Source organism: Falco biarmicus, chromosome 1 (assembly GCF_023638135.1).
Source record: "Falco biarmicus isolate bFalBia1 chromosome 1, bFalBia1.pri, whole genome shotgun sequence".
Lineage (NCBI taxonomy): Eukaryota > Metazoa > Chordata > Aves > Falconiformes > Falconidae > Falco > Falco biarmicus.
The window spans coordinates 27,041,325-27,113,413 of NC_079288.1; the positions used below are offsets into that span (position 1 = coordinate 27,041,325).

Consider the following 72,089-nt stretch of genomic DNA (forward strand, 5'->3'; position numbering starts at 1 on the left):
AAAGTCTCACGGGTAAAAAAAGTATCACAGGTAAAGAAAAGTCTCATTGTTATAGAAAGTCTCATGGGTAAAAAAAGTCTCACAGGTAAAAAGACTCATTGGTAAAAAAGTCTCAAGGAAAAAAAAGGTCTCGTATAAAAAGCCCCAAAGGTAAAAAAAGTCTCATGGGTAAAACAAGTCTTATGGGCAAAAAAGGTCTCACAGGTCAGAAAAGTCTTACGGGAAAAAAAGGTCTCACGTGTAAAAAGTCTTACGGGTAAAAAAGTCTCATGGGTAAAAAAATCTTCACGGGTAAAAAAGGTGTCAGGTGTTGTAAGTCTAACAGGTATAAAAAGTCTCACGGATAAAATTCTGCCTGCTAAAAAGTCTCTCGGGTAAAAAGGTCTGACAAGCAAGAAAGGTCTGATGGGTAAAAAAAGTCTCATGGGTGAAAAAGTCTCATGGGTAAAAAGTTTCAAGGGTAAACGAGTTTTAGGGGTAAAAAAGGTCTACCGTTTAAAAAATGTCACGGGTAAAAAAGTCTCATGGCTAAAAAAAGTATCACAGGTAAAAAAAGTCTCATGGGCAAAAAAGGTCTCACAGATAAAAGAGGTCTCAACTGTAAAAAGTCTTACGGATAAAAAAGTCTCACGGGTAAAAAAAGTCTCATTGGTAAAAAAAGTCTCACGGGAAAAAAAGGTGTCAGGTGTTGTAAGTCTAACAGGTATAAAAAGTCTCACGGATAAAAATTCTGCCCAGTAAAAAGTCCGACGGGTAAAAAAAGTCTCATGGGTAAAAAGTTTCAAGGGTAAAAGAGTCTCAGGGGTAAAAAAGGTCTACCTTTTAAAAAAAGTCTGACGGGTAAAAAAAGTCTCATGACTAAAAAAAGTATCACAGGTAAAAAAAAGTCTCATAGTTATAGAAAGTCTCATGGGTAAAAAAGGTCTCACAGGTAAAAAAAGTCTTATGGGCAAAAAAGGTCTCACGTGTAAAAAGTCTTACGGGTAAAAAAGTCTCATGGGTAAAAAAATCTTCACGGGTAAAAAAGGTGTCAGGTGTTGTAAGTCTAACAGGTATAAAAAGCCTCACGGATAAAATTCTGCCTGCTAAAAAGTCTCTCGGGTAAAAAGGTCTGACAAGCAAGAAAGGTCTGATGGGTAAAAAAAGTCTCATGGGTGAAAAAGTCTCATGGGTAAAAAGTTTCAAGGGTAAACGAGTTTTAGGGGTAAAAAAGGTCTACCGTTTAAAAAATGTCACGGGTAAAAAAGTCTCATGGCTAAAAAAGGTCTCACAGGTAAAAGAGGTCTCACGTGTAAAAAGTCTTACGGATAAAAAAGTCTCATGGGTAAAAAAAGTCTCATGGGTAAAAAAAGTCTCACAGGTAAAAATTCTCACGGGTAAAAATGGTGTCAGGTGTTGTAAGTCTAACAGGTCTAAAAAGTCTCACGGATAAAAATTCTGCCCAGTAAAAAGTCTCTCGGATAAAAAGGTCTGACGGGTAAAAAAAGTCTCATGGGTGAAAAAGTCTCATGGGTAAAAAGTTTCAAGGGTAAAAGAGTTTTAGGGGTAAAAAAGGTCTACCGTTTAAAAAATGTCACGGGTAAAAAAAGTCTCATGGCTAAAAAAAGTATCACAGGTAAAAAAAGTCTCATGGGCAAAAAAGGTCTCACAGGTAAAAGAGGTCTCAAGTGTAAAAAGTCTTACGGGTCAAAAAGTCTCATGGGTAAAAAAAGTCTCATGGGTAAAAAGTTCTCACGGGTAAAAAAGGTGTCAGGTGTTGTAAGTCTAACAGGTATAAAAAGTCTCACGGATAAAAATTCTGCCCGGTAAAAAGTCTCATGGCTAAAAAGTCTGACGGGTAAAAATGGGCTCAGGGGTAAAAAAATTCTCATGTTTGAAAAGGTCCTCATGGTTAAAAAGTCTGATGGGTAAAAACGTCTCATGGTTAAAAAAATTCTTATGGGTAAAATCTTCTCACGTGTTAAAAAGTCTCACGGGTAAAAAAAAAATCATGGGTAAAAAAATCTCATGGGCAAAATAGGTCTCATGGGTAAAAAAAGTCTTATGGGCAAAAAAGGTCTCATGTGTAAAAAGTTTTACGGGTAAAAAGGTCTCATGGGTGAAAAAATCGTCACGGGTAAAAAAAGTGTCACATGATGAAACTCTGACGGGTAAAAAACGTTTCACGGATAAAAATTCTGACCAGTAAAAAGTCTATCGAGTAAAAAGTCCCATGGGTAAAAAGTCTGACGAGTAAAAAAGGTCTGATGGGTAAAAAAATTCTCATGGGTGAAAAAGTCTCAGGGGTAAAAAGGTCTCACATGTAAAAATTGTCACGGGTAAAAAAAGTCTCATGGCTAAAAAAAGTATCACAGGTAAAAAAAGTCTCATAGTTATAAAAAGTCTCATGGGTAAAAAAAGTATCACAGGTAAAAAGTCCCATGGGTAAAAAAGGTCTCACAGGTAAAGAAAATCTCATGGGCAAAAAAGGTCTCACGGGTAAAAATTCTTACGGGTAAAAAAAGTCTCATGGTTAAAAAAGGATCACAGGTAAGAAATGTCTCTTAGTTATAAAAAGTCTCATGGGTAAAAAAAGTATCACAGGTAAAAAGTCCCATGGGTAAAAAAGGTCTCACAGGTAAGAAAATTCTTATGGGTAAAAAAAGTCTCATGGGTAAAAAAATTCTCACGGGTAAAAAAAGTGTCACGTGATGAAAGTCTGACGGGTAAAAAAAGTTTCACAGATAAAAATTCTGACCGGTAAAAAGTCTCATGGTTAAAAAGTCTGACGGGTAAAAAAGGTCTGACGGGTAAAAAAAGTCTCATGGGTGAAAATGTCTCAGGGGTAAAAATTCTCACAGGTCAAAAAAGTCTCAGGGTTAAGAAGTCTCAGAGGTAAAAAAGGTCTCACGTGTAAAGAGTGTCAAGGGTAAAGAAAGTCTCATGGGTTAAAAAAACTATTAAAGGTAAAAAAAGTCTCATAGTTATAAAAAGTCTCATGGGTAAAAGTGTCTCACGGGTATAAATTTTCACAGGTAAAAAAAGTCTCGGTGTAAAAAAAGTCTCACAGATACAAATATCACAGGTAAAAAAATTCTCACAAGTAAAAAAAGTCTGATGGGTAAAAAACATCTTGGTAAAAAATCTCACGGGTAAAAAAGTCTGATGGGCAAAAAAGGTCTCACAGGTAAAAAAGTGTCATGAGTAAACTTCTCACAGGTAAAAAGTCTCACGGGTAAAAAAGTAGCAGGTGTAAAAAAGGTCTCATGTGTAATAAGTGTCACGGGTAAAAAGTGTCATGGTTAAAAAAAGTCTCATGGGCAAAATAGGTCTCACGGGTAAAAAATATTTCAGGGATACAAAAAAGACTCACGGCTGAAAAATTATCACGGGTAAAAAAAGTGTCATGTGTTGTAAGTCTAACGGGTAAAAAAAGTCTCATGTATAAAAATTCTGACCAGTTAAATGTCTCACGGTTAAAAAGTCTCAAGGGTAAAAAAGGTCTTCACGTGTAAAAAGTGTCACAGGTTAAAAAAGTCTCATAGTTATAAATAGTCTCATGGGTAAAAAAAAGTATCACTGGTAAAAAAATGTCTCATAGTTATAAAAAGTCTCATGGGTAAAAGTGACTCACGGGTATAAATTTTCACAGGTAAAAAAAGTCTCATGGGTAACAAAAGTCTCTCAGATAAAAATCTCACGGGTAAAAAAATTCTCACACGTAAAAAAAGTCTGATGGATAAAAAACGTCTTGGTTAAAAGTCTCACGGGTAAAAAAGACTTATGGGCAAAAAAGGTCTCACGGGTAAAAAAAGTCTCATGGGTAAAAAAGTCTCACGGGTAAAAAAGGTCTCATGTGTAAAAAATATCACAGGTAAAAAAGTCTCATGGGTGAAAAAGTCTCATGGGTAAAAAAATCTGACGGGTAAAAAAATTCTCACGGGTAAAAAGTCTAATGGGTAAAAAACATCTCGGTAAAAAGTCATGGTTAAAAAAGGTGTCATGGGCAAAATAGGTCTCACGGGTAAAAGAAATTTCAGGGGTACAATAAAGACTCATGGGTAAAAAATTCTCACGGGCAAAAAAAGTCTCAGGTGTTGTAAGTCTGACAGGTAAGAAAAGTCTCACAGATAAAAATTCTGACTGGTAAAAAGTCCCACGTGTAAAAAAGGTCTTAAGGGCAAAAAAAGTCTCACAGGTAAAAAACTCTCATGGGCAAAATGGTCTCACAGGTAAAAAAATCTCACGAGTAAAAAACGTCTCATGTGTAAAAAGTGTCACGGGTAAAAAAGTCTCATGGGTGAAAACGTCTTATGGGTAAAAAAATCTCATGGGTAAAAAAAGTCTCACGGGTAAAAAGTCTCATGGTAAAAAACATCTCGGTAAAAAGTCTTACGGGTAAAAAAGTCTCATGGGCAAAAAAGGTCTCACAGGTAAAAAAATTCTCACAGGTAAAAAGTCTCACGTGTAAAAATCTTACGGGTAAAAAAAGGCTCATGGGTAAAAAAAGACGGGTAAAAAAAGGCTCACAGGTAAAAAGTCTCACGGGTAAAAATAGTCTCACGTGTAAAAAATTCTCACGGGTAAGAAAATGTCACTTGTTATAAGTGTGACAGGTAAAAAAAGTCCCACGGATAAAAGGTCTGACCGGTAAAAAGACTCTCGGATAAAAAGTCTCATGGGTAAAAAGTCTGACGGGTAAAAAAACTCTCAGGGGTAAAAAAAGTCTCATGGGCAAAAAAGGTATCACGGGTAAAAAAACTCTCACGTGTTAAAAAGTGTCACGGGTAAAAAAAGTCTCATGGGTGAAAAAGTCTCACGGGTAAAGAGTCTCACAGGTAAAAAAGTCTTGGGTAAAAATGGTCTCATGGGTAAAAAAAGTCTCATAGCTGAAAAAAGTCTCATAGCTAAAAAAAGTCTCATGGGCAAAAAAGGTCTCACGGGTAAAAAAAGTCTCATGGGTAAAAAAGGTCTCACAGGTAAAAAAATTCTCATCGGTAAAAAAAAGTCTCACAGGTAAAAAAGGTCTCAGGTGTAAAAAGTGTCACGGGTAAAAAGTGTCATGGTTAAAAAAAGGTATCACAGGTAAAAAAAGTATCAGGGATAAAAAACGTCTCACGTGTAAAAAGTCTTACGGGTTAAAATGTCTCGGGTAAAAAAGGTCTCACATGTAAAAAGTATTACAAGTAAAAAAAGTCTCATAGTTAAAAAAGTCTCATGGGTTAAAAAAGTCTAACGGGTAAAAAGTCTAACGGGTAAAAAGTCTCACGGGTAAAAAAGTCTCAGAGGTAAAAAGTCTGACGGGTAAAAAAAATCTCACGGGTAAAAAAGTCTCATGGGTAAAAAGTCTCATGGGCAAAAAAGGTCTCACAGGTAAAAAAATTCTCATCGGTAAAAAAAAGTCTCACAGGTAAAAAAGGTCTCAGGTGTAAAAAGTGTCACGGGTAAAAAGTGTCATGGTTAAAAAAAGGTATCACAGGTAAAAAAAGTATCAGGGATAAAAAACGTCTCACGTGTAAAAAGTCTTACGGGTTAAAATGTCTCGGGTAAAAAAGGTCTCACATGTAAAAAGTATTACAAGTAAAAAAAGTCTCATAGTTAAAAAAGTCTCATGGGTTAAAAAAGTCTAACGGGTAAAAAGTCTAACGGGTAAAAAGTCTCACGGGTAAAAAAGTCTCAGAGGTAAAAAGTCTGACGGGTAAAAAAAATCTCACGGGTAAAAAAGTCTCATGGGTAAAAAGTCTCATGGGCAAAAAAGGTCTCACAGGTAAAAAAATTCTCATCGGTAAAAAAAAGTCTCACAGGTAAAAAAGGTCTCAGGTGTAAAAAGTGTCACGGGTAAAAAGTGTCATGGTTAAAAAAAGGTATCACAGGTAAAAAAAGTATCAGGGATAAAAAACGTCTCACGTGTAAAAAGTCTTACGGGTTAAAATGTCTCGGGTAAAAAAGGTCTCACATGTAAAAAGTATTACGAGTAAAAAAAGTCTCGTAGTTAAAAAAGTCTCATGGGTTAAAAAAGTCTCACAGGTAAAAAGTCTCACGGGTAAAAAAGTCTCAGAGGTAAAAAGTCTGACGGGTAAAAAAAATCTCACGGGTAAAAAAGTCTCATGGGTAAAAAGTCTCATGGGCAAAAAAGGTCTCACGGGTAAAAAAAACGGGGCACCCGTTCCCGATGTGCACGATCGACGGGAGGTCCTTTGTTGCGGCTGCCGTCCCTTCTGTCCTCGATGGCGATCGCCTCGTGGAACTGGAATTGGGCGGCATGCCCTCTCCTCTCCTCTGCCCTGCCCGACACGGCCCGGCTCGACTCGGCTCTGCTCGACTCCGCTTGTCTCTGCTCGGCTCGGCCCGGCTCAACTCCACTCGGCTTGGCTCGGCTCGGCCCTGCTCAGCTCGGCTCAGATGCCTGCTCGTCACTCTCGTGTGGTTCAGAGGCTATACGCTCCCTCCCCGGGACACTGTGCCACCGCAGCAGGCGGTTACATAGGTCAGACCAGGCTGTTTCTGACCGACCCACCTCTCCATTCGCACCCCCCCCTCCCCTGCGGCGGTAAGATCCCAGCGGGCTCTTTCCTTTGCCGGGGAGCCTCCCGGGATGCCGCATGGAGCGGCCGAGACCAGTACCCTCGCGTCCGGGACGCTTTTGGGGGGGGAGGAGCGCTTGGCCAGAGGCGGAAGCCAGTTCTACCTCGGCACAGGGCGCGCATCCTCCAAGAGGCGGTGGCGGTCTCCAGCTCTCCGCGCGCCCTGTAGTTGGCCGGTGACAATCGCCTGGAACTGATAGACAGACCTGGCGGACAGGGAGAACCTCAGTCAGCCTCGCTGGCCGTCAAGAAACGGGCTCGAGAAATCCCTGCCTTTGGGCGGTCGAACCGGCGCGAACGGGGCACCCGTACCTGATGCGCACGACTTAACCTAAACCCAAACATAACCGTAACCGTAACCATAACCGTAACCCTAAGCTAACCCTAACCCTAACCCGAACCGTAACCCTAAACACAATCATAACCCTAACTGTAACCGTAACCGTAACCGCAACCGTAAAACTAACCCAAAGCGCCTAACCATTACCCTAATGCTAACCCTAACACTAACCGTAACCCTAAGCGTCTAACCGTAACCGTAACACAAAACGTAACCCTAACACTAACCCTAACTCTATATGTCTAACCGTAACCCTAACCCAAACCCTTCCTGCCCTGTGATGAGGTAGACCTGGCCTTCGATTCTGCCACCTTTCGCTGCCGGGTAGACCTGGCCTCGGGCTGCCGCTTAGCACTAAGGAATAGAGCTGGCCTATTCCTCTGGCATCTTCTCCGGTGGAGGTGTGCATGGGGTGTGCCGTGGAGCATTTTGGCTCCGGCCGAGCACAAAAGTCAGCGGTTCCCCATGTCAGCCCAGAAAGCAGGTAGCACAACTTTTGTGGTGTGCTTCACATGACTGCCATGGCAAAATGAGAACTACCAACAGAAAATCTTGCTGGAACCTTCTCTGGTCGAGCTGTGCATGGCATGTACCTAACCTTAACATCAATCCTAACGCAAACCCTAAGCGTCTAACCCTATCCTTTTACCCTAAGTGTCTAATCCTAAACCTAATGCTAACCCTAACCCAAACGCTAACCCTAACGCTAACACAAATGCTAACCCTAACCCTAACTCTAACCCTAAGCCTAACCCTAACCCTAAGCCTAAGCCTAACCCTAACCCTAACCCTTACCCTAACCCTAACTATTTGCCCTAAGTGTCTAACCCTAACCCTAACCCTAACTCTAAACTTAAAGCTAACCCTAACGCTAACCCTAACCCTTACCCTAACCCTAACCCTAAGTGTAACCATAACCTAAATGCGAAGTACCTAACCCTAACCCTAACGCTAACACAAATGCTAACCCTAACTCTAACCCTAAAGGTAACCCTAACCCTAAGCCTAAGCCTAACCATTTACCCTAAGTGTCTAACCCTAACTCTAAACTTAAAGCTAAACCTAATCCTTACCCTAACCCTAATCCTAAGTGTAACCGTAACCTAAACGCGAAGTATCTAACGGTAACCCTAACGCTAACCCTAACCCTAAACCTAACACAAACCCTAACCCTAACCTTCATCCTAATCATCTAACCATAATCCTAACCCTAAGCGTCTTAACCATAACCATAACGCTAACCTGAACACTAACCCTAAGCCTAATCTTCTAAACTTAACCCAACCATAACCCTAATGCTAATCCTAACCCTAACCCTAATCCTAACCCTAATCCTAACCCCAACCCTAACCCTAACCCTAACCCATAACCGTAACCCTAAGACTAACCCTAACCCTAACCCTAAACCTTACCCTAACCCTAACCGTAACCATTTACCCTAAGTGTCTAACCCTAACCCTAACCCTAAGTGTAACTGTAACCTAAACGCGAAGTATCTAACCCTAACCCTAACGCTAACCCTAACGCTAACACAAATGCTAACCCTAACCCTAACTCTAACCCTTAACGTAACCCTAACCCTAAGCCTAACCCTAAGCCTAAGCCTAAACCTAACCCTAACCCTTACCCTAACCCTAACCCTAACCATTTACCCTAAGTGTCTAACCCTAACCCTAACCCTAACTCTAAACTTAAAGCTAACCCTAAACCTTACCCTAACCCTAACCCTAAGTGTAACCGTAACCTAAACGCGAAGTATCTAACCGTAACCCTAACACTAAGCCTAACCCTAAACCTAACGCAAACCCTAACCCTAACCTTCATCCTAAGCATCTAACCATAATCCTAACCCTAAGCATTTTAACCATAACCGTAACGCTAACCTGAACACTAACCCTAAGTCTAACCTTCTCACCATAAACCCTAACCCTAAACTTAACCCAATCATAACCCTAACGCTAACCCTAACCCTAATCCTAACCCTAACCCTAACCCTAACCCTAAGCATCTAACCGTAACCCTAACCATAAACAATAACCGTAACCCTTTACCCTAAGCGTCTAACCCTAACCCTAACGCTAAACCTAACCCTAACTCTAACCCTAACGCTAACATTAATGCTAACATAACCCTAACCGTAAGCATCTAACCATAACCATAATAATAACCATAACCCTAAAAACAACCATAACCATAACACTAACCGTAGCAGTAAACATATCCGTAACCGTAACCCTAACACTACCCCTAACTGTAAGCGTCTAACCGTAAACATAATGCTAAACCTAACACTAACCCTAACCCTAACGTAATTCTAACCCTAACCCTAACCCTAACTCTAAGCGTTTAACCGTAACCATAACCCTAAACCTGACCCTAACACTAAACGCTAACCCTAACCCTAACCCTAACCCTAACCCTAGGCATCTATCCATAACCCTAACCCTAACACTACCCCTAACCGTAAGCATCTAACCGTAACCATAATGCTAAACCTAACACTAACCCTAACGCTAACGTAATTCTAACCCTAACCCTAAGCGTTTAACCATAACCATAACCCTAAACCTGACCCTAACCCTAAACGCTAACCCTAACCCTAACCCTAAGCATCTATCCATAACCCTAACCCTAACCCTAACCCTAACCCTATGCCTCTAAACGTAACCCTAATGCTAACCCTTCCTGCCCTGTTCTGAGGTAGACCTGCCCTAAGCCTCTGCCGCCTATCGCTGCGGGGTAGACCTGGCATCCACCGGCCGCTTAGCACTAAGGGGTAGATCTGGCCTCTGCCTCAGGCATCTTCTCCTGTGGAGGTGTGCATGGGGTGTGCCGTGGAGCATTTTGGCTCCGGCCGAGCACAAAAGTCAGCGGTTCCCCATGTCAGCCCAGAAAGCAGGTAGCACAAATTTTGTGGTGTGCTTCACATGACTGCCATGGCAGAATGAGAAATAAAAACAGAAATTCTTGCTGGAAACTTCACTGATCGAGCTGTGCATGGCATGTACCTAACCTTAACCCAAACCCAAACCCTATCCCTAAACCTAATCCTAACCCTAACCCTAACAGTAACCCTAACCCTAAAAGTCTAACCGTAACCCTAACGCCAACCCTAAAACTAACCCTAACCCTAACCATAACTCGAACCCTAACCCTAACCCTAACCCATCCTGCCCTGTGCAGCGGTAGACCTGGCTTCCGCCTCTGCCGCCTTTCGCTGCTGGGTAGACCTGGCCTCGGCCGGCCGCTTAGCGCTAAGGGGTAGAGTTGGCCTCTGCCTTCAGGCATCTTCTCTGGTGGAAGTGTGCATTGGGTGTGCCGTGGAGCATTTTGGCTCCGGCCGAGTTCAAAAGCCAGCGGTTCCCCATGTCAGCCCAGAAAGCAGGTAGCACAACTTTTGTGGTGTGCTTCACATGACTGCCATGGCAAAATGAGAACTACCAACAGAAATCCCTGCTGGAACCTTCTCTGGTCGAGCTGTGCATGGCATGTACCTAACATTAACCCAAACCCTAACGCAAACCCTAAGCGTCTAACCCTATCCCTTTACCTTAATCGTCTAACACTAACCCTAATGTTAAACCTAACCGTAAACCTAACGCAAACCCTAATTCTAACCCTAACCCTAAATGTCTAACCCTAAGCCTAACACTAACCCTAACCCTTTACCCTAATCGTCTAACCCTAACCCTAACGTTAAACCTAACCCTAACCCTAACGCAAACCCTAATCCTAACCCTAACCCTAACCCTAACCCTAACCCTAACCCTAACCCTAACCCTAACCCTAACCCTTTACCCTAATCCTCTAACCCTAACCCTAACGTTAAACCTAACCCTAACCCTAACACAAACCCTAATCCTAACTCTAACCCTAAGCATCTAACCCTAACCATAACCCTAACCTAAATGCGAAGCGTCTAACCGTAACCCTAACGCTCACACTAACCCTTAACCCTAAGCATCTAACCGTAACCCTAACCCTAAACATAACCGTAACCCTAACCCTAAACCTAACCCTAACCCTAACCCAAACATTTTACCCTAAGCGACTGACCCTTACCCTAAACGTAATCCTATCCCTAACGCTAACCCTAACCCTTTACCCTAAGCGTCTAACAGTAAACCTAACCCTAACAGTAACCCTAAACACAACCCTAACCATAACCATAATCGTTACCATAAACCTAACCCTAACCCTAAACCTAACGCTAACCCTAGCGCTAACCCTAACCCTTACCCTAACACTAACCGTAAACCTAACCCTAACCCGAAGCGTCTAACCCTAACCCTAACGCTAACCCTAACCCTAACCCTAAGTGTCTAACCATAACCCTAACCCTAACCGTAACCCTAAACCCAAACGTAACACTAACTGTAACTGTAACTGTAACCGTAACCCTAACCCTAACCCTAACCATAAGCTTCTAACCGTAACCCTAACTCTAACCCTAACACTTACCCCAACGCTAAGCGTCTAAACGTAACCATAAGCCTAACCCTAACCCTTTACCCTAAGCGTCTAACGCTAACCCTATCCCTAACCCTAATGCTAACCCTAACCCTAAGCATCTAACCATAACCCTAAACCTAACCCTAACCATAAAACGAAACCTAACCCTAAACCTAACACTAAGCGTCTAACCATAACCCTAACACTAACTGTAGCCCTAAACCCAACCGTAACTGTTAACCATAACAGTAACCCTAAACCTAACCCTAACCCTAAACCTAAGCCTAACCCTAAGCGTCTAACCATAACCCTAATGCTAACCATAACCCTAACCCTAACCTCTAACCCTAAACACTAACACTAACCCTAACCATAAGCGTCTAACCATAACCCTAACCCTAACCGTAACTCTAAACCCAACTGTAACCCTAACTGTAACCATAACCGTAATTCTAACCCTAACCCTAAGCATCTAATCGTAAACCTAAGGCTAACCCTAACCCTGACCCTACCCCCAACCCTAACCCGAACCCGAACCCGAACCCTAACCCTAACCCTAAACCTAAACCTAAACGTAATCCTAACCATAGGCATCTAACCATAACCCTAACCCTAACTGTAACCCTAAACCCAACCGTAACCATAACTGTAACCGTAACCGTAATTGTAACCCGAACCCTAACCCTAACCCTAACCCTAAACGTAATCCTAACCATAGGCAACTAACCATAACCCTAACCCTAACTGTAACCCTAAACCCAACCGTAACCATAACTGTAACCGTAACCGTAACCGTAACCCTAACCCTAACCTTAACCCTAACACTAAGCATAACCGTCTAACCATAACCTTTTACCCTAAGCGTCTAACCCTAACACGATTGCTAACCCTAACCCTAACTCTAACCCCAACGCTACCCCTAATGCTAACCCTAACCCTGACCCTAAGCCTAAGCGTCTAACCTTAACCCTAACCCTAAGCGTCTAACCATAACCCTAACACAAACCCTAACACTAACCCTAACCCTAAGCATCTAACCATAACCCTAACCTTAACTCTTCCTGCCCAGTGCTGAGGTAGACCTGTCCTCCGCCTCTGCCGCCTATCGCTGCCAAGTAGACCTGGAATCAGCTGGCTGACGCTTAGCGCTAAGGGGTAGACTTGGCCTCTGCCTCAGGCATCTTCTGCAGTGAAGGTGTGCATGGGATGTGCCGTGGAGCATTTTGGCTCCGGCCGAGTGCAAAAGTCAGTGGCTCCCCATGTCAGCCCAGAAAGCAGGTAGCACAACTTTTGTGGTGTGCTTCACATAACTGCCATGGCAAAATGAGAACAACCAACAGAAATCCTTGCTGGAACCTTCTCTGGTCGAGCTGTGCATGCCATGTACCTAACCCTAACCTTAACCCTAACTCTAACCCTAAACCTAACCCTAAACCTAACCCTAACCCTAAACATAACCCTAACCTTAACACTAAACCTAACGCTAACGCTAACCATTTACCCTAAGAGTCTAACCCTAACCCTAATCCTAACCCTAATGCTAACCCTAACCCTAACACTACCCTAACGCTAACCCTAACCCTAACCCTAACCCTAATCCTAACCCTAATGCTAACCCTAACCCTAACCCTAACACTACCCTAACGCTAACCCTAACCCTAACCCTAACCCTAACCCTAACCCTAACCCTAACCCTAACCCTAACCCTTTGCCCTAAGCATCTAACCCAAACCCTAACCCTAACCCTAATGCTAATCCTAACCCTAACACTATCCCTAAACCTAACCGTAACCCTAATCCTAAACCATAACCATAAACCTAACCCTAACCTTAAGCGTCTAACCGTAACCCTAACACGAACCGTAAACGTAAACACAACCGTAACCGTAACCCTAACTGTTTCTAGCGCTAACCCTAACCCTAAGACGAACCCTAACACTAACCCTAAGCGCCTAACCATAACTCTAACCCTAACCGTAACCCTAAACTCAACCGTAACCCTAACCCTTAACCTTAACTGTAACTGTAACCATAACTGGAACCCTAACCCTAACCCTAAGCGTCTAACCGTAACCCTAACGCAAACCCTAACCCTAACCCTAAGCGTCTAACCATAACCCTAACCCTAACCCTAACCCTAAACCCAACCATAACCCTACCCCTTAACCTTAACTGTAACTGTAACCATAACTGGAACCCTAACCCTAACCCTAACCATAAGCGTCTAACCATAACCCTAACGCAAACCCTAACACTAACCCTAACCCTAAGCGTCTAACCATAACCCTAACACAAACCCTAACACTAACCCTAACCCTAAGCATCTAACCATAACCCTAACCTTAACTCTTCCTGCCCAGTGCTGAGGTAGACCTGTCCTCCGCCTCTGCCGCCTATCGCTGCCAAGTAGACCTGGAATCCGCTGGCTGACGCTTAGCGCTAAGGGGTAGAGTTGGCCTCTGCCTCAGGCATCTTCTGCAGTGAAGGTGTGCATGGGATGTGCCGTGGAGCATTTTGGCTCCAGCCGAGTGCAAAAGTCAGCAGTTCCCCATGTCAGCCCAGAAAGCAGGTAGCACAACTTTTGTGGTGTGCTTCACATAACTGCCATGGAAAAATGAGAACAACCAACAGAAATCCTTGCTGGAACCTTCTCGGGTTGAGCTGTACATGGAATGTACCTAACCCTAACCGTAACCCTAACCCACACCCTAACCCTCACCCTAAGCGTCTAATCCTATCCCTTTACCCTAATGGTCTAACCCTAACCCTAACCCTAACGCTAACTCTAACTCTAACCCTAACGCTAACCCTAACCCTAACCCTAACCCTAACCCTAACCCTAACCCAAACACTAACCCTAACCCTAACTAACCATAAACCTAAGAAACCCTAACCCTAACCCTAACCCTAACCCTAGTACGCATGCACAGTAGCGTTATTGGCAAACTAAGGGCAGCGCATGTGTAGAATCGGCTTGATGCCATGGGGCGTGGTTTCCATCGGCGCATGCATATTACGAAATCGGCTTTCACGCATGTGCAGTTGGTTTTCTGGCAAAAGTAAGAGCAGCACATGCGAAGACTCAGTTTGACGCCGTGAGGCATGGTTTCTGGTAGCGCATGCGCATTATGAAATAGGCTTTTACACATGCGCAGTCAGATTTCTGGCAAAACTAAGGGCACCGCATGTGCATAATGGGCTTGACGCCTAGAGGCATGGCTTCCCGCGACGCATGCGTATTATGAAATCAGCTTTTACGCATGCGCAGTTGAGTTTCTGGCAAAGCTATGGGCAGCGCATGCGCAGACGCAGCGGGGCGTGGTTTGCTGCAGCGCATGCACATTACAAAAGAACCTTTTAAGCACGCACAGTGGTGTTTTTGGCAACAGTAGGACACCGCATGCGCAGTATGGGTTTGAAGCCACGGGGCGTGGTTTCCGGCAGCGCATGTGCATTACAAAATCACTTTTTACGCATGCGGAGTGGGGTTTCAGGCAAAACTAAGGGCAGCGCATGCACAGAATCGGCTTGACGCCACGGGGCAGGGTTTGTGGCTACATATGCATATTACGAAACCCACTTTCACGCATGCATAGCAGCATTTCTGGCAAATCTAAGGGCAGCTCATGCGCAGACTCGGCTTGATGCCTAGGGGCGTGCCCTTCTGACAAAACTAAGGGCAGCGCATGCGTAGAATCGGCTTGACGCCGCGGGGCGGGGTTTGTGGCTACATACGCGTATTACGAAATCCGCTTTTACGCATGCGTAGTAGCGTTTCTAGCAAACTCAGGGCAGCGCATGCGTAGAAGTGGCTCGACTGCAACGACCCGGGTTCGCGTCACGCCGTCGGTAGAATCTTTCCCGCACAAAGGACACGCGTTCGAGCCCCGTGGTCTGGTACCAATTTTTGGTCGCCAGAGGGCACCAGCGCTCCCTCAACCGTGCGGCTGCAGTACCCAAATATTTTCGCTAGATGGCAGCAGCGTTCCACCAACCGGGTGGCTGCAGTACCCAAATTTTTTCGCCAGATAACAGCAGCGCTCTACCAACCGGGCGGCTGCAGTACCCAATGTTTTCGCCGGATGGCAGCAGCGCTCCACCAATCCTATCTGAGCACTGGTACGGTGAGCACGGTCCGAGATCCCAGCCCAGTTTACACCACCGGACCACGGGAGCTGCTCGCTGCGGCTTCAGGGTTCACATAGCTCTGCCCTTTTCCCACTCGCAGCCCAGGCATTAATACTTATTGCCTCCATATACAAAAGCACCCACGTGGCTCAAGCTGTTAAATCCTTTCTGTATGACACATTCCATTTTGCTGTGGGAAATAGGGGTGCATTTGCTCTGTTTGCATTACGAAGCATGTTAGTAACAGCGATTTTAAATATATTTTTTTTAAATAGAAGAGATTTTGCAGGAGTGCACTTTTTGAGTTGGAAAAAACGAGTGGTGTGAATGTGTTGCTTAGGAAAAGCTCATACAAGTCTTCCCCTGCACAAGTAAGCCATTATGAGCTGTTGCACGGTTTAACCTCTTGAGCTCATAGCCGTTCCCTGTGACGGGAAAGTGAGGTGTTACCAGAATGAAGGGGTGCAGAGTACGCGGCAGGGCTGGAAGGTGGGACAAGGGAGCGGGGTCTTTCCTCCGCCTGCCTCTCCCCGCCCCCCCCCCCCCCCCCCCCCAGGTAGCCGTTCTCGGCACAGCCCGCACCCCGCCGGTGGCCCCCGCAGAGCCCCGGGGGCCGGCAGGCTCAGAGAAGCCCGCGGCAGCACCGAACCCCTGCCCGCCCCGGCGCAGAACGGGAGCCCCAGCCCCTCCTCGGCTGGCTCCGGGCCGGGCCGCGCTGCCCGGCGGGGCGGGGCCGGAGCCGGAGCCGGCGGGCGTGGGCGGGGCCGGCGGCGGGCCCGGCCCGGCCCCTGAAGGTGGGCTTATTTCCGGCCCGCGCGGCACCCTGGGCCGGGGTCTTCGCTGGGAGCCTGGAAGACTTTCGGGCCGGGATGTGCAGCGGCGTGCTGCGTGAGCGGTCGGGCTGAGGGCGGGCGGAGGCCGGTGGGCGACCCGGGCGTGGCCGCCGGGCAGCGGTCGGCTGGGGGGGACGTGGCGGGCAAGCGCTCGGACGCGGCAGGGAGCGCCTGCTGGCGGCGGCGGGCGGCCCGAGGCGGGCGGCCCGGCCCGGGACCGGCGGGGCTGCCGGCGGTTCGCGTCTCCCCGGCAGTGACGGTGGTCAGCGGGCTCCTCACGGTGCTGCGTTTTTTTTTTTCTTGGAGCTGCGCTGCTACCTCAGCGAGTAGGTGAGGAGCGGCGGCGGGGCGGCCCCGGCGCTCCCTTGTGGCGGCGGGGCCCGGGAGGGGGGTCGGCCCGCGGCGCCCTGCCGCCCCCCCGCCGCCTCCGGGCTGCCCGAGCAGCCGTTGCAGCCGCCGCAGCTGTGCGCGGGGCGTTGTCTTTCCCCTGGCCGGGGCCGTGGCAGTGGGCTGGGGCTGCCGGCCCCCGCGGGCCGCAGAGGCTGCCTTGGGGCCTGCTGTAACGCTGTCGCAGGGAGCAAGAGAAGGAAAAGAAAGGCGGCGGTGGAATCCCCACCCGTCGCCCCCGACTGCTGATTTCTCTAAGTATTACAAAGGGCAAGCGTTGAACTACCGGGGAGGGTTGGGAGGCTCTGGTGTCTCGCTGATCCTGTGTCTTTACAGTCAGCTCCTGGGCCAGAGCAGCCGAGGGGAAGAGGCCTTTTGATTTACTTCCCAGTGAAACGGGGCTCTTTTGTTTTTTCTTTGTACCTAGGTTCATCTGGAATTGTACATTGACAAATCAAGGGGAGCTAAACTGCAGGTCAGTCTAGATGTTACTTTTCCACATATGCCTTGTGCTTGTGAGTCGGACTGCTGACAACGGAGGGATAACGTCTGTAGCTGCCGAGGGCCCACGAGGCTCCGTGTGCCCGCTGCTTCTGAGTGCTGCGCTGCTGCTTGGGCAACAGCCAGGGAGGAATTGGTGATACCTCGTGGTTACGCAGCCAGGCCTGCTGGGCGCTTAAACCAGTGCGTCCAGTCAGGCAGTATTATTTTTCTAGGTCTTAAATGAGCCTGAGGTATAAACCCACTTACATTTCTGTATGGCAGTGTACTTTGTCAGAGAGCTCAGTCGCACTGATGGAGCTGGCACAGCTCTCTTGTGATTCCAGATTTGACTATCTTGTTGAAAGGCTCGAGAGCCTGCTTTGGAAGTCACTTGACAAGGCATAGCTTTGCTGTGATTTTTGTACTTGAATTCTGACTGTAATGCCAATGCCACTTGTTAGCTTTTCTCCAGCAGTTATAAAAGCAGAATGAGCGTTAAGAATCTGATTACCTTTTAACTAAATTCAAAACCAAGTTGAGGGATGAAGTGACTGGAAGTCCTGCAAGTCTGGCTGGGTATTACTGCCATGCATGTTATCTGCCTGTCTACTGATCGTTCCTGCCTCTTGTTCTGTTGTGGTAATTCCTTTGGGTAATGCATTGGGCTCTAGATGTAGTGGATCTTGACTTCCTCCTGAACCCCCGAGATGTTATCGGTCTTTGCCTTCCTCACCTTTCACAGGGTGTGGGAAGGCCAGAGAGACGAAGCCTCGGCTGTTCTGTGTGGAGAAGCTGTCAGCCTTCTAAGAGAGCATGTAGCCAGCAAGCGCATCATGGTGCTTTGGTACCAAGCTGATACCACAGGCCTTAATCTTTTTTTGTAAAAAGGGATCACAAGGAGATGTGCTGATGTTGAAGGGGGAAAGGTGGTGGGGGAAGAAGTAGGAGGCAGCTTTCAACCAATTTTAGGCTTAACTCCTGTGTTCCTAAAAATGGTTCTGGTCTTTGAGGGGTTTGCTTTTGGCTTTTTGCCTTAAGCGCGTCTACCTTTCAGGGTAATGTTTTCTTGGAAGTTGGAAATGGTCCTTCTGGGACACCAAACCAAACCCCATACCTGGGAAGGCCATTTAGCCATTTATTCCCTGTTGGTCACTTGGCCCTAGCCGTACACGCTCTCCCGGTATGGCACATTCTTACCCTGCTGGCTGAAAAATTCTGTCTTTTCATTTCCTCAGCTTGCCACAGGCCATAACACTTGTGTGTTCATAGACCGCTTTCCTTGCTCGCTGCTTTCAGATTTGAGCATCGATGCCATGGATATAACAGGAGAGCAGCAGCAGGACGTAGAGCACAAGCCATTTAAACAATGCTTGGATAAAGCTGCCCATCGTGTGACTCCAGAAGTCGACAGACACGGTAAGATGCTATTCTGCCATTCTTGGATGGATGCTCTCATAGCCTTTCCATCACCGTATGCCTGCTGTGAGATTTGTGGGAACAAGGGACGGTTGAATTCACAGCATTTTAAACACCACAAACTCTTGAAGAGTTTATAGGACACAAATCTATTACACTGGCAGATCAGACAAGCTCCTCTGTGTGTGTGTATATATATTATACTCGGTACTTTTGCGAGGCAAGTCCCTCTGAAATTGGGACAAGGACTCATTGATGCATTTCAGGAGCAAAGCTGCTGAGTGAACAGGCTTTTCCTACTAGAAATCAAGCAGCTGCTCTGGCAAAACTTGACTTTGGTTGCATCTTTAAATCCTAGGAGGCTGACAAATGGGACAAGCTGGTTAAAGAGCCTCTCTCCAGGGAAAGCTCCGCTGACTTGACCCTTAAGCCTAAACTTGCATCTTACTATGTTTGCTTTGTGTGTGTTAATGCATACCTGATAAATCAACTGAAATCTATTAATCAGTTACAATTTGGAGTAAGTGGTCTTTGGCTACATAAACCTCTCCTCTGCGTTTTTTTACATCTTATGACTTACTGTTGTACTTCAGTACAAACCAGGAACGATTCTGGTAGTGTTGCAATCTAACAGTAATGCTGTCCCAACTTTGTCTTTCTAACATGTGAGGTCCTTATTATCTGTTCTGGGAGATAGTGTAGTTCTGTGTATTGGCATGAACTAAACTTGCTGATTTGTTGTAACTCAGATTTAACTTTTCTGTTCTTAAAAGCTGAAAGGCTAAACTAAGCCAAGAGCTGAACAGTGGGTAGGTACGAGAGCTTCTCCTGTTGTCACAGAAGTGAGGTGATACCGTTCTTACTGTTGTGTCATTTAGCAGTCTTTCTGTATTCAGAGGCTGTGGCATGACGAATGTACTGTCTGGGGTCAAACCCTGCTTTTCTGTATCTAATTCTTTGTTATCACATGTAGGCCTCCTGCCTTACTTGTGTTGCCAGCCTCCACTGGGATTACTCAGTCTGAACCGGTTGTTCTCGCTTCTTACATTATCAACGGAGAGGAAGAGAAACTTGCAAGGAGTAAACAGTCTCATCCAGGAGAGGCATTTTGAAAGCGATCAAATTACATTGCATGCAACGAGCAATTTCTTCTGCTGTTTGGAAAAAGTATATAGCTAGTTTGATTTCCACCACACGTGTGGTAAGTTAGATTGGAAGTGTCCACCCACCTTTGTGAAACTCTATGATTATCAGTTTCTGTTAGTAACACTTGATGTTCAGTCAGTTATTTAAATGGCAACTATAGCCATAGTGTGATAAAGGAAAAATCCACACAGACATGGTTACCGCTGGGCTTGCTTTAGTCACAACTCAGAGCTGGGCCACCACCCCAGCGAGTGGCAGAGAACCAAGGAATACAGCACAGCTTATATACACTTATCAGATCATTAGTCAATGTCTGAAGTTTTTAGGAGTTTCCTTTGGTCCTGTTGGTTCTGTGAATCCATCACCTGACTTTGTCCCAGTTGATTCACCTGCTCAGGTCCAGTCTATGCCTTGGTTCCAAGCTCCTCCTTGGATCGTGATCTTCTTTCTGCCTGCTTTAAGTCACACACTCCTTCAAGCGTGCTTAGTCTTTGAACAGGCAGCTCCTATTCACATATACCAATTTTTCTAAAAACACCTGTGTTTCTGAGAGCACCCCTGTCCACAAATTGAACATCTGTTGCTTCTCTGTTCTCCCACCGATTAACTGGAGTTGGTTTTAAACCAGCCTTGGATTAGGGCTGTGCTAGGGATGAGGCCTGGTTCTGCCACTTAGCTGCTTCAGCACTTTAAATTTCTTATTTAAAAATACATTTTCTTTAACATTAACCTTAAATTTAGCAAAGCATACCTAAATATTATGGAGTAGTATGTGGAGGCTTTTTCTGATCATAGTTACATTAAAATAGTTAATAGCTTAATGATTTCTATGGTAGGTTGCATTCTGTGCTGGGATGTCATCTCATTAATTTCCATTGGACGGCAATAGAGGATTGAATTTTTAATTTTTTTAGTATTATTATTTATTTCCTGTTTCCTTCCTTTTAACATGGGTTGAGTTTTCCAGTGTCATGTGTCATATCTGTATGCAAATGGAGGACCATGTTAACAGCACTAAACTTTGCATGTGGAGTTTTATGTACTGCAGTTTCTTTATTGTATCTAAGCTGTGTGCAGTACCTCTGGGCGCTCTCTGAGACAACTTGACAGGCAGCTACTGATTACATTCAGAAAGCTGTTACTAGTTGCTGTATCTTGAAAGACTCCATGTGTTGTACAGGTGTTCTTCAAATGGCAGGAATCATGGCTTTGACAAAGCATAGGAATTAAGCTGCATTCTTCCTGACGCTATCTTTTAGTGTAGTTACAGGATCAAAACTCATACTAGTTGAATTCTTAAGTGTACTCTCAACTTGTTTGAATGTTGTAAGCTGTAGAAAGTAAGTCTCATACAGTGGTTTAAGAATGGGTATATTTTCCTAAAAGTTTTTATTTGCTTGATCGTAACTAAACTACCATAAAGAAGCGAGGTTAATGATTGATTTTCATGCATATTTCATACTTTCTAATTAAAATCTCTTTTTTCTGTGGCTAATACAGATGTCTTTAATACTTACTTCTGTCCACCTGTTATACCTCCCAGTCTCAACAAAGAGGGTCCCCGATAACATTTTGTCCCCTCAGCAGTGTCTGACTTATCACCTGCCCTGGCCTTTTTGAGGCTTTTAAGAGGGTAGTGCAGCAGTGCCTAGACAGTGAGCCTTAGAGGGCTTTTGTAATCCAGCAGACTTGGTCCTGTCCTTCAGGATTTGTGAGTGAAACAGCCTGGTTTTAAGGGGCCTCTTCTAATAAGAACCCATGTTTTTGAAAATTTTAGACATGCAGTTCCTTGGCTCATTTATTCCAAACTCGAAAGTTTGCAGACCTTTGGTATTTATTTTTGTTTTTTGGGAAAACCAAGGTCCTGTTTGAGTTTTCTGGAGGCATGTCTTGCCCTTTGGCAGGTTTCAGCTGTCACCAGCTCTCGTCTCCTCTGTTACAAGTTCCTCTGCAGCCTTCTGCACTTAAGAACATAAAACTCCATGAGTTTGTGCCCCAGCTGTACTGCAGCTGCACATTCAACACACAGAGTGAGAGCTCTCTGACTAATTGGCGGCTGTGGTCTGGGAGCCAGTAATGCTACTGCGCATGCACCAATACAGGCTGGGAGGTGAAGGGAGCCACAGCAGGCCTGCAGAGAGGGACTTAGGGGGTACCGGTGGGTCAAAAAATGGACATGAGCCAGCAACCTGTGCTCGCAGGGCAGAAAGCTGACCATATCCTGGGCTGCGTCCAATGAAGCGTGACCAGCAGGTCGAGGGAAGTGATTCTGCCTCTTTGCTCTCGTGAGACCCACCTGGAATATTGCATCTGGCTCCAGAGTCCTTGGCAAAGCAGGTCCAGAGGAGAGCCACAAAAATGATCAGAGGGCTGGAGCACCTCTGCTAAGACAGGCTGAGAGAATTGGGGTTGCTCAGCCTGGAGGAGAGGCTCTGTGGAGACCTTATTGTGGCCTTTCAGTACTTAAAGGGGGCTTGTAAGAAAGATGGGGACAAACGTTTTAGTGCGTCCTGTAACAATAGGACAAGGCTTAGTGGTTTTAAACTAAAAGAGGGTAGATTCAGACTAGATATAAAGAAAAAAATTTTATTAAGAAACTTTCATTGTAATGGGCTTCTGCTCAGCATTGCCTTTGATAACACAATCCTCGAGGGCAAAACTGGCCTGACCTGAAATGGAGAATTGCTGTGCTCCCTTTTAAGCACAATTTTTCCTAATTATTTCCAGCGTGTCCTTTGACATGCTGGGATGTAAGTACATCTACGCTCATTCTCAGTTTAAATGCCACCAGCCAACATCTACCACTGAACAGTTTCTAAATCTGCAACTGAACCGCCCTGTTGGGTTTTCCCTGCTGCCTTTGGAGGAGCCATGCCTCTTTGGATGCCTCCCTATCGTGGGATTGCAGTCTCTCTTTTGGCCACAGCAAACTATATACTGAAGGAGGAACCCCTACAACATGGATGTGCAGCATAACGTATATGGTGTGGGACCTTTATAGGCATTAAAGAAAAAAAAGACCATTTGTAGCTAACTGAGCCCGCTTCAGGGAGTTTTGTTCCTCCTAAATCTTCTCATATCTCCTCTGCCACTGTATCTCTGATAACTTGTCTTTGATTCTTAGCCATTCCCCAACTCCCTTCCTATAGTATTGGTTGTTTTCTGAGAAATACAGATTATTAAAAACAAATAGACAAGTACATAATGTGGGATAGAGGTCTGACTATTGAGCTAATGGTAAATCATTAGTAACAGTAATAATCAGAAGGCTTTTTCTAAAGCATGATACATTCATTACCAAGCTTCAAGGAACTAAATACATTGATCTGGAATTTGCTCTATTTCCAGCAAAACAAAACATGTTCAAGTGAGAAATTCAGCTACACCCTCAGAATGTAATTAACATATGATTTTTCAGATTGTATTTAATTTATAAATATGAAATTTGCATCTGGGAAACAGCATGCTCATTTGCATGTGATAACCATACCAGAAGCCCAAACAACACTTCTGCAATATATGCGTCAAGAGGGAAAAAAAACCCCCAAACAACCAAAACGGTGAGATCAGCCCTCAGGACTACTCCACAGTCATCAAACAAGCCAGCATTCATCAATCAAGGGCATTCAGTTTTGCTACAATTTCTTACACAGGCTTGTGTTCTGCAACATAAATCCTGTCTATTAAAGCTAAAAGGTTGGGGCAACAACTGCTGGGGAATACCATCATAATGAATTGCTGTTGAATTTATGTTTTAAATTTCATCCAGTCTTATGTTCCAGGCCCATAAATATTCAACGAGTCTTGTAAGTCCCTGGAAAGAAAATATTAGACCCATACAAGCAATTTTAGGTATAATTATCTTTCAAGCGACTTCACTCAAATTGTTTTGCATTTAAGACTAATCCTTCTGTTGTCCTGCAGCCCTAATTATAGTATTTATCTTCCCCCTTCAAAGCCCTATTTCTTATCCTAGCAGCTTTTTAAGCAAGGCACACCTCAATGAAATACAGATAAAGCTCCAAAAATAGCACTTGTTCTGTTTGCAGGAAAAACCTGCACTGTGCATTTACCCTGCGGCTAATTCTGTATTTCAGGATCTTGAAATGTACTGTTAATTAATGCAGTTACATGCATTTTATTTTGCAATTAATTCTGCCATTGAATCCCCAGGAACTGAATGAAAGAAGTGGACCTGTACAATGGGTATACTATGCTCTTTCTTTTCTTGGCACAATTGCTTCAGAAGTGGAGGCAGTTTGGTAGTGTGTGGCAAAACCCAGCTAGAGCCTGTGGTGCGTAGAATGAGAGCTTCCTGAATTAGGATTTAATTTTAATTAGCCCTAAAGCACACATATTACAATTTTTAGAGTTAGTTTCTACATTCCCATTACAGACTTAACAGTGTATTCTCTATGAACACTGATTCTGAGTTAAGTCTTCCCATTTTTGTGTGGTCCCACGCAAAAAGACCAGCAAGGATTCACCAGTCTTGGCTCTGCTGTTCTCCCCGGCAAGGAGAGCCAGCACTGCACTTCCTGCCTCTGCTTCTGCCCTGCTGTGGAGAGCATTAACAGGTAACTGCTCTTACCCCTTACAGAGGGTCTCAGTAGGAAGCAGGGGGGGTCTTTGCTCCCTAGAGTGAACAGAAAATTTGTCAGACTCTTGTCCTTTGCCGAACGCACAATCAACAGCTGGCTCTGAACACCAGCCTTTGGAAAACAGGTTGTACTGAAGTTGCTTACCTTAGCAACAACCAGAGTACCTTAGAGGTGGACTATACAGTGTTTGGAGGGACATAACGTAGCTTGATAGAACTGGGGAAAGGATTTAGTTATATCTCTCTAAGGATTTAAGGAGAGCAATAGTCAAGCTTTCCTCTTTGGACCCATTACAGCTAATTTTAGAAATGGAGAGGGTTTCAGACTTATGAAGTCGCAAATGAAAGAAACAGCAGCGGAGGGAGGAACCGGAGGATGACTGTGGCAGTAAGGGTATTGGCACATTCTTTCAATATTTTAGAGTGATATATCAGAAGATTTAAAAAGTGTTTGTGCTCCTAATGCAATTCATTTACTGTCAACTTAGCCTGAGTATTAAGCAACCCAATCATCTGCAAATGCTACCTTCATGTTTAATGAATACACAAGCACTTCAGTCTTCTTTTTCAACATATTTTCTCTTGTCTGTTGGGCTCATAACCTAACCTGTCCTGTCCCTTTGTCCCCTCAGTCTTTTTAATCTTTTGGTCAAGAGCCATTCCACATGAAAATAAAGAAACAGTTTTGTCAAAGGCTTGTCAGCAGAGATGGGTGCTTCCATGTGGAAATCAGTCATTTAACGGCTTAGTGGGATCTGAGCATTTTTTTTTTTTTTCGTTAAGTTGCCCAAAGTAATTTCATCACTCCAGGATTTATTTCACTTCCACCCTTTTCTGCCTGGTTGGTCCAAGCCCAGTTGCTTTAATGTCTGAAACTTAACCCCCATCTAAGAGCAGGGCTCTACAGCCTTGCACATGTTCCAGTATTCTTAGATGCCACAGGTACCTTTAATTCTGTCTGACGTAGCCAAAGGAAAGTCTTGATCTTCCAAAATCTTGATTGTGTTTAGAATTTTAGAGAGTAAAGGATACTATAAAAAAAAAAAAAAAAGGACACATGGTCCCCAATATAAGAGCAAACTGTAAGATAAAACCAGGATTTCAAATTTTTTAAAGACAGTCTACATTTTCTAGAGAGCTAGATAATTTTAATGTACAATTTAATCCTCTTCAAATGAACCATATTTTCATCTAATAACTATTCCATGTCATTCCTATGACATCTGATTTTAGGTATTGAGGCCACTTGAAATCTCTCATCCTTTCCAAAAATGTAGGCCAGCATTTCTTTTGTCCAGTGCCTGAAAAATGGTTCTAGAAATTCATTTTGCCTAGAGCATTGACTTTAAGTTAATTTAAAACATTTGTTTAAAATTAAACAATACATTTTAATAAGAACAGCAGAGAGCATCTGGTTACTGAGGAATTTTAGTTGTGGACACATGACCTGAAACAGCGTATAGAAAGAAATCCCTACAGCACCTTTTAACCCTTCCTCCTCCAGAAGCAAGTCATATAACCTCTATGATATTTATGCTTCTTGCATTGCAATTTCCATTCTTGTGTATTTCAGCACAAATCTTCTTAAGGCATAAGTCCTGCTATAACTATAACCTTGCTAGATAGAGGTCTCGTACTTCATTTATTTGATGCAATCATGTTACCTCAGGCACTGAAACTAAAAGCCCCTCTACTGCCTCAGAAATTAATCCCTGCCATTGAAAAGCTGTGCTGTTATTTTAGAGGCTTTAATGAAGTGAAATGATCTACAGAATCTTTAATTTAATTTTGAGTAATATATCACAAGGTTATATGCTTGGAGCATAGCCTTTGCCATCCCTTACAACCTCCTAGCTTCTTCCCTATTTTTTTTTCTTTTAAAAATAAATTTAACAGTAGGAGTTACCTGAAATCAAATTAAAACAAATATAAACTCCTTCTTAACTTGTACAAGTGTTCACAGCTTACCTCACCCACTGCAATGCATGGCCAAATCACTTTGCTGTTTGTGAACCGCCAGGGGCAGTGCCTACCCATCCCCTTCACTAGCCCTTGCTCTCGTGGGTCCATCTGGTGAACACAGCTACAGATGAGGAGCAGCAGAAGTGTTCCCCAGGCTTTAGCCACAGTCCAGCTTGCATTTTCCCCCCTCAACAGCACTTTGTTTCTTTGTTACCAATTTTTCTTTATTTAAATACATTTAAAAGTATTAAGAAATGCATCATTTTTGCTCTACTGTCTTGAGAAGGAAATGTAACTTGGTTATTATATAAAAATTAACAATAGGTAACCTTCCTTTAATTGAATAAAAGTTTGTTTCCTGAATCACAGCAAACCAGGTTTCTACTTTAAGCAAAGACAACATGATGGCTTGATCTCAAATCCCCCAGAAAACTGTATCCATCCTTAACTTTGCACAGTGTAGGTGTGTAAGAATCAGTATGTTTATTGGGACCTTCCTAAGATGTCACACTGGATCACCTGATGTAAAATGTGTTCCTGATCCAGTACAGTTTTCACACAAACAGATAACATGCATGCAAGGACTTCCATTAATGTGTCTTAATATTAGAAGTTTTCTGGGAAGACAGAAATTCAATGATGGGAAGCAGGGAAAAACCAATGAAAGACAGATGAAATGGGCACTTCCACAATGCTCTTGCAGCAGGTGTCACATAATATAGATGCTATTCTCCCAAACGTCCTCTTAGTTTTGCCTGGAAATGCATGTGTTCCTGTTCCCATCTATTTTTGGGAAGGCCAGAAGTGCCCCAGAGCACTATAATTATCTCCGTCAGAAATGTCAGAAGAGTTTACAGCTGAAGTAGGTGTCTGCCCAAACAGGAAAATCAGGTACAGCCTCGGGTGTTGGAGAGATACGACAATCAAGTTGCTGCACACAGTTATCAGGGGAAGATCTGGGAATCTGGCTGTACTAGCAGAAGAGATTTGTGTAGCATCTCTGCTTTAGAAAATGAGTCATATTATCCCTCTGGGCTTTAGCTTCAAGCTATTAAAGGCCAAGAAGATAAACTTATTTTAACCAAAACCTTCTTGCTTCATCTGTTGGAAGGAAGAAAAGCAGACAAGCCCTTCAACATAAATGCAGTAATGAGGATACACTTGTGATGCTTTCCCTGCTTTTCTCTTTATTTATTTCCAGTCTTCCCTGCAACACATTCCAAGGTTAGAATCTTTCTACTGAGTAGCCTGATATAAGTGGTTTTAACAAGCAAAGTCAAATTTTGTTATGGCAGCGTTAAAATTTAATTACGTTGAGTTTTATGTGTGACTGAGTATCCATATATGGCAAGAAGTGAAAACTACATTTTCAACAACATATTTCAACTGGCAGTATCTTGTTGAGAAATGCAAAAAAACCCCAAAACATTATTAAAGAGAGTAAGCCTTGCAAAGACATTTTGGAAGGACTAATGGCTTAGACCTTGAGTTCAGATTTGGGGAATGCTGAATACCAAATAGATGCCCAGCTACAAGCAGCTTTCATGTGTGTCTTTCCCCTGACACACCAGGGCCTGATATTCACTGGAATTCCCATCTCCCATTGATTTTATTAGGAATATTGGCTGTGCGGTACAGCTTTGAAATCAGACTTTTGTGTCATAATCCAGGCACTCAACACTAACTACTGCTTTAAAACTGAGGATTTAAAGTGTTCCATCTTGTTAGTTCACCTGTATTTTTCAGAGAAACAGAAAATTCCGAGAAATCCAGATTTTGCAGAGTTTGCGACAACACGCCGCACATAATCTCAGAGCGAAAGGCTCCTTCTCTGGCCTTGGGTACACCAGCTTCCTCCATGGAGTGAGGGATAGTTGTGGGCTGATATGAAAGCCGCAAGTATCCATTTGCAGGGCAAGCAGATTAACACCGTAAGCCACCGAATCATTTCCACTGTGTATATAGGCAACTGCATAAGCAAAACACCCATGTTTTGCTGCATATTATACTCCTTTATTTTTGAATACAGTAGTTCCCTTGGCATTAGTAGTAAATGAACAGTAAGTTCATTTCATCTGAAAGACTAAACAAACAGGCACTATCAATGAGAATAAATCAGATTGCAGCAGTACTTTCAGGTAGCTGGTAAAAATAATATTTTAATCTAACTCAGCTGTAACTGCCATGAACTACTGGGAAGGTTAAGGCTGTGGCTCAGTATCCTAGTGAGAAAACACACAGAATTATTCAAAGCATGCAATTTAGTTGCCAGTCACTTGACTGGGATTAAAAGCAGAAGATGGCAGAGCTGCTACCCCTGCCACCAACAAAACAAAGATTAATGGAATATTCTGAAAGACCAGCCATTTAGCAAATTTAATTTATTTTTTTCTTATTATTGTTTAGTCCAAAATGAGGAGTAAGCCCACTTTTAAGACTCTGGACTAGGGTTTGTGAGATGTGAGTTCAGTTCTCAGCTGCAGCATGGACTGCCTGGTGCGGACAAGCTTGCACAGGAGATGACCGGCCCCATTTCATGGGACTCCTTGCAAGGCAAAAGTAATGGGAAAGTTTGAGCTGCTCAAATGCAGTGACTCTAAAACCACAGTGATTGCTGCAGGTAGCACTATTTGGATGTGCTCTGCTGTAGCTAAAATTAGAATCTAGCTCTGAAGGATTTAGTGCTCAGTGAACTCTGTCAGGCCTTTTCAGGGGCAATGAGCAATATACAGTTTGAAATGTATTCTTTGTTAATCTCAGTGAAATGAGAAATAACATGACTGCAGTCTGTGCACTTGCACCAGATTAAAACCAGTCCTTAGCATGCCTTAGATGTAACACAGTGCCTATTCAAAGGAATAAGAGCAGAGAACTTTATTTTTTGCCTTTTCTTCCACAGAGAGCCTTACCCAGAGACTGCCGCCTTATTTTTTTGACACCAACATGGTCATCTAATTCAAACTTATGCAGAGCAGAGACCTTCCCACTTCCTACGTCCAGGCTGGTGGCATCACCTGAACCAGAACATTGCTTCCAGAAAAACATCTGAAACCACAAGTGACAAACCTGTTGCAATCCTTGATGACTTGTTCCCTCACTACAAGAAACTCGTTTCTGGTTCTGCATTTGTAGAGCTACAGCTTCATACCCTGATGGTCATGTCTTTGCCTATGGATTAAATAATCTGTTAAATTTATGATTCCCACCTGAGTGCTTAGGGGTTGTGATCAAAGCACCACAAAAGTTCCCTTTGATACATGGCATGGATTGCACTCTTTGACTCTCTCCGAGATGCTTTCCAGTCTTTCAGTCATTCCCCTTTCTGAATCCTCATCAGTTCCTGAGCCAGTGTGTGTATGAGACAACAGCTGGTGCAAAGAGGAAGGTTAAGTCCTACACTTCTGAAAATGTTTCACTTCTCTATTTTGCTGCCCAATACCTGCTAGACCTGACAATTCAGCACAGCTATGCTGACTACATGGGTCTGTTGAGGACATCAGCTTTGCCAGCTGTTCAAGGATTGGACACCCACTCTGCCTCTGCTTTCCAAGCTGCGGGACTGGTGGGCTGGGCTGACAGCCAGCTTGTAACTCCATCCATCCTCATGAGCTCCACTTTCCAGGCAGCTGCTGGGGACCAAGTCCTCTCTCCAGTTCATCAGTGCATGGCCACTAACCCTAATGTTGCAGCTCCAAAACCAAGAGGAGAATTAGCTCCCCAGCAAGTTTTAAGAACACAAAACCTGTCCATCTGTGATACAGATGCACAGCCCAGCCCTGTGCCTTTGGGAGCTGGATCTGCAGCAAAGGTGTAGAGAGCTTTATGGCAAGTGCTGGAGGCCACAATGCCTGTGAAGGACCTTGAAGGCTAAAGAAGAAAGAAAGTAAGATAAGGTTGGCTGAACACCTGAAGAAAAACGGGATATGAAGCAAGGCCCGAGTGGATGTGCAATGCCATGTCTCAGCCGCTTGCTAAAAACATGAGACTCACAGAGATAAGAAAGAAGAGAGGAAAAATATGCAAGAAGTTCAGTGCATTTGTAGCTTAGTAATTAACTGTAATTATGTGTAGCCAAGAAGTGTGTGAACAGTATTGATTAACCAATTTTAATATGTTGCATGTGAACAATGAATGAGGATATGTAAGCATGGGGTTTAGACTAATAAAGGGTCTTCTGGTCGGATTCTGGAGTCCATGTCTTAATCTCCTCACAGAGGTAGCGCACAGGGTGCTCTCAGAGGTCTTTTAAGTCTTAACAACCTGAACTCTTTGCTAGAGAATATCTGATGCCAACTAGACCAAAGTTATCAAAAGGATATGGTAATAAAAGGCTGATTTTGATTGTGGATGTCAGCACAGAGTTGGAGGGTTCTAATAACAGTGATAACAGGTATACTACCAGCAACTGTCTTGGTAGTCATTAAAAAAAAAAAAAGAATAAAATAAGAAAAACTTAATAAAATAGTGTTTTCTAGGCAAGAGACCAGTTGTTAGTGTTGCTCTTTTCTGTAAAAATTGAAAGAGACTATCCCCCAAATCAAACTGCTTTGCAACTGAAATAGGCATTTGTAATTAAAAGGAAAAATAGCAGGAAAATCGATTGCCATGTACATGGCTGCCTTCCCCCCAGCAGTAAGCTGCCCACCCTCACTGGGCGGGGGGGGGGGGGTGGGGGGGTGGGGCTGCCCTGGGACAGAGTTTGGCTGTGCATCCCCCCCTGCAGCCCCCAGCCTGGCCCAGCCCCAGGGCTCCCGCCCGCCCCTGCTCGCCTGTCTGTCTCATAGCCTGACCTGGGGAACAGCTGTTTGCTGCAGCCACAGCTCAGAGCACGTGGATGAAAGATGTTCTGGGCACAAATCAGTGTGATCACAGCTTGGTGAGGGTAAAAGATGCACAGGCTCAGGAGGGCCAGGGAGCCCAAGCAAACCTGTAAGAAAACAGGTCTGTCACTGGGGAGCTGACACCTACCTCGCTGCGCCAGCACTCACCCTGTGCCCAGCTCTGATAGCTTCGGATTGGGGCTGCATTTTGTATTTTTTAAATTTTTTTTTTTTTGCTACAGTGCTAAGTACTGCTGGGGAGAAGGGTATATACCCACGGTACTACTGTTTCCCTCCCTTTTGTCCCATGAGGTGTCTGTAGGTGCTGCTTAGAAATGGGTATGCACATAAGTACAGCCTATGCCAGGCAGCTTGCAGGAAGGCTTAGCTGCAAAATGATGCCAGCCATGATATAGCTCAAAAGACTTTAAAAAAAAAACCCAGGTAGTTACTATATATTGTATATACTAAAAATTAGAAGAGATTTAATCTGTCATTAAAATCATTGTCACTACAGGAAAAAGCTCTGTGGAATATTACTCTCTATTGACTTTGATGGGAAACTGTATTTCTATTGAGTGAGAAATCAGGAGTGGTCTTTTGTCCCATGAGCATCTGCTTTCCAGTAAGATCTTTAATTGACTTCTACATAAAGATTATGAATGAATCAAAAACTGGTTTATGCCACAAGCAGTGACACATTTTTTCTCTTCCACACCAAATGTTTAAATGTCAATCTATTAACTTAGCAGATTGCCCATTGGAAATAAGGATGCCTTTGGAGGCTTGGAGCACAGGCTGTGTTCCTTATTAGCCCCTTCCATTTGTTACGTTGCATTTTAGTTTATATTGAATATTCATTTCCATAAGGTAAAAATTAAAAAAAAACCCAACCAACCACACAGCAAATCAAGACTTTATGAGCTGAAACTTCACCTGCTTTGCAGAGCTGTAACAACACCTGGGCTAGCCTGCCCCACGTATTTTGGTGCTTCACACAGCTCAAGAGCTCAGATCTGATAGCAACAGATAAGGTTAAAGAAAGGAACAAAAACCAGGTGGAAATTATTACTGCCTTGCTTTTTCTTGGCACCATATGTAAAAGAACTGTATTCATGTCAGATTCCCTGAAACACAGCATGAGATGACAAAACATCTCAAGAGAACTGAAACGTAACAGCAGCCTCCAATCAACCGGAAGAGAAACCCAAAAATATGCTTTCCTATACTGTATGTATCACATACCAGTTAAGAGGTCTAACGGCAACCAGTGCCTCCCTCTCCAGCCCCTGCAAGGGGAGGCTTTCTACCTATTGTCAATGCTGTCCTCCCTGAGCTGTCCCCAAATACAGCTGCAGTGACCACCGAACCACCAGTGCCATCCAGCCAGGCATAGTTTCCAGGAGACTCTAGGAAGAAGGCAAGCCCCAAGACCTTCCTGCTAGTTAGTGAAAACTTATCACCATCAAGAAGGCAAATTATTCCTTTAAAGGAAAATTCCTTAAAACTCCTTTAAAAGGAAGTTACTGTTAGTAACTTGTGTCCAAAAACCTGTCCCAGCCTCTTGGGTTCAATGCGTGCAATGAATCAACACACAAGGTTCAGATATCAGCCTTGCTCTGCATTTAGGGGCAAATATAGTCTAAACAGCCAAATAATCACGCTATCCTCTCAATACATACCAAATTTATTGTCACTGCAATATTTCAGCAAAGGCACTTTTTGAAGGAGGAACGGGCCACAGAGCAATTAGAATGAAAAAGAGTTTTCGCTGCCTTTGGCTCAGCAGCTCTCATCTGTCACGGAAGGAAATTTATGCTCCTGCAGAAAGCCCACATTAAAAGGCTGGGAGGAGAGCACGCACCCCCTTTTGTTGCAGTGGCCAGAAGCGTCTCTGCAGTGCCAAAAATACACATATGGAAATCACAATTTTTTATTAGTGCTACTATCACAGAAAATAATAAACAGCCTTCACCTCTCCCATCACAATTAGTTCTTTCTGTCTCACGTTTGTAGTAGTAGTTGTCCCAAAGGTTCACAAGAATATTGCATGAAGCAGCTCCTTTTGGACTGGCCTAAGGTCTCCTCACCTCTGTGGCTCCTGCTTGAGGCCCACTGGCTTAACTGCTACAAGAGTTAAGAGCCTGACTCCTCCACTGCAACTCTTTACTCCCAGGGACAGTCCAAGAAAGCATATTCTCCAGCAATAAAATTACAGCGATGTGTTTTGAATTCATTGAAGCCTACCGTTACCCCCAGATTGCTATTTATCTTCCAGTCCAAACAAGTACATGCTTTTCCTTGGGTATTTTGGCTTTAGATGATGAACAGTAAAGATAAATATAAGGACAAATGGATGAAACCTACTATCTGTTTACACAGGATGGGCAAACATAGGACTAGCTCTATTACTGCAAGAAGCTTAACTATGTACCTGTCGCAGCACTCTCCAAACTATCAAGCTGCAACAAGGTCTTTTACCATCACATACCAGCATACTCTTCATGCCAGCCCCTCTGCTGTCTTCTAGTCTCTCCTCATCCAGGGCACTCACATGCTTTCTCTCTGCTTTTTCCTCCTCTCTCTTCCTCGGCTGCTCTCTCTTCACTGGCTGCCCAACCACTTAACCAGCCACAGCTGCATCTTATCTACATCGGCCAACCCACCGCCCCTGAAGCCAGCCCACAGTTGTATATTATCAATGCTAATTAACCCAGCTTCATTCCTCTACATGTACCTACATTGAAAAGCACATGTGGTTGCAGAGCCAGAGCCTAATCTGGAGACATAGTTCACTCCTGAGTGTCCTGGCCAAGACAATGCTCAAGACACCACTACAGCCCCATAGATCCAATATATTTATTTGTTGTTGGTGGTGTTGTATTTATTGCTTTTTATCCAGACAACCATCCACAGAAGTCCGGACTCTTAATTCCCAAGCAGCTGACATACACTCCATCAGCTGTGGATGCCCCCAGAGTCACAATGTTCTGACATTTTAATGTTGAATTGCCAGAAAGCATTCTCTGTGGCATAATTCAAGGAGCAGCATGGGCTTCTCTGCAGCACAGCTAGGCTTCATGGAGGCTCCTGCCCATCACTCTCTCTCCACTTACATGGACTGAACACTTCTTAACCCTGAAAAGTTTTGGGTTAATTGACTGCTCTTTCTGAATCTTTTTGGAATTACTTTGCATTTGTTTCCTCACTTCTTCTAGCTGCTGCTGTTTTACACTGTAATACCCTGCTCACAACTGCAGGGTTTCTAGCAGCACCCCCAAACGGCAGGCTGGACTCCTTGCAGTGTGACAGGAGTTCCAAAAACCTGCAAGATCTGATCGCTTGGGTCTTGCCCACACCAGAAGCGATGCCACTTGTGACTGACACAGCTGTGCACCGCCTTGGTGCAAACACAGACAGACTGGACCACAGGCACTTCACACACACAGGGTTATTCACATATGGGAAAGGAAATCATTCAGTAGTGTAAGTCCTTATAACGTTATAGCTGTTCGTAACAGGGACTGAAGAGCTGAAAACACATTGCGCATTCCTCCAAAGCTAAACTGGTGTGGAGAGCACCCTGTGGCTGAGTTAAATGCTGCTTATTAGGCCTGACACTATCAGGTTCCCACATTATCACTATCAGAACCCCCAGTCTCTGAAAGATCATGTCAGTTGATGCTTTGCTGCTCCCCAGCGTCAGTCTACATCTGTGAAGCCCCTCTAGGAGTTACCATGAGTTTCCCCTTTCAGAAGCGTGTGCTGGGGCAGCTGGAGGCTGCTGCCTTCACTGTGCCATAATGACAAGGTGTACGAGGAGAGCTGGGAGGAAAGGGAAGGAAGGACACAAGTAATCTTGTAAAGCTGCTTAAAACTTAGCCAAACAACCAGCACACGGGAGCCCTTATGATTTTGCATCTTAAATATTGTGTGGACTGTTGTTCTGAGGAGGCAGGATAGAAATCCTAGGAAAAAAATAACCTGGGAAGAATTGTAGTGGGTTCATTTTTTGAGCTCCATTGTACAAACTCGTTTCTTTAACATCCATCCTGTCAATGGAGAGTTTGAACAGCTGAGCCAAAGTCTACCCCTTCCCTTGGAGCAATTTGCAAGCCACACCTGGGAGGAACACTCCCCGACATCCCTAGCAGCTCTGACAAATTTTGCAATGCCAGGTAAACAGCAGGACCCAAGTAAATGGAGAGGCTGTGTTACATCAGTCTCTTCTCAGATCACAAGCACTTGGAGCATTAAAAAGAAAAAACAAAATAATTCATGAGACTGATCTGTTGCATCTATGAAAACACTAAAAGCTGCGAGGGACTGTAGTTCGTTTTTCAGTGCCAGTAAATAGGTGCGTTTGTATCTCCTGTCTTCTACATACAGGTGGGGAATCAGCAGCAAAAGCCATTACCACTGTTACCTTTGCTGGTAAATGCCCCGTGTGCTGCTGCTCTAATTTTCTCTATTTCCCTGTAGGTCTGACAGAGAGAAAACAAGTGGCTGGCGCTTACCCTATGCCCCACCCCACCCCCCCAGCTCTGCCACCACAGCAGGCTCAACAAGTGTCCTTCCCACCTCGGGAGACAGATCCTGCACCCATCGGTGCTGTTCGTCAAGCCTCTCCTAACCCAATTGCAATTCACTGACAGCTTTACTTGCAAATTCCCTCTCTGCACAGCTCATGCTAAGAACCTTAACATTCCTGCAGATTCAGAAAGGGGATTTCCAACAAGCATTAGGAAAATTAAACTTCTTAAGAGCTGTCTCAATCTGACAAGGTATTTCTAGCTCTTCAAAGTATGGTAAATGAAAATATTAAAACGAGGATGGGTAAGTTTGTAGTAAGAAAATTATGAATTACGGCTAGAAACAGGTACAGTATAAGTCTATTTCGCATACATGTAAGGCATACATATATGTATATATACATACAGAGAAACACATGAGTATGTATTGTTTAAGGCTTCCTTCTGGCCTATAATACAAAATTATAATCTCCCACCCTTTGCTTCCATCCAAAGCCAAAGCAGCAGGTAAGACTAATGAGTGAGGCATTTCCTTCAGAGATTTGTGCTTTGCAACCGCGTTATATACGCCCAACACCAGCCCCATTGGGAGCAGACCAGGAGCTCGTGATTAAACCAGCAACCTTTCACCAAGGACACGTACTGTGCTGGTGGGAGCCCGAGCCAGCCCAGGCTGGGCTGAGGCAGGCAGAAGGCAGGTGAGGCACAGCCCAGGCCCTCCCAGGCTGAGCTGGTGACACCCAGAGCCCTGCAAATCCTACTACAGACCGCACTGCTCCTGACAGCTCAGGTCTGCTTTCAGGGGTAGCTGGGCACTCTGCAGTACACAGACAGGCTGTCGACACCTCCTGAAGCCCAGAAATGGCAGTGTTTATTGCTGTTCCCCTTCCCAACAGGTCAGGCCTCCCTTGTCCCAGCTTAGCTAAGTCCCCTTTTGCTCCTTTCACCCCCTCTGCCACTTTCTTTTTCTCCATCCTCTACAGAGCTTCCAAGCCTATGTCCCAAATGGAGGAGAGGCCGTTTATAGCCCAGGCCATTGCTGGGGGGTAGTGATGAGAAGCTGAGCCAGGCTTTCAAGATGTAAGGGCGTGACTCCAAAGAGGAGAGGGTAATGTTATGTTTTTAGGAGCATCAAAGCAGCGCAATTCAGCTGTTAGCAAATTTTTCTGCACTCTGGCACATCTCTTGCTTCAAAACCTTGAAATTCCCCTGGGTTAAGACCTGATTTGAGTAATGGTGCTCAGATTGTCTGTCTGTCCTCTCTGTCTGCTGTTGCTTTGCAGCCATCATTCCCAGTAGTCTCACAAATCATTATAATTAGGTTGGAAGAGCATCCTCTTCAGTTACAGTCCCTCATCACTGATGCTTTAGGAGTGGGGGACACTGGTGCTATACTAGACCAGGGGACAAAACAAAAAAATCCTCTTGGCTCTTCAGGGGCTGGCATGACTGTGTGGGGGCTATGCAGTGTAATGAAAAAAGTATTTCTGACCTTGCGCCTGCAGCCTGCCAAAAATGCCTCTTTAAGCTGTATGAATTGGTCTTGCAAAAGACACATTATTGAGTGCTATATGAAAGCTACCATCAAGCCTGTGCAGAGAGCTAGGTACAGAACTAGGTCTGATCAATACTTGGGATTTTTCATTACAAAATATTTTGTGTTAGGACATGGCAGCCCGACACTATTTATTTAAGGGAGAAACACAAAAGCAATTGATTTGACCTTGATATTCTGACTGGCAGAACAGAATGGAATGCCAAACGCTAAGAGCAAAGGTATTGATGAGGCCTGAGAGGGAGGACTGAGAAAAATACCCTGCAAAAATTATTAATGGCAGAGAGGAGCACAGTGATTTGGGTTTTTGGCTTGATGACAACAAGATGGAAAATTGGTGTCTGCAGTCAGTCAGACAAAGGATTTGCTGGAGAAACAGGGGCACATGGGATTGTGCAATATCACTTGCCACCAAACGACATGGCCCTGCTTGTGCAGCAGTGCAGGCAGGGCACAGTCCTGCAGACTTTAATCTAAGCAAACAATCCAGAAGGCGCAATAGAGGAAGCAGAGGCACATGGATTGTCAGTGCTGGGAGAAGAACTAAAGCTCTTGGGGACCCACTTAGCACCTGCTCTTAAGCCCACACTTCTCTATTAATACCCAGTGAGATACCGAAGAGGTTGGGCAGCCCTGAACACTCACACAGGCAGAGGCAATTGGTGGGTGATACCTGTCAGTTCTGCAGTGGGGCCTCATGGCATAGCACAAGGGGTGAGCTGCTCAGAGAAAACTTGTGATTTTGATGGCTCACTGAAAGAAAGTTGCTCTGTGCTTTTCTCCTGAGCATGGCCACACAGGGATGCAGCTGGGGCTCCCAGGACCAGCTCCTGGAACTGGCCTCTGTATAAGCAGGCCAAGATGCTAATATGCAGGAGCAGATGGGGGATAAGCTGCAGTGAAAATCTGTAGCTACCACTGCACCCATGCTTCTGCTACAGGCAGCTAGACACATCCAGCATGTGCTAAAGAAAGCAGTGCTCATGGAGAGTATAGCCACCTTACTTCTATCCTTTTCTCCTCCATGCTGTTCATCTGTGCTTACTGAGCAAAATATTGAAAATGGGACTCTTAAATCATCTTTGCAGTCTCCTGTTATCTGGGCTGAACAGTGAAGCTCTCTGGTTTTTAGGTCATTAATATGTTAACTGACTGTAGAAAGCTCTAGTTTAATTATTAGGAACAAAGGTCTGAACATGAATAAGCAGAGTCCCTGTTACACTTCAAAATTGCAAAATTTCTATGCTCGTAATACTGGTTTGAGTTCTGCCACTGAATTCAGGAACCAAATAGGTAATATCCAGCCACTGTCGGTGTGCTGGCACAGCATCAGAGTTAGAGAAGTGTCTGTGATTGCAGAAGGAGAATTCAACTGGTGGCCTCATTTGCACCCACCAAAACAAGGAGCAAGTGAGTTCTGGTAGATGGTGCAAACAAATGTGGTTCAGTACTGAACATGTCCCTCCAGGCTCTGGGGGCTGTCTTAAGGAGACAGATGCATGAACTTGTCATATGTAATCTACCAGCCATCCTTCCAATGTGACAGGAATTTTTTAATGAGCATTGGCAGTACATACAAACAGAGTAGCAGTGCTGCTTCTCCAGCCATTAATATTACATATGTGGGCTGCTTAATTTGCTGTTCCTTCCAGAGCTGGAGCAGGAAGTCTGCATAATGAAGGATTTGTTGACAGAGGTCTTCATATCAAATCAGCAAAAAGGTTGAAAATTATACAGTTTCAGGCATACTTGCTTGACTCATGTAACCCTGGCCCTCCTAACACTCCTGATTACGGGCACAATATAGCAGGTGCTGTGCTCTGCTCTTCTCAGGCCATTATTGCTGCCATTTTTGAACTTCATCTATTAAAGCTCTCACTAAGAAGCCAACCAGTACACTCACTAATGTCACAGGAAAGAGGCATTATTTATGCACGAGGAAGATGATGGCTGTTGGAGACCAAACATCCATTCAGAAAAGTGCTTAAACATATGCCTGATGTTAAGTGCATAAGCAGCCCCTCCTACGAGTTTTCAAACAGTGAGAAATTAACTGGAAGCAAAGCACGAATCCCATCTCCTCAGCACTTTGCAAGTGGTATCCTACCTTGTTTTAGAGCTCTCCTGGTCTCCTACCTGTCCCCAGGAGGCAGCTCATTCTGAGGCCAGACATGGCAGTGAAGAACAGTTAGTTCTGCTACCCCTGTGTAAGGAGCTCAGGTTGGCACCATGTAACTCTCCTGCAGGACACAAGCCTCTCCTACTACAAAACAGGTACACTGTTGTTGCAGCATAAACAAGCTATCAGGCTGCAACAAGGCTTTATCATCAGCCAGATTCTACTGCACATCTGTTTCTCCTTCCTCCAGAGACCAGACTACACTACTGCTCCTCCTCCATCCAGCCACCTCTCCTACACTCCTCAGGGCTATTTAACTACTTAGCAGGAACGAGCTACAGCTGCACAACATCCATGTCAATCAACCCTCTGCCTTCATTCCTCTACACACTGTACTTCTGACAGTGTGGGCTGGTAGTAACATAGAACTGATTTTCTATGGTAGGCATTGTACCATACACAGTTAGCATGTGTTGCTGCAGTGCTCTAATGCTGTGCACGGATAGGATATAGTACTATGATAAACATACAGAATTATGTGACAGAGTTCCTGGGCTTTCAAGGACTAAATAAATTCATCTCTGAGAGGTTGGGGTTTTTTTTAAATGCTTGTGCCGTGTCCTAAACACAATATTTGGCAGCAATAGCTCCTTGCATGGGTTAATTCCTCAGTGATGCTTACTGGACTCTGCTTGATCAATACATACGTGAGTCCAACCGACACTCTCTCCTAAGTGACACACCTGAAACACTTGGAAGTTGTAGTACATGAGTCTTTAGCTCTCACTAAGGATCTTCCCCAATGAAGCAGCCCCTCAGACCACAGGGGAATGAGAGCAGCCAGTCTTGGAGAAGCTGAGCATACACAGAGCAGAAGTGTTTCCAGTGTGCTCATTTCATTTACATCTCATTTGTCATGGAAACGAGGTGTGAAAGTAGTTTCTAGAGCTACTTAGTGCAAGGCTGCACATCGATTTAAAACCTATTCTGTTTTTTCAAGTCACTTAACTCTGTAGAACTATTGTTTCAAAACAATTATTTAGCTGCATTGCTCAGACTTTGAATTCCCTGGTGTATTAATGCAGCTTGGTCTAAACCACTACATATTTTAGACTGCTGAAGGGGAAGCTTTTAAAATGAAGGAAGACAGTAAAGAACCAGCTTACCTGATTTATAGGACAATCGAGTTTCTACTCCTGATTGTATTAATACATAAAGAAAAGCCAAACTGCATCAGATATATTCTCTTCTGTTAACATGCCTGTATCAGTCTAGCTACTCACATGAAAAGAGACTTAAACATGAACATAAGAAGGCAACAGCAAAAAAAAAAAAAAAGTAATTAACACACAGAGAAGACCTATCGCTATTAGCAGGGCTCCTTATCAGGCTCAAGAGATAGCCAGTGGGAGCCGCAGCAAAATGTTATACGCATGCAGCATCTAAACACCATCACTGTTTTTATGAAGGGGAACAGAATGTAGCCCCCTTCAAGTACCAAATGGGCATCTCATATTATTGCCTGAAACACAAGCTTTCCCTCTCGAGATACTCCATGATGCAGAAACTCACTCAAAAATATGGGCCCTGCACTGTGAAAAAAGTGAACATACCCACACCCCAACAGATACATTAAAAAAATTTCTATAGGAAGTTGATTTATTGTGCTACTAGGAGATTAGTTAAGAGTGTTTGCTTGCATACAGATGGCCACAATCCACTCTGGCTTCTCCTTGAGCAGAGCTCAGGATGCTCAGTGACTGAAACATTAAAGGGGGGGTGGGGAGAAGTGATGTCTCTATGCCCTGGTTTTGCCATAGATTTTATGTAACTTTGGGCAAATCACTTAACCTTGGTGTTCTCCATGTCAATAAGGAATCCATCTGGCTCAGAGCACTCCATACTATTAATTATAGTCCTGCTCCATGGATAATAGCAAGCTACAGCTGTGGAAGACAGCAGGGATCTCTGAGCAAGCAGAAAGGCATGAATCTGAATGTCAGTACCCTTAGCATCGTAGCTGGTGGCTGTTTTGTCCTAGCTTATTTCGGCGGATTGTGCTACCAGATGAACTTGCTGTTAGTTATTCATGTTCCCCAGAGGCAGCTAATGCAGAAATCTGGGTTTACCATAGCAACTCACTGGTAAAGCAACTCTGACAGCCTCCTCCCAGCACGGCTTGTGCCTGCTCTTTCTGAAGGAGAAAGACTGGCCGTGCAGTGACACTTTTGCAAGACAATCTTTCATGCATGCACACCACATGTCCACTCCAAATATCACTCATTATTTTTCACATTAGTCCTTACTTTGAAGACCTTTCCTTGAAGGCCTTTTCTTTTCTTTGAAGACTTTTTTCTTTATGGACCTTCTTTGTGTTGCCACGGAAATCTCCTCTGTATGCACATCTGCACACATGCATTATCTCTTTCTGTATGGCATTTAGGTTGAAATCACTCTGCACCAAAATCCCCATCTCTTCGCTGTGATACTAACAGAATCACAGAATCATACCTGGTAATAAATGATGTCTTCAACAGCGGGTGGGAATAGCAAGTATCTACTTTATCAGTTTGTTCTTGTTCTTAGTGACACTGGCAACAGATACAAACAGTCTAGATATGCCTATATCTGTGCTCTGTCCTGTCATTCACATGCCACTGATGTATGGGCACAGACAGAATTTTTAAAGCTGTCATGCATCAGTGTCTTGGATCAGTGCCGCTGTACACTACAGTGGTACGAAACAACTACGTACTAATTGTGACCACTGACAATAAATAAATGAACTGGCAGGACCTGTGAACCAGGCTGGAGAATGACCAGCCTTGCCAGGGCCAGTCATTGTTGATGTCTTCCTGCTGCCTCATCGCTGATCCCGCCTAACTCAACCAACTGGCTCTTTCCACCTCAGTCCTTAGCACTACAGAAGAGAATTTATTTCAAATGTAGGATCACGCAACCTGCAGTTTCCATTTTCCTCCTAATTCCAGTGCAGGAGTCTGTTGAATAAATGTCCAGTGACCTTCAAGTTTACACCCGAATTGCATTAAGGCCAAATGAGCATGTTCAGATTCGCTGGCTCTTACTGGTCTTTGGCAAGTGCACAGCCTGTAATGAGCATCCTCTAATGAAACCTACCTCTTATTAGAGATGATGGGGACTCTCCACCCCTTGATCTGATTTAGTTCTGTGTCAGAGACCTCTATCTGCAGCAGGAGACGAGGAACCCAGACTGTCATTTCTAAAGGGGCACTCAGATGCTGGTAAGTAAAATTAACTATGACATTCACTTTGCCTTTCATTTCCTTCCCATTGACAAAGACATAGCCACATCTATCAGAAACCTGAAAAAAGGAGAAAGGAAAAAAAAAATAATGAGCCTCTTCACAAATTATAAAGTATACCACATGCTGGGAAAGTGAGTGGGAGAAAGAGGCAGGATAAAGTTTTAAACTAGCTCTGAGTTCAGGGGACAGCTAGGAATAGGAAGAGAGGTACCTAGTATGCCCTTAATAGCCTGTATAATTTGGCATAATTTTATCAGGCAGGCTTTTTGTGCTGTAAACATTTCCAATAGAATCTAAGATAAAAGAACAGCTTCTTTCTGTCCTTCATTCCCACTCCAGCACTAGGATTGTTCCAGTATAATGGCACCGACAGAGCATTCTTGTCTTCTTCCCAGAGCTCAGTCAGACTCTGCTATCCTTCTCTACTTTGTGTGCAGCCCCACATACTGCAGGGAGGAACAGGTAACTGCCTGCACGAAGAACTGAGTAGGGGACAAAATTATCTAGTCAATCCCAAATTGGGACAGTATTCTTCAGGAGTCCCATTACAGGTGCCAGGGCTTGGGGTGGTCACATCAACCAAAAACTGATCACAGGAAAGAGCTCACTGAGGCCCAGTGGTGTTCACTGGGGCCAAACAGCCTCATCTCTGCTGCAAGCCTCGCAAAGGTCTTACACAATGTTCTGCTCAAGCTGGTCCTGATGTCATTTAATTTATTACCTGCAGTTCTGAACATCAGTATTGCTGAGTTACTAAATCTCACTCAAGCAATTTAGCAGCCATTGCAAGGATCCAGGTGACCTGGCAGGACCTGTTCATTACAGCTAGTTAAAATATGTAAGTACATGTCAAATAATTTATTAACACTTTACCGTTCTGAAGATCTCAAGGAATGATCTACTAAAACCCTGAATTCTTTTCACAATCTATTACCAGGCAGGCCTGCCAAGTCTCATCCTCATCTGAATTCAATGCCATTGTTTACTTTTCTGTTTAAATGCTAAATTAATTTAAGTCGTATTTAAATATCACCAGCTTTTGTAGCATAATCTGCATTCCTAATATTATTATCTTCAAACAACAACCCCCCCTTTGAGACAGATCCATATCAAATCCATTGCCATCCTCGCTTGTCTGAGCCTAGGTATTGTACCAAAAATGTATTACTATGACTCTTGCAGTATCTTTCTGGTAAGCAATGTCCATTTTGAGGGCAAAAATCTTATAGTTGCCATTGGTTTCAGCAGGAAAGGAAGGAGTTTATTTGCAGGCAGAATTACATTTCTTGGGATATTCTCATGTTAGCATGTTTTACAGTAGTTCTTAACAGCTCCTGTCAGGATCCAATCTCATTGTGCTGCAGAGCAACAGAACCTAGTTGCTGTCAAAAAGGCCTCAAAGCATGGGGGTATGCAACGCAAGGGAAGGACCTCACTGCAGGCAGCTAAGCACAGACAAGTCCCGGCTGTGGCACTGATATAATATGCACTTCACCATAATGCTGATTCAAACTGGGCTGAGCTGAGGAAGAGGAGACTGCAAAACTCTGGGAAAAACTTCATGTGAGCCTGCTGAAATGGCTATAGGAAAGGCTGGAAGCATAAGCACATTCCCCTTCTGGGAGCAGCGCATCTAGGCAGCAGCAAGATTGCAGACATTATTCCTGCATCCCTGCAGAAGGCACAGCAATGTGAGCATAATATTTTCAGGGTGAGAAGTACATCATACTTCCTACCTGCAATGTCAAACAGCCTGTCTGACAAGCAGCAACTCAGAAGACCTTCAGGCAGTACCTGATGCATCTGCTCTTTCTCCTGCACCACACGTACCTTGCTTCTCTAAGTGGAAAGTTGTAGTGGAATGAAGCTGGGTTAATTAGCATTGATAATATACAGCTGTGGGCTGGCTTCAGGGGCGGAGGGTTGGCCAATGTAGATAAGATGCAGCTGTGGCTGGTTAAGTGGTTGGGCAGCCAATGAAGAGAGAGCAGCCAAGGAAGAAGCAAGAGAGCAAAGAGTGTGCCCTGGATGAGGCCAGGCCAAGCTAAGCTAAGCCAGCAGAGGGGCTGGCATGAAGAGTATGCTGGTACGTGATGGTAAAAGACCTTGTTGCAGCTTGATAGTTTGGAGAGTGCTGCGACAGAAAGTGTCTACACCTTGCTGGCATTGCACTTATCCCTGTTGCATTTTTGTAATTTAAGTGCTCTTCTCAAACCAGACAACTCTCCTATGTGTTAGTAAGCTTGCTCTGCTGCTTTCCACCTTTGTTCTTTTTCTGTGGGATGCCAGTGAGAAGAAAAACTGGACAGAGTCTCAAAGTGCTGACTTCTGCCTGAGAGGCAACAGATCAAGGCTGAAGTGGCTCCAAGGAAAACATTCAGCCTGGGAGCTAATGGCCCTGAGGTCCTTCCCTTGTCTTTGTGCTCTGCAGGCTGGACTACAAGTACAAGCAAACAGCCTGAAGGCAAGGATTTTCTTTAGTAGCACATGGGGCCAGGTAATAGCTTTCCATGTGATTTCCTCACCACCTCTGCTTCCAGCTAGCAACACCTCATACTTGTGAATCTTTGCTAATTAGCACATCAGGCAACCAAATTTCCCACTGGGTGATCAACCTAGGACTGAAACACTTCCTGGTGATTTAAGGTAACAGGTAAATTTCTGAAGTCATAGTTGAAGGATGTTTCCAAACCACCCACAGTGTCCTCTGCTGAGCAGAGTGCTGAGCTCCTGCAGCCCAGCTCCCCAGCAGACCTCGCTTACCTCCCCTGCCCGCCCACTGCTCTACACTTGCAACAGGGCTTCTCGCAGGGGACCTGCCAAACATCCTCCTACTGGCTTCACTGTCTGAGCAGTGGCTTTGGAAGCACAGATAGATAACGCAGGTGGGATATTGCTGTTATTTTTATTACTCTGTGTGTGTGTGAAGAGCAACAGGGGATGGAACAAGGCTGAAAGTCTCCCAGGCAATAGGGGTAACTGCTGAATTATGCTAGTAAGAGATGGGAATCACACTCTCAGATTTTAAATTCATTAATGCTCAAGCAATAAAAAGGGAAAGAAAATTTGGCAGGCAAACAGACCTCAGTTCCAACTTTATCAGGGTTTACTACAGAGAGTTAAAAAAAGAATCCATCCCTAAAAGCCCATTATATGAATGATTAAATACATACCATGACCTTGTGCTTTCAAGATTATGATTTATAAAACAAACTGATGGTCAGGAAAAGAATGACTACACTTGGGATACCCGCTTTCTCCCATTTTCCTTTCTGTAAGTGAAGACAGCAACAAATATGAGCTCATTCAGTTCCCAGCCAACCCTTCACTGTTGGAATGAATAAGCATCACTGTTCTGCTGCAGTTTGCATGCAGTCCTAACAAAGCAACATCAAAACATCGTGCAAAGTACAGTACATTTTCATAAATCAGGCCAGGACATTCAGAAACAGGTCATCAATAAAAAGGCAGATTAGGCATGCCTGTGTTACTGCAGACACATCCGAACCATCCATCTTCCAACACAGGAGGACTAAAAAGATGTCAAGAAAGAAGACAAATTGAGCTTCTCTGCCTCTTTTTTGAGATTAGTTCTCTAAGCTGTTTGTTGGAAATGAGTGGCTATTTTGTGAAATTAGTTTGATGGGACTCAGCTGAGCATCTGCAGGACAAATATACACATGAGCAAAGACCCATCAAATGCAGCTCAGCAGCTGGCAGCCCCGGGGCGGAGAGAGTGACCAGGTACCCCCTTGCATGGCTTCCCCCTGTTAACATTGATGGGGAAAGCACAGAGGAGCTTCTGCTGCCACTGCCTGTTCTGAGCCCACGTCTCCTTTTCAATCTGTAAGGGATTTCAATTCCTCAGTCTGTCAAGCAGCTCCTTTTCTTTGGCGTTAATTCTTATAAACAGCCTTTAACTACCAACCCTCCTTCCTGTACTACTGTTCTTGCTTTACACGCCTCGCCACATACAACAGAAATGGCTGCGGCTCCCAGTTTATTAAATGCATGAATGGAGTGACTGCACATACCCTCAGATGTGTGTGCAAGAGTCTGCAAACGGAAGAGAGTGTCTGTACTAAATCGGCCAAGAGCTACCCAACAGTTAGGTATTAAGGAACCTATGAGGTTGCAAAAGCTTGGTCCCAAAACACAGATTTCTGAAAATTATTGAACATATCATAAAATGCAATAGGAACTACAAAGGGGCTGGAGCAAGGTGGGCAGTTTGGGAGGGAAACCCCATTTGTTTTCTTTCCAAAACCTGGGAACTCTCACCCATATCTCTTTTTCCTTTCCTCCTGCCTTTGAGTTTTGGTATCTCAGGGATGGCAACTTCAGTTTTCAGTAGAGGTGACAAGGAAGGGCTTAGGAGAGACAGAGTAGTTTTTCTTTTACTATTAACGTACTGCTGGAATATATCTCTCTGTGTTGTGGCCACCGTAATTCAAGGACATTATAATGCCATTAAACCCTTCTGGTGCTGTGCTCCCTTGCTAAAACCTTTCTGGGCTTTGTGTCACTGGAGCTTTTCACACATCTATGCTGCGCTGAATTACGTTAATTAAGGGAGGCTGTACTTGGTGCTCACAAGATGCTCTAGAAATTCAATACAGCGGACTTTTATCTCTTGAGGGGACTGGGGTCTGAACGGCTTTTTTGGGCATGAGCTTGGTAGGTTACAGAAGTGCTTTGTGTTTCATTCAGCTCCTGCAGCTCCACCTTTTCCTGACATTTGTGATCAACTAAGGCAGCTTCCTCTGCATCATGCACGCACATCTAATCTGTGTGCCAGGGCAGCTGAGGTCAGAGGTCTGTCCCTTATTGCCAGCACAGCACAGAATTAGGAATGAGATTTCTGAGTGCGCCAGGTACATACCAAACACATGGCTTCTGGCAAGCTGGATGTCGAGTTTAACCGTCAGTGCTACAAAATGTGCAGGGTGGAATATTTCAAATGTGCCCATCATTGCATTTAATCCAAAGCCCTAGCCCTACTGTCAGAAACAGGAATAAAGTCACTGCTGCTTCCTACCAAAAAATCCATGCTGTACATACACATTCCTCAGCCCCATGTGCAGCTCTGTACGTCAGGTACCCCAAAACTGAGCCCAAAACTCAGGTGGTAGCCTTGCAACTGTGAAGGTAATGCTACTGTGCCACTTCAACCCAGGACTGTTTGCTTGGCAAACACATATTGACCAGAAAAGGAGGTGGGCATTGCTGGTCCAAGGCGCTTCTTTTTTACATTTACCTAAAAAGCCTGTGTTGTTTGAAAAGAAGTCAGTGCTGTCTGTTAAAACACCCCACATTCTGTATGCTCTTCAGGTGTGATCAGAAGCAAAAGAAATTAAGTTTTTCTTAATTTATCTTACTTTATTTCACAGTTTGCCAGACTATCTGTGGAAGGAAACACTAGACTCTTCGAAACCTTGTAGTAGCAGGACTTCAGCCAGCCTGGGAAAGCCATGGAAAGAAGCAAGAGGCCCCCTCAAATCACACATGATCCCTATCACTGACCTCCTGTATCCAGTTCTCCAGAGAATATTGTTCCCATCCCTTTCCTAAAAGGATCTTACTGCTTTTCTCATTACTTTTTTGCAGAGGCTGTCTAGGGTAGATAAGTATTTGTGTGGCTGACCATTTCTCTGGTCCCATAAAATCCATGTTAGCTTTGGGCTGAGAAGAATCCAAAGATCTAATGGGAAGGAGGGAAAGGGGAATGTACATCGTAACTCCCAGAAGAGGTACCCAGCATTTCACTGTTAGCTCTCAGAAACAGCTGTAACAGTCTTTCCCCAGCTCATTACCATTATTAAATCCCCATGGGATAACAGTAAAATCCTCACAGGAAACTGCTTTTCACAAAGTCACAGCTAGTAAGTCTTTGAAAATAAGATGTACCTAGACCAGTTCTAGTTTAGAAATTTCAAGGGTGGTCAATTAGGAAAGTAAGTCTCTGATACTTCCACATAACATCTGTATTTCAGAAACACTCTAGGACTCTGTCCCCAGTCCATGTTCCTGTAAGTGATCCTTCCCCCATACAAGCACTCTCTACTTACAGTATACACTTTAAACACAGCCCTGCCACCTGGGCAAGCTCATGGGATCTCTTCAGCACTGCACACATTTTCCTTGGTCTACCAGCATTAGTAACGCAAGTTATGTTCATGAGTCCTGCCTAAATCACTACTGTCAGAATAAGAATGGAGGAGTCTCTTATAACCATTAAAAATGAATGAGGAAGAAAATAACCAAGCAAAAGCAGCTCATTTGAGCTATAAAAGACTCCAGAACACAAGCTGTGTACCAGGGTACATAAGGATGACGCCGTTATTAGCTCTGTAAGTCACTCAGGGAAGGTGGAGTCATCTTTAATCACCTATGCTTAACCTGAAGTGTTGGAGTGAGATTTGTTACCGTGATAACTGAATCCTGCCTGAAATTATGGAAGGCAGAGGTAAGTGACTATAATGAAGAAGTAGCACAGCAGGTAGATCAGCACCAAACTCACTATCCACCTCAAGAAGGGACCTGTCCTAGTCTGGGATTCTCTGAGGACCCTGAAGTTAAGAAATCACCATCTTCAGATCTGATGACAGCAACTGATGGGTTAACCACTCTGGATGCTGCTGGAATTAGGAACAACCACTGAACAGCTGCTCTTGAGGAATAAATAATTAAAGCACCTCCTGTGTGGCAGAGAAAGATTTATTTATTTTATTTTCCCAGAAAGAAACAGTAAAGGCAAATGGCTATCACATCAAGTTCAGGGATGCTCTTCCTGTTCCTCAGTTACTCAGGGACTTACACTTTCAGCAGGGTAAATATCCCATGCTGGGCTGCTCCACACCTGCTGGAAGAAGAATGACTTGGCTTGAACCCTAGCGACTGGGTTCTAGTCAGATTTTAAATCTAGCATCACCTTGACAGCTTTCTCCATTCGGGGGATTTACACTGCATAAGGTCTTCTTAATTTTAGATATTTTGAATTTTGACTGTGAGTCTTAAAGTATCTGCCAAAGTCTGAAAAAACTCTTTCAAGGTTGGTAAATGATGAGCTGTGTTTACAAGGCTTCATACCTCATAATTCCTCCGCACCTGGTTCTCTGACCTGTGCAGAAAGGTTGTGCCTTTTTCAGAGGAGGTGGCACATCTGAACTCTGCAGATTCAGAAAAACCAGCGGGTGCTCTGAACTTCGAAGGCCCACATCTTCAGAGTGTCCATGCTTTTCTGCTGTGGTTTTCCTACTGCAGCATGACACCAAAAATACTGCAACCCACAACCGTATCTGCTTTTTCACTCAAACATCCCCCTTGCTTTCTAAGGGTCTTAGGAGCTTGTTTCCTGCCAGGCATCTCCAAAGTGTCACGATGGAAGCACACCTAGCACTGCTTCAGAGGAAGTTCAGCAATAGACAGATATTAACAGACACCTGTACAAATGAAAAATGTTTTTTACTGCACTAATCCACCTGAAGCCCATCATAGAGCACATCAGTTAAGAGAACTGTGATACCAATTGATTTCTAAGATAATTCTTCGTTTGTCCCACATCTTTGTGGCAAACATCAATATATTATCCTCAGCAAAATATGCCTGAGTGAAATATGCAATGGCATATTTTAAGAGGACTTACAATTCTGGGCAAACATCCAATCCTAGCTGCAAGTTTAATACTTCCTTAGTGAACGTTATGGATCTGACACAATGTTTGCAGCATGTTGGTGTTACTAACTGATAAATCCCCCCCTAAAAGTCACTTCTCAGGAATCACCTTTTGGTTTATTAAATCAAGATTTGGTGTATAAGATTTTGGTGGATTTTTCCCTTCCATGTTGCTTTTGCACCTGCTTCCACTACTAAGAACAGTCAAATTTATCCCTATGCAGGGATTTGCACAGAATCTATACATTTTTCAAAGACGTAGTGAGAGAAGAGCAGCTGCCACACAGTCACTTGTGGACACATTACTAAGCCACTGCACATGCTGTCCTCACCTATGACTTAGTGCCTGCCTATGGGCTATCTGTGGTCTGCAAAGAGCTTCTTTCTTGTCCCCACTCAGCCACCATGCTCAGGACAGCCAGGAGCCACCTGGGGATGATGTGTTCCCAGTGCTGAGTGGCTCCTCTCCCATGGGACTGGCAGTAGAGCTGCCTGGGGGATGAATGCTTCACTTCATGAGGGCTTTCAAGACACCTACATGTGGTTTCATTTTGGGGTCATGAAATTCCATTTAATTTCAATTTCAAATGATTAACATCATGTAAAAATACCATAACATCAAGAAAAAAGTTATTTTAAAATGAAAAATCAAAACATTTCATTTTGTAAATGTCAAAACAAGCTGTTTCTTTGAGACAACAGGAAGCTGCTAGCATCCTTTTCTTCCTTTTTCTGTCAGATGACATTCCAAGTAAATTAGCATAACTTCATGGAGCTGTTTTACAGAACTACAAATTCTGACTGAATACAGTCTGCCAAATTTTCCCCAGTAAGCTGTGATGAGCTGGGGCCACAAATCAAAACAAAACCATCACAATGAAACTCCGCTCAATTAAAATCCAATCACATGAAATCTGCAGTACCTTCAGTGCAATGAATAGTGCTATTCTCATTTGCAGGAAGGAAAGCAAAGGCACAGAACAACCTTTCCGAAAGCGTGGGATTAATTCACAACTCCATCACACACTTACTAGATGACTATGTGTCATTTATTGAGATCCATACTCTCAAGGATATTGAAGTGTTAACTCCCACTGAGCTCAAGGTGAGTTTTGTGGCCAAATCTCCTTAAAAAATCTGGCCTTTAATCTCCCTTTGCTGTATTTGTAAAACAAAGATACTATCCCCTTGTTTTACAGGGATTTTGCAAAGCTTGATCTAAAAGAGGCAAGAGCAAGCTCAGGTGCTAGGATTACACAGGTATGTCCTTCTGTTGACTAAAATTCATATGTAGATAGAGGACAGTCCTTCACTTTTTTCACCTGCACCAGCAGTCTATCACAGCCACACTGAGGGCACGACACAGTTCTGTAGGATGTGGCATAGACAATAACTATGTCCCTGGCAAGCAGGCAGTGCACAGAGGAATCAAACGGCTTCATTCACTCCTGCTGTTATCTACTCCTTTTGCTGCCATGGCCATCCCTCATTTGCTGTTGGCTAGGCTGCAATTCCTGCTTTCCAGCTGGAAAAGGAAGGTGGCAACTTCCTGCCCACCTGCTGCTCTTCATATTCAGTGAGCAGCTACCCTGTCAGCACAGGACAGGCAAAAGGATGACATGGCTTCGGCATCTGCTCCTCTAAATCTGTGGGACACGGAAATGTCAGCACTGTCACGTAGGAGAGCTTTAGACAGGTAAGTACTGTCTGACAACTAGCCAGAATGCTGCTGGGCTCAAGCCACCACCTCATGCCTCAGATTTTAGAAGCCACAATTGTTTGTAATGAATGTGACAAGACTTTCTCGCAGACATCAAATTATGTCTTCCTATTTCTCTCTTGATCAGAAAACCACATGCACTCTGTAATCACTCACTGCAGTCATCCAAGCAAGGGGGGAGAAGAATGATAAATATAGCCAGTACCCCAAGCTTTTTATTACTAAACTGAGAATGGCATTTCTCCCCTCCTTCCAGTAAAGCTTAAAGAGGATTAACGACAATAGAACAACTTTGCATGTGAAAAGAAAGGAGAAAAGGCTGCTTGTTTGTCTCTGGGTAATAAATATCTGACTTCGAAGTGAAGCAGAGCCAATGAAGAATGTGACAAATCGGATGGACTAAACACTGAAACCGTGCTGTAAAGGGGACGGTCAGTCTTCTGCCTTTGTCAGATCCAGTCAGTGAAGCAATGCTGTGGAGAGGAAGGTGATCAAGATGCAGACAGCCTGAAATAGCCTGTTCTAAGGGCTGCTCATACCGTATGCGGGAGCCTCCACCTTCGGGAGCAGCTGAGAGGACAAGGGACAGAACTGCGTGCAATATGAATCTGACCAAATATACGGGAAGACGAAGTATGTCATACAACTCCTATATTATCCCAGGGCAGCTGAAGGACCTTAGAAGATGCCGAATCTCCCCACATGCAAAAAGGGCTGGTGGAGGAGCCCTGCCAGCGCTGGTGTGGAGCAGTCCCACTACTGCCTGGCTCTCACAGCATGCTGGGGCTGGAAGTGCTCCCAACAGCACACTGGCACGTTGGTTTCAGACCCAGACTGTGAAACTAAACAAGCAGCAGCATTAAGCTGCAGTCAGTAACTTTGATTTTGTCTATACTTCTCATGACAGTAAAACTAGGTGTGTGAAGCATCTAAGTAACATATCCAGGATACTTTATACTCCCCTTGTCTATAGGAACCAGAAATCTCTGCCAACTCCTTTCTGTTCCACAGGCAATCCAGCATGCAGTTCAGCTGAAGGCATCGAATTTTTTTCACTGTTTTCTTTCATTCACAAATGGTCAAATATATGCCTATTGGCTCCCATAATACTTACTGATGTTACACTTGTCTGTACTATATTAAGCAACAAATCTCTATTTGAATGAATGTACCAGGTATGTTTTATACCCTCACATGCTGACCACAGAAAGCATGCATGCCATTCCCAGTTGCCTGCTAGAACAACAAACATACAGCTGGAACATCAGTGTTAGAAGAAACATTTTACTGGAATGCTGCTTGTTCTGTACAAAAGCAAAAGGTTCTTTTAAGAAAAGAACCGGCATGAAAAAGAGGTTTCTCATCTGTGCACCCCAGCCAGGGAGAGTGCAGCTTCCCAAAATGTCTCCTTTATTGCAGCAAGCTGTGGGCTTGTCCTCTCACAGGGACCAAGGCTTGTCCCTGTCTCATAAGGTGGAGATGTGCTGGTAGCACAGCTGGACTACAACATCGACTGTTTACTAAGTCTTTCCTAATGGGGGAAAGTTTTCTTTCATACATGCTCAAGCCCTTGGTTACTCCCAAATGAACATCTCTCTGAATTCCCCCTCTGTGTTTGGGCTGAGTGGACTAGGGGCTCTCACTGGCATCCACCACCGAGGATCCCACATCTTGCTTTGCTGTGGCCTTGCAACAGGTTATTCCTCAGTGCAGCATGGTTTCTGCAATGTGGAGGCTATTCACCTTCGATAATCACCACAGCCAAATACTTCTTCCTCCTAAAAATGTTTCCTTAACATATTGTAGCAGCACTTTATAGTCACAGAGGAGATGAGAACTCTGACACCCAGTGATGTTCCCTTCATAAAGCTCTTACAACATCTAACCAAGGCAGCAAACCTGACTTTAATTTACTATTTGAGATAAAGAGCTGAATCACAGAGATCAAATCACATGCCTAAGGTTCGCAGAACATTTGTGATCCAGCTAAGACAGGAATCCCAAAATCCCAGGGCTCTCCTACCACAGTACCCTGCTACTCAAAACTAGGGTAGAGCCTGGTCTCGCAGTGAGGAGTCCCCTCGACCCCACTGCCTGTGGGAGCACCATGGTTTTGCCATTGGCATGCATGCTGCTGCCACCCTCATGGCTTCTCGTGGCTTCAGTAGCCATGGTCCCTTTTATCTTTTTGGGTGATACCCTTGCAGCATAACCACATAGGCAGATATAAGGACTGAAGTGTCTGAATCTCTGCCATATTTGCATAGTACAGTATTTCCATCGGCTATGTCAAGTTTTCTTTTTTTGGCACTGCCATCACATATATTACATTCACATTAACAAGCCTGTCTTTCTAAAGAACTCCTGTTTTCCTTTTCATTATCCTGAGACACACTTCCAGTCATTTCTCATCTGTCCTTACCAGGTCATTTTTGATATACTGTACAAGTGCAAAGGACAGCTATACTTCATAAGCAAATTCAAATGACTATTACATATATGCTGCTTTTGAGGGTGTAGGTGGGCTGGAAGTGAAGCATGCGTGATGTGCTGAGTAGTAAGTATTGCAGCTCCTCTGCACACCCTGCTGCACAGACAGGGTAAGATCCCACAGCTAAGCAAGCTGTGGGATTTAGCTCTCCTACTTCAGACTGAACTCCTAGGTCAATTCCCAGTGTCAGTCAAGATGAGAATTTTTAACAAATAGATCTTTTAATGAAGAGAAATCCCTGCCTTTCCAGCCAACTAGTTTCTGCCCTGAGATATGAGCGCTAAAGGCCACTGAAAGTCACTGTCCACCTACAAAAAATTAAAATCATATTCTGAGATCTGTATCTGCTATTCAGAACTGAGAATGCAGTATGATTCAACACTGCCTCCAATTAAATTTTTCTCTGTTAGAAAAAATAAGATCCTGTTTTACAATGTTTTCATAATTTTAATGGAAAACTACTAAAAAACTAAAAAATGAATAAAATGGAAAAATTAGCACCCTTACTGTGGCTTTAAGCATGACTACTATGAAACTTGGCATTGGTTTGTCCAGTAAAGAGAGAGAGAAATAGAGAAGCCAGCTTAAAATACATTTTCTTTAAGGCTCTAAGAGTAATGTAAATCCTTACAGACTGTTTTGGACTTCTAGTTAGAAAAAGGCACTGGGCTGATATATTCTCTGCCTTCTTGGATTCACTCATCTTTCATTTCCATCACTGCATTGCAGACTGGAAGCATTTCTACTTTTGTGACAACATTCTCATTTTTCCAGCTTCCAAGAAATCTTTAGACTGGGATTGGCAGTTCTAATTATGCAGCTCGTGCTGCAGCGACAGATGGTTACTGAAGACTCAGAAATGACACTTTGACATTTGTAAACGGATTATAAAGTTTGGCCCATATTCTTGACAATAAACAGCCGGAAAGGAGGGAAGACAGGGGAGTGGTGAAGGCAGTCACACGGAATTTGGAAGACCTGCTTATGTGGGCTCCTGCGCCAAGCCTTCCCAATTGCATGTCTGCAACGTGCACCTGGGCTGACGATGGGCATGCCAACCCTCAAGCTGGGAGATCAATGGAGATTTACGACAGATCTAACCAGCTGGGCACTAAAAGCAATAGTTATACATGCACAGTGCTGTGCCCATGTAATTTAGCTCCACACCTTCCTCCATAGAGTACAGTAGTGGGCAGACTCACGAGCTCGGGCTTTTCTGTGCCATAGGTGACAGCATGCCACAGACATCACAGGCACAGCAGGCACGTCTCTAGCCCTCCAGCAACAGACTGGATTGGCCACTCAAGGAGCCCGTCTTTAGTATTGCCATTTTCCATCCATTAAGTGGAGACAATAGCACCTGTCACAGGACGACCTTAATGTCTGGACGATTAAGGATGCAGTATTTCTGCTCAAGGGTTTAATCCAAACCACAGACTTTTCTTTGACTCTGGTCAGCTCTAATCATCCTACCCTAAAGGGCCAGTGTTTCCACCCTCAAACAAGAAGTGTACTGCTCTTCTAATTTCTTCCTAAAGAGTCCTGGGTTATACATGAATTTTAATTAGGGACACCACTGAGAACTGATCTGACCTAAGCCAAGTGTGAGACCAGACCTCCACAGACTTAAAGGAGGCAAGAGCCACACAGGAGAAGTGAATGAAAAGACCCTGCAGTGAGAAGAGAATGCCAAGATGAAAGGAGAGGATTTTGAACTCTTCGGTGCTCTCAGACTTGTGTCCCACAAGTACAGATCTGCAGGAAACTCCTTGAGTTAAGCCATGTCTCAGATGGTACTTAATAGAACAATGACCAAATGCTGATGAAATTACTTGTGTAACTTAAGACACCATCCTGAGCAAGGGCATTGCATTTCAGTCACTCCAACACAGGGTAAAGAAGGTTAAATACGTGTAGCAATGGCAGGCTTTAGAAGTTAAAGCTACAAGGAAAAAGAGATTTCCATCTTGGTAATAGTATGACTTCAATGAGTCTTAAAGATTCAGTCCTCTTTCTGATACTGAGTTTGCACAGGCAAAGTCTAGTTCTATTCCTCTGGCAAATATTCAGATATCCAACATTACCACTTAGAAAAAAAAAGGAGAAAGCTGTTGCAATGTGCATATACTCATGCATGCATGCATGTCATGCTCTGGAAAGCTGGCCAACACCTTGCAGTGACTGGAGAAAAATAATCCAACAGCAAAGCATGAACAATTTCTCAGAGACCTACACCTTTTAAGCCAAAAAGCACTTTCAGAGAAGCATATATAAGCAGGATTGAGCTCCAATAGCAGAGCAGCAGCCATAATACAGAAGTACCAGTTGAAAGCTGGCATCAGCCAACACGGACAGGCTGAAATTCCAGAAAATGTTTTCCAAATAATGCTGGCTATAAAAGTGACTACAAAGTTTGCACTGAAATGGGAGACAGCATCCTTCCGCACTGGAGTTGTGGGCGAGGATGCTGAGTAATGAGGATTTCTGTCCTCACGCGATGCACTAACATGACCTTCTCTTCCTCCAGTTGCCTATTTCTGGACAACTGAAGACAAATGAGTTTCCACACTGGACTGCAAAATGGCACATGACTGTGAGCTTGTTACCCCACAACATGGGTAAGATGTGACACACGGAGGTTGGACTGTGACCATGCTTGCATGTGTCGCAGCAGATTGGCATGGCTGGGGGGCTGACTGCCCAATACGCTTGTTTTTAAATCACTCCCCTCTGCTACTTGCTTGTTATCAACAAGGCTCCAGGCAGGGCTGTCTATCCTTTTCCCCTCTGCTACGTACACGCTCTCTTTGCACTCATTTAAGGAAGACATCAAGCCCTCAGTGCCTATTGGTTTCCTTCTAACAGGGAAACAGCAATGAAGCAAGGGGTGTGCGCATGTGTGTATACACATGCACGCATGCACAGCTACACAAGGCCAAAGCTGGCAACAGCATGGGAGTGATGCTGGCATTCCCAAGTATTCCACAGACTGGGTAGCAGCACTGTTTCCATCAGGCTTAAAGGAAAGTATCATTGTCATTCTAACCTCCCACCATCTGCAAACACCACTGCTACTAGTGCTTAACTTCCCTTTCACATCTCTAAGTAAGCCCCTTGCGGCAGTGCTGAGCTGAACCCAGGCCCCTCCAGCATCTCTCTGGGGACAGAAATAATCCAAAACCACTTGCTCCCCACAGTGAACAAAGGTCATTATTTTGACAAATTAGTTACATCTCTCTCAGTCAGCAACGGCGACTCTGAATTATTCAGCATGCATCTGTCTTTTTCCCTTACAAAAATGGCTTGTAAAGCAATAAGTGTATTTCAACTGAACCACTTCTTAAAGATGTAAGACAGTTTATGTTCACTCTAATGCCCCTTGAAGTCAATGGGAGTCTTTCATTTATTTTCATTTATTTAGTTTCATTAAATTTGCAGATGATGCCAAGCTGGGATGAGTTGTAAGTACTTTGGAAACCAGGATTAGAATTCAAAATTATCTTGATAGTGTAGAAAATGGTCTAAAAGAAACAGATGCAGTTCAAGAAAGGCAAGAGAAAAGTATAAAGTTTGATATAAAAAATTAAGTATAGGATGGGGAAAGACTGGCCTGGTGCCAGCAGTGAACAAAAGGATTTGAAGTAGAAAGGATCAGAAACTCTCCAACTCTAGGGATCACTGAGAACTGGAAGACAGCAGGATTAGCATCTGCAGTAATTTTTAAGACCTGCTTAGACAAATGACTGTCAGGAACGCTGTCCATAGCTGCTGGATGAATTGTTCATTTCAGCTCAGTTTGAAAATTTCAGCGATTTTTAAGCCATATATTCAGGTATGTAATATGCAACTTCTCCTGTCTGTTGTCCATGCATACTATCTACAGGAAATGCTGCTTTCAGCGTAGAAAGGGAAACAAGCATTCCATCTTTGTTCCTCAGATTCAATATTGATCACAAGAGCAAAAGCATGTCCTGATGTACTGGAAAATATATTTTGCACACTAACAGAGAACACAATGCAACCCATGTGAAAGCCACCACTTAAAGGTCTTCTGAACTTCTAAGACAGGAGACGAAAGCAGACTGCAGTGTTCAGCACCCTTTCTGATGACCTGGAGTGAACTAAAGTCTTTGTAGCAACATAATTTATGTTGCTAGAATGCAATTAAGTAAGTTTGCAGTACAAAAAGTAAATGTTACTTCATACTTCCTTCTTTCCTTATGAGATGTGATAAAATGCTAAATGTATTATTCTCACCTGTATTTGTAGCAACAATGGTGATAATTTACATTACTTTGTCAGGTATTCTGACCCACAAGACAAGCCATTGCCTGACAATTGATTGCATTTCATTAAATCAAGAAAATTCAAGGAAAAAACATATTAAAGAGATGGGAGCAAAGGCATACTGTTTTCCACATACAGCTCAACAAAGGTTTGATTTAAGACCAGTTGAATTATTATGGATCAAAACTGTTTCATTTCTGTGTCTTTCTTTGTTCTGTAAAATAACATAATAACAACAATGATGATGATGGTGAAAATTTTATATTTGAACTTTTCCTATTATCTAATAGTGTCTCAGCATTTTGCAACCAATAACACTTTGTAAAGCACATCATAGTGAAGTCTCAGTGTTTATGATGTAAACCATATGATGTCCATGTGTGCATTTTTTCATATAAATACGTATCTATATAGTATATATATTTTTCATATAAATACATATCTGTATAGTATAGATATTATTATCCTCATTGTGCAAATGCCAGAATGAAATGTTTATGAAGCTTTCCGATGGTCCCAAAGTGCTGGAGAATGCTATCTGCAAATGCTATCTGGGGCTAGAAAGGAAGTCTTATTACTCTAAGGTTTGAGAATAACCAACCAGACCATGAAAGCCTGCTATACTTAGCATAAATAGGAAAGGCAGGCCACAGACTATCTCCTCTCACAGACATATTCTAGACAAAAGAAAAAAAATAATGAAACAAAATCCACACTCATGGAATAGATAAAAGTTCAGGTGAGGACAGAAGAGATGCAGCTTCTATTTCATATCTGCCCATAAAAGGTTTGTTTTCCACTCACTTTGTTCATTTATTAATGTCTTATTCACAGCTGTTTAGACTGTCACAGGACAGTCTCTGATACAGAACTGCAGTTCCTGGTCATTGAGACTTGGTGCTGTTGGGAGATGTAGATCCTACATTAATATAAATGTACTAAAAGAGACATAATAAACATGGTAACAGTGAATGTCTGTCTCATGTCTATAGCTCTTACAATGAAGAAGACAACAGGGCAGATGTATAGGATTTAGGCTATGATGTGCTTGGGGCTAATAGCAAAGGAAAGACAGCTTTTAAAACACGCTGAGGGTCAGTGTAAGATTAGAAAAAAATTGGCTTTTCTCACCATCAACAAAGAGAATGCCAAATTGTGCTCTAGCTCTCAGCCTGCTGGGCCTGTTGCAGCTAGCAGGGTTATGCGGCAGTGCAGTCTAGGTGCCATTGGGTCTTCTGGTGAAGAGAGTTATCTTTGCTGCTAACCTGAGCCTACACGTCTCCTTAGCTTCCTTTCACCTTCAAAGAAATGACATGAGGAACACTTTCAATCAAACATTCAGAAGCTGATTTCAGTGAGGATGGGGAATCAAAGGTGGAGGATAATCTGAAAGCATTTTGTAAGATTTTAGCTGCTTGTTCCCCATTGACTCTTATAGGAGTCACACTGCTTTGCTCTTCCAAATGCTTTCACACTCTTTCCACACTTAAAAGCACTTGTACCATATATCTGTTTACTGTTAAATCGAGGTGAGTCCTGGACTATCTTCAAACAATCAACAAGAAAGAATAGCCAGACTATGAAAGAGACTCCACCGGAATATACACTGTCCTGTTGTGTTGGTGGGTCTTGCTTGTTCTCAGTGTTTAGGAACTGGTGATGTTAATAATAACTGCACAACTGATACAGAAGTCCTGGTGCAGCTGTATTTCACATTAAGACACCAGGGTACGGAAGCTACAGGAATGAGCAGATGTGGGTCTGTGTACTCAGTAGCTGGATCTCTTGCAGCTAACTCCTATTAAAAGCCTATGATGAACCCTGGACACTCGATGGAAGAACTGTACAAGTCAGCAGCTTGCCTCTCCCAGCCCAGGCTGGAAGAAGCAGAGCAGCTCCATGCCTGCATTCTGGATGTAGGCAACAAAGACATGAAGAGAAAACAGATGAAGCCATGAGGAAGTCTTTTAATCTGGATCTGCCCTTGTAATTGGAAAAATGGCCTAACTAGATAGCTAAATATTCCCGGTTTGCACATCAATGCAGGGGTTCTCAAAGACACTAGAAGGACCTGGGAACAGAGGCCCCAAATGATCAGATGTGGACATCAAATTCAGCTAGTTCATGCTGAAAATCCCCCTCTGGGAGTCAGGATTACACCACAGACAAAGGGTGGGTGACTACTCTTGTGTCTAGCTCATTACAGGTTTTAAACTCAGAAGCATAAGAAAGGGACTTTTGAAGACCTGGATTTGCATCGTTCTGCAGTACCCTGGAGAAATCTCCACCTCCTTTCAAAGACAGATATACCCACCTCCAAAGAAACCTTTATGAAAATATGTAACAGAATTGTTGAGCAGCAGTGTCACTTACTGATGCAGTGCTCAGAGACATGCTACATCTTCACTACTCCCTGAAAGAGTAGCTGCTGTTACTTACATATGAGCTGGCAGAAATAAACCTTCTAAAATAAAAGACCTCCTCTCAAAAATAGCACATACGGTATCGGGGAGCAGAAAGGGGAATTAGCAGAGTTCTACATTCAGTTATTGTTATTTATTTGAACGAGACAGGTGACAGAGCCTTAGTCCTGGACCATCTCTCATTCTGCTACAAATCACACAAATTCACAGCCACAAGCCTAAGACCAACAAATTATTACAACAAGCCTCAGGCACTGACTCCTCGTTCTTGACTGACTCATGCCTAAGTAAGCTTAGAATCAGAGCAGAGACATCTGTCCAAGGGATGCAGGCTGTTTTCTGAAAAGCAGTGCCTCCAGAAGTACTGCCACAGCACCGGCTGATCTTCAGCACTTCTCTTTGCAGGTACAGCTCAGGAGCAAGGAATAAAGCTGGCAAAGAAAGCGCATTTCATGAGGCTGGTGCTTTTTAGTACAGCAATGAGTATGCACATTTGTGAACTAGAGTAGAGGTCTGAGTCCCTCACATACACCTACTTGAAAGAACAGAGTAATTTTCCTTACTTTTTAGCAGGATGCCAAGATGACTTCTTTTCTTAAGCTTAAGAAATCCCCAGGAAGTTTAGTGGAAGTTTTTATAGCAAGGCTCTTCAGGAATTGCTAGTTCAGGAGTTAGGTGGATACATGGGTGTTTCACTTCTTTACAGGGAATGGAAGTAACACAACAGTGCAGCCTGTCAGATCTTCTCTGATATGTCACAGATAGACTTGCTCTTCTTTTGTAAAGACCTCATGGCCAAACCCCAGGAACACTCATGTATTCAGTGTCAATGCAGTGCCAGACATACTCAGCCTTTAGTGCTTCACTTGTACTGATTCGCAAGTTCCCCCACATAAGCGTACCCTGGCCTACCATGCAGACACCTGGAGCAGCTGGGCAGCTGCCCCATCTCCTCTCGGTTTCTAGACAACACGAAGAAACCGCACAGGTCCAACTGTATGCAGAGTTCCCTATATTAATGTCACTGGCAGCTCACGGTGGTTTCATCCTTCACACTCACCAGTGGGCTAAGTAGACAACTCATGATAAGGGCTAAATATTACTGCAATTGTACTGAGCTCAACCTGATACTGCAATTGCAACTGCTCATAAACTTACCCTGTTTTATTTATAACAGAGCAGAGACTGGGCTTATTTGGTATCTCTCGATAATCATCCACTTGTCATTGTGACTTCCAAGCAGCAGGTTGCAAAGTCCACTGGTGTCCCATCACTCTCCTCCCTTTTCCTGCTGGAAGCCCACCTATGCCATCACTCAGCTGTGCTCAATTTCAAGACCACCTATGAAAAAAGTTGCATTTATCTGATGATTGCCACTCATCCATTCTAAGGGAGAGTAAGGCTGAGAAAGAGGGAGCACTTCTTTGTGTGGTATGGCATTCTGTGGCCTCCACAAAGCCTTCTAAACTTCTCCAAGATTTATTTACTGTGAGATTTTTAGGTGAGTTATTTAACTCCTTATTTCCCAGTCAGGCGAATAAGGGTTGTCTGCATCAGGAAGACGCTATGAGGGGCTTGCTAAGATTATTCTGATTTTTTTTCAGACACCGAGGTGATCCTCACCATGCAAAATCATGTTATAGAAAGAGAAATGCTAATTACAGCAGATGTATAGTTGCCTCCCTGGGCTCCTCTGCTGTGTCTCACCCAGTCTCTGTGTATGTATATGCATGTTTCAGTGGGCTGAGATACAGCAGTTAAGAGGAGGCTCCCAGATCCTTTTTATTTGTTTGAAAAGCAGGACTCCACTTAACAGAGGGAGAAGGAAAATGAAAGATGTAATATTTACAAAAGAACTATGATTGCTGCAAAATCTCAGTGTATAGTTGGTTATTCATGCCTACAGCACTGCTGGAGACAAAGCTGCACTTCAAGCTTCTTGGCTTCCATGGTTTTTTTCATAAAGCAGTACTAAAAAAGACTTGTTCTTTCACCCACAGATATTGAGAGGAGATCTTAGCGCAGTTTCATCTGGATCTTTGAGTCTTCCTCCCTCAGGCATGTAAAGACAAGGCAGATTATAATTTCTTTGCACTTACAGATAGATATGTGTGAATCCTGAAAGGCTTTCACAAGCTAAAATAAATCTTTCCACATTAGCAGACACTTAGATGGAGATGTCACTCACATGGCACCTGTGTATGTCCTACCTGCTTTTTATGTACAACACACCATCCACAGAAGTAGCCTGGCCAACTCATTTCACCAGCAGTGCTTTCTTCCAAATCCTCATAGCTGCCTAGCATGTGTATGTTGCTATTTAGGCTCTCTGGATTACAATTTCTCATTCCCATATCTATTTGTAAATCTTCTGGCAAAATTTCTGAGCAAAGATAATTTTCAAATGGATCTATGTAAGCTGCTTCCTCTTTTGCGCAGCTTCTTAATAGACTCTGTGTACTGCAGAAGCATGTTCCCTTGTAATGTTATTCCTCATAGAATTAAAAATTTCATCTACTTTAAGTAAATCTGGCTGCTTCAGCTAAAAGTTGTGTAGCCTTAGGGATTCTTTATCAGATGAGCAGATTATCTTTTTTAACACCTTGAGGTTTTGACTTTCATATCTTCCATGAAATCAATCTCCCTTTCATGATTTATATTTATGCCAATGGCCAATTTTATTAAAACTCTCTCTTCTGCTTTCTCAATTTCTCCTGTTATTCTTTTTTGGGCCTATAATATCATTTCAGTGGCTAACTCATAGGTTGTCACTTTACATTTACAAACTGAAAAGTGAATGTGCATTATTTATTTTTATGAAAATCCATGATAACTAACGCACTGATTCAATTTCTACCAAAAAGCTTTATGTTTGATTTCATTATAGCTGGCCTCTAAACTCCATCCCTACAAACAAACTTTTACATCTATATTTACATATTGGTGTCATTACAATTCTTTTATCTCCCTGTCCCAATGACTTCAGAAGCTATAATGGATTTAGGTGTGAGTTTGGTTAGCAACTGCTTTTTTCTGTATTTCAGGCTACATTTCACATGAAAGGAAAAAATATTACTCTAACAAATGAAAGACTTGATGTAACCCCAAAAAAGCCCTAGGCTAGCTAAATAAGTGTTTAGTGGAACAGACACTTAAGACTGGGAGACCATGGTGGTGCCCCGTTCCCTAGGAAGCTGGCATTCATTTTATCCCAATTTATATCTTCATAACAAACCCACTCTCAGTAGTCTGCCTCTGTTTTACAATGATACCAGTGCAGGCAGAACTGGACTATTTTCAGCAGGCTTTTTCCTTATTTTCCTTCTTTGATGAGGAGGGAGTATCTCCAAGTATCATCAGAGGTATATTCAGGTCAGTTTTGGTCCCCTGGCTCTGGCCTACCTGCACTCCTGTCATGCTGTCAAGAGGAAAGCAAACATATGAGGCTTTTCCACTTACAGATAACTGGTCAATGCAGTGTCAGCTTCTGACTGAGTTGGAGGTGTTCACATGTCATGGTTTAACCCCAGCCAGCAACCAAGCACCATGCAGCTGCTTGCTCACTCCCCCTCACCCAGAAGGAAGGATGGGAAGGAGAATCAGAAAGGAATGTAAAACTCAACAATGACCAGTGACCTTAAAACACATTGAAAACCTCAGCCTTACAATCTTTTTTTTTTTTTTTCCTAATCCTTCACTGGATCCTTTTACTAAAAAAAAAAACAATAGAGGAAAAAACAGACCAGACAAAGATAATTATTACCAAATCTGGGGATGTCCATTGCAAAATAAGGGGTAACTTATGACACTAAAGGATTGACATTGTCTTGACATAATGTATCAACCTCTGGCAAAGGCATATGATTAAACATAACTGTTTTTAACCTACAAGTCTGTAAACAGCTGATCATTTCACTCTTGACAGTGTGTAAAGCAGATAACTCATCTTTTGCTGATGAGTGAGTGGGAAAGAGACCAAACCCTTCCATGGTGGATCCCCCCTCAAGCAGCACAATAACAGCTTATTAATTTGTCTCCTGTGCTGTTAAGTCCTCTCCCAGCTAATGTGCTTCTGGGATCATCTTTATTCATGTCCCCTAGTAATTTCTGATCTATCTTTTCTACCGTTTTCCTGTGTTGGGCACACTTTATGACATTCAATGTCTTATTTTATGCACTCAAGTTTTCTGAGAGCCTTGACTGCAAGCAAACAACCAACCAGCCCATGAAGGCAACTCTTATCAGTAATTAGCCCTGCTGGAGATGAGATAATAACTGTCAGATCTGGATACTACAAAGTACAAGATGAGGTTACACGTACCTACGTACAGCTATCCTAGCAGCATGAGTTCCAAAGAAGTAAGTATCAATGCATGCAGCCCAGCTGAATCTACTTAGAGGAGAGACAGCAGGAGGTGAGATTAGACACACACATTGCTTAACCTGGGAACAAAGGGCAGAATTCGGAGAACTACTTGCCAAGGTGTCTTCAAAAATTAGTATAGTACATATACAACTGTATTGCCAAAGGGGCTGCTTCTTATCCTGTCTGCAGGCCTGTTTGAATTCCTTGTGATGAAATTCTCAGCCCTAGGGAAACAGTTGCTTTCAAGATTCGTTACAAGCTTAAAACTCACCTCAGCATCATCAAAATGTGTGAAGAACTTTCAAGGAAACATGGGCTGACATGGCTGTGGCACTGAAACAGCTAAAATTGGCTCTGGCTGATCTTTGCTTTCACCATTAATCTGACGCCAAACTAAACCATCCAGCGATGGTTGGAGCTGTGCTTAGACACAGAAAAAAAACCAAAACAAAACCGATAAGGAATAAACTTTCTCTTCTTTTCATCAAATAAAGTGTAGAGCAATCCTATTACCTACACTGGGTTAACTCTGGATTTTCAGTGGCAGAAATGAGATCAAGTCATTAGCAGAAATTGCATGCATGCATATGAGACTGGCCCTGATTTTTTCTTTTAGTGACAGTTGAGTGCAATTAATGTAATGCTTACAGACAATGCATTAAACATACTTTAGTACACATCTATTGTGCCTTTAGATGCTTAGTCACCAGGGCAAATGATACTTTCCTTCATTACTGAAGTTTCACTTCTCCCTGTCTGGCTTTTTAGTAGAATGAAATGGAGCATGTAATAGAATGTCATGTTCACAGGTTTTGTTTTGATATCAGCTGCAGGTCTGCACAAAATCTCAAAGACTACAACAGCTTTTCACAGGCTCCCAAATGCTGAAAGAAATTGCTGAAGGCACTCAAATCCTGAAGTCTAAAGAAGATGTCCTAAATTTACTCAAAAAAAATCCTTTACAGCTGCAAAATAATTGCCTACTTGCAAATGATCAGGTTATTTTTAATAGTTATTATATGGAAGAGATTATAGAAGTTGGGAGAAAACATCAGCTTTCTATAATACCCACCTGCTCTAAATACACAGTTACACTTTCAACTAAAACTGAAGAGCCATAAAGGCCAGTTTTTGTAGGTGATTAGGTTTCTAATTCCCAATTAAATTAATTGGGTTTGAATGCCCAAATAGCTTCAGAAATCAGGCTTATCATCCAATAACCAGTTAAACAAGGTGATGCTGCAAAACAAAGCTGAAACAGGAAAGCTGTTCAGCATTTCTATGGGTAGCTGATGTGGGAAAAGCAATAGCACTGGTGTCACCTACAAATACAACACGCATGCCAGTCTTAGAAAAGGCAATAGACAAGATCCTGTCACATGTAAAGCATAAGAACTACTACAGGTAAATATTTTTGTTAATAAACTGGACTCGGGTAACATCTTGTATTCTGAGATCTCAAAGCACTTTTCAGGTGTGTTTTACTTGTTTACTTTCTTAGCTCTTGGAAATCCTTCAGAAGTACTACATCAATTTTATAAGTAACTGCAAAGAGAACAAGTAAATGGGTAGCCAAAAGTCACTATGAAAAGCTAGGGAAGAGCTGAGAGCACAAGCCAGGACTATGTTGCACTCGACAGAATGAAACAATGCAAAAACATCTGCCTCGGAACATATTCACTCTTAGGTATTTAAGGATAGCAATTTTTAAAATTTGATTATGCCACACCAAAAACATCTCTGGAAAAGGACAAATTGATCTTTCATAGGATACATTTGCTCTGCCCAAGCTGACATAGCTCCCTAAGTGGAAGTTGAGCACTTCTGCAAATCTTAAATAAGGAACTGCAGCATCTAGACATGCAACCAATGGTGTTCATAAGACATTAGGATACCACTAGATGTTTTATTTTCTCAAAGCTGTCAGAAAAGTTTAGCAATGGGACTGATATAAGAAGGCTAAAAACTGGCAACCCAAAGGGTATAGTAAGGGCAGAAACACAAGAGAAAAATATTTAAGACACAGGAAGCACAGGAAAAAAGCAAAAGCAACAGCAACAGACAGTATGGAACAGCTGGATAGCCACTACAGGAGAACCACAGGTGTGAGAGACAAGGCTGAGTTAAGATGATTTGTGTGGGCTGCATATTCACGTCGCTGAACGTTAGTGACAACGGCAGTGACAACAGCAGCTAACAGAGTCAAGCACTGGAGAGAGGAGTCTATCCAAAGGTGGACACATCACTTCCCATCCCTTGTCTTTACGTTCATTTTCCTGCACATACATGGACGGGAAGAGAGACATGATAACCTGCTCTGTGGATACAGATATTTCACCATTACAGCAGTAGCAGGACACTGATCTGCAAGATTCCTTGCTGAATTCAGAACTGCTCTGGCCCGCACTCAGAAATTCAAGTTCCGCTCTGCATGGTACCAAGAAAACTTGTCACCCTCCAGATTTGTGTTTACGTTTCTTCTCTCCTTATTAATTAATCCTTGGTCTAGTAAATAGTGAGCATGATTGTCAGCCTAAAGCAGAATAGAAAAATAATTTGAGAAGTACCCTGTCTCAGTGGATCAGCCACAAAGATCTGAAATTTACCTTGCCTAAGTCAATTCATTTAGCCTGTGGCCTGATGTACGAAGTCCTTGCCTTTTAAGCTTCAGGCAAAGAGGGTTACATGCTCGCCTCAAGAAGGTCCTAGAAATTAATGCAAAATGGTCCAGACAGTGGATGAAAGGGAAGAAATCTTCAGTCAGCAGACCTGCACAGACTCTGTTACATAAGAAATCTAGAAATATTTCTAAATCCTTACTCAGCCACTAATACTTTATCATGATGGTAATTTTTATGTGCTGTGATTAAGTTAAATTTAACAGGAGTGCTTCCTAAAAAGTCTGTGCTCTGCCCTAGTTAGGGTTGTGTTTATTATTAACAATCATAATGATGTTGCTTGGATAGTACATTTTATGTAAAGACCTCAATGCATTTATCAAGGATTTAGTGTTAATGCTCTTTATCTGTCAAGGTAATTCAGAACCATTATACATCTTATGTATGTGTCTATGCTGAGACAGATCAAATAAATGACATGCCAAAGATCACAACAGCACACCGATGTCACAGCTGAAAGCATATGCCAGAGCCCACGCTATAACCAGCACATTTCAATGCAGCATCTGTAAACCCATCCAATGGGTTATCCAATTGTTACCCAATCTTATTAAGGCAGAGGCAAATGAAATGAAAATCAAGTGTCACACACTGTATGTATACTGAGACCTAATTAGAATATGTAACGCCCCAGACCCCAGCCCAGGTTTAACCACTAGAGCATACTTCCTTTCTTCATTAGCAATGAAGAAGAGAGAACTCAACATGATTACCAGTTTGGCATCATGATGTCCTTCTGACCTCTTAGCCTCCCTAACACTCCCTTCTCCTTCATATATGTATGCCCTAAGTAAGCTCCAATTGCCTCTGAGAGCTCTAGGAGTCCTCCAAGTATCCCACAGCTAAGACTCATGATATTTCAGATTTGACCAGCAGTTTCTTGACTAACACCAAGATCACTAGCCTCATCTTCAGCTAATATTAACCAATATAGTACTGATACAGTCCCGAGATCTAGGCATATTAAGTCAGCTGAAAATACCATCATGTGTATTTTTATTTTAATAAGACCAATCCCTTCCATAGCTAACACAGTATCTGGGAAGTCCTGCAAATGATAAGCAAAAAATAATGTAGTGGCTATGCTGTATATGTCCAGAAAAATCTTAAATTGGGCTGAGAAGACAGTAACATATATGGCCTATCGTAACTTCTTACTGTGTGGTAACAAAGCAACACAGTTTTGTGTCATGATCTGGAGGATGGCTTAGAGCAGGCACAAAGAGCTATAAATACCATATCTTCTAAAAGAAAGCAGCAGACGCCACTAGAACTGAAGAACACGAAGTGCCTTAAAGCTAGAGGAACTTCTTAAGAGAAAGAATCACAATTTATAATCATTAATGCATGTCCATGTTTTGCAGACAGGTGCCATCGGATGATACAAGCCAAATGTACCTTTCCTTTATATGTATAACATGTGCTTCAGTCACATACTGCTGCCCTAGCCCAGCGGCAGAAAAAAATAATTTCCCTTTGTATTCAGCTTGTCTGTTCCTTACTTCCTCGGCACGTTTTTTCTAGACATCAGCCAGCCTCTTTTCATTGAGTTGATGGAGTGTTTCTCAATATGGGGATTCAGTGTTGGGTTTTGAAAGCAGCTGAAAACAGTAAGGTGATTTTGACATTCCTACATGGGTGTCTTTTGCTGTACAAATCTGACGCTCAGAAACAGGTGAGCCACTTGAAGATCTTCTTCACTACAGTTTCTGAGCATATTCACTAGGAAGATACACAGGCACAGGGGCCAGGATAAGCCTTTTACATGGAGGGGATCAGACTAATGATGTGACAGCATGGGAATGCCTGTGCAAAGCTGTAATTTCACATGTCATTTAAGAGAATACACAACAGAAAGAAACACTCCTGGCCACCTCTCACCCCCAGCTACTGATTCCCACTCCAGTGTCACTTTCCCAGTGGTGGCATCTGAAATGAACTCGGTCAGGGAGCAATGAGCTGAGCAGGCAGACAGCTCATTCACCAAAAAAACCTGATTCATTTTCACTCATGTGCACTCATGGCCAGCAGAAAGACAGTGATGGCAGCTCTGTATCAGTTAATTTTAAACACTCGCACAATTACACCTTAGCAATTGTTTAACGTATTAGGGACATTAATTGGCTGGGTTCAGCAAATTATTAAATCTGCTCACTCAGATCCCCTTTGGCATCACGGTTTGGATATTGGTCAGATTTTGCCTCATTCTTTTAATGGATATAGAAATATTCCTCTCAATAAAGGAATGGAAACACTTAGAGAAAGAGATTATCATCCTTGGCTCTACAAGAACACATATTGTTTCCCATTAAACACAAAGAGACAGATTTCTGGGTATCTTCTATAGAATTGTGAGGAAGTCTCAATTCAGGAATTATGTGATTTTTTCCATTACAGAGAAGTATTGTATCTCATAAGCTTATAGTCTTTCATAAATATAAACTGTTGTCAACAGCAACTGCAGCAGTCACACTGGGATTTTCAGTATGGATGATTACAAAGAGGAAAACAGCTCCACAAAAACCTTGTTACTTCTCAATATTCACATCAGAATTATGAATTAGCAAAATATGAAAGAGACAAATCCAGTAACTTCAACAGCTTTAGGTGAGTTTCAGATGATTCCTGGGAGATGCAGGATTGCTATATCAGTTCTACATTCAGAACTCATCTTTGCCATGCCTGCTCTTCATACCAGAGAGGGATTAAAATTGTTCCTGCTCCCTTTATAACCAACATCAACAGTACAGGGACTGAATTCAGGAGTTATTATTACAACTTTTTTTTTTTTTGATAGTGCATTTTTCTGAGTTTGTCCTGTCTCCGGATTACTAGAACAGATCAGAAAAAGTATTTTCTTTTTCACTGTGGCTTCATCCTAAAGTGAAAAGTTCAGAAAAAATCTATTATCAGGAATACTGAAACTGAGTGGAAATGACAGGACATGATTTCATCATTTTCTATCAAAAAGAAATGTTTAGACACCACAGAAAATAAAAACATTTATTTGCTGACTTAAATGCTTGTTTCAAGACAGATCAAAATTATTTGGGATGGAAAAAGGCAGTTCAGCTGGTGAGAGAAAGCACATTATATTGTGGAAAACCATGGCATTAACTCGATCTTCACCAAACCCTCAAGGCAGAGATTTTCTCATTATAAAATTCAGACCTACACAACCATATTCTATGTTAGCGTTCAATCTAGACAAAATCCCATTTGCTGATGGGAAAGTATTTTCTTTGAAATTGAACAAACTATGCTGACTACATCTGCTTTTTCCTTCTATTTGGATCCTCTGAACCCTGAGAGAGCAAAACCCATGTGACAACCTCAAAGAATGTGATACTGCACATTCTGGTTAGCTAGTTTAATAGAAACAGGAGCTTGCTCTTCCTTGTTCTTCCTCCTCCCCCACTTTGCTTTGCCCACACTGCAAGATGGTTTCTCCTCCTTCTGTCCTCCTTTCTCCCTCCACTAATTCACTGGAGCAAGCACCAGGAAAGCATGAATACTTGGCTCAAATCACTCTTAGCTTGTCTTAAGCTTGAGAGACCACAGGGAAAACGGGACTCTTCATACTCCCTTGTTTCAAACTTTTGTGTATCTTTGCAGTACCTCCATTTTGGGGGCCCATGCCTTTGACCTGCAGCTGTGTTTTCTTTTCCAGTTGAAAGCTGGAACTGAAAACTAGTGTAATCACACATACCTAAGGACGATTTGTAAAAAAATTATCAAATGGACTGCCACTAGCAATATGGTTGTGGAATCTGCAGCACTGTGAAACTGCCAACGCTAAACTAAGGAGCAGATAAAATCCTGGACTC

At 43.3% G+C, this 72,089-nt stretch overlaps 1 protein-coding gene and 1 long non-coding RNA gene across 2 annotated transcripts; both read left to right on the forward strand.

Moving 5' to 3' along the window:
* Positions 1–6,206: 6,206 nt before the first annotated feature.
* Positions 6,207–30,493, forward strand: LOC130160232 (uncharacterized). Its single transcript, XM_056362559.1, has 8 exons — positions 6,207–6,305; positions 6,733–6,871; positions 6,942–7,075; positions 16,059–16,277; positions 17,131–17,178; positions 18,422–18,602; positions 19,576–19,803; positions 29,210–30,493. Exons 1-7 carry the CDS (start codon positions 6,207–6,209, stop codon positions 19,779–19,781), a joined length of 1,026 nt encoding a protein of 341 aa, XP_056218534.1. The 3' UTR covers positions 19,782–19,803; positions 29,210–30,493.
* Positions 30,494–50,387: 19,894 nt separating this feature from the next.
* Positions 50,388–59,767, forward strand: LOC130143808 (uncharacterized). The gene is made up of 4 exons (XR_008819879.1): positions 50,388–51,402; positions 51,497–51,557; positions 57,036–57,126; positions 58,447–59,767. It is a non-coding gene; the product is annotated as an uncharacterized LOC130143808 (long non-coding RNA).
* The last annotated feature ends 12,322 nt before the right edge of the window (positions 59,768–72,089 follow it).

Bases quoted from the DNA above. Each gene is read 5' to 3' on its own strand.
- LOC130160232 (XM_056362559.1), top strand. From the start codon at position 6,207: ATGGCGATCGCCTCGTGGAACTGGAATTGGGCGGCATGCCCTCTCCTC. The intron at 7,076-16,058 runs GTAACCCTAAGC...TTCTCGGCACAG, and splicing joins TGCTAACCCTAACACTAACC to CCCGCACCCCGCCGGTGGCC. The intron at 18,603-19,575 runs GTAAGATGCTAT...TATCACATGTAG, and splicing joins TCCAGAAGTCGACAGACACG to GCCTCCTGCCTTACTTGTGT.